Source organism: Muntiacus reevesi, chromosome 1 (genome assembly GCF_963930625.1).
Source record: "Muntiacus reevesi chromosome 1, mMunRee1.1, whole genome shotgun sequence".
NCBI lineage: Eukaryota > Metazoa > Chordata > Mammalia > Artiodactyla > Cervidae > Muntiacus > Muntiacus reevesi.
Window position 1 is genome coordinate 157,569,751 of NC_089249.1, and position 72,089 is coordinate 157,641,839.

A 72,089-nucleotide genomic window follows, 5' to 3' on the forward strand; every position below is an offset into this window, starting at 1 on the left:
ATCAAGGGTGAAACAGACCACCAGCCCAGGTTGGATGCATGAGACAAGTGCTCAGGGCTGGTGCACTGGGAAGACCCAGATGGATGGGATGGGGAGGAAGGTGGGAGGGGGGATTGGGCTGGGGAACACATGTAAATCCATGGCTGATTCATGTCAATGTATGGCAAAAACCACTACAATATTGTAAAGTAATTAGCCTCCAACTAATAAAAATAAATGAAAAAAAAAATCATAAGAAGCCCACACAAAGTTTTTTTTACATCCTAAATTCAATCTCTAATCAAATTTTGAGTCTGCCTTCAAAATATATGCAGAATTCAATAACCTCTCACCACCTCAATTGCCACCATTCCAGTTCAAGCTGTCAATCTCTCCTTTATGTCATTGTAGCAGCTGCCTAACTAGTCTCCTTGCTTCTGCCTTTGCTCCCTACAGTTTATTCTCTATGTGGCAACCATAGTGATGCTTTTAAAACCTAAAATCAGATATTGACAGTCCCCTATTTAAAATCTTCCATTGGCTTCCTGTATAAGACTGTAGCTAAGTCCTTGAAATGCCCCATGATCTACCAACACCTCCTGCCTCTTCAAATGTTGATAGTCTTCTAACCCATTTTGCTCAGCACAGACTGGTCTCCTGATCTTCCTTGAAGATGTCAGAAAATGCTCACCCCAGGGCCTTTGCACTTAATGTAAACCATGGCAGTCATCAAAGTGTGCCACTTGGATCTCTCTCTAGAAAGAACTTGACAATTAGCAGCAAATAGTACACTTGTCTGGCAGTCTCTTGTTGTGGTCTTCCAGATCTGCCTTAACGATGGTGCTTGCTCTTTATGGGAAGTTCCAGGCAATGACTGGGTACAGCAAGGGTTCTGGTCATTTCTGCCTAATGTGGGATTCCTCTCATGGGCAATCTTTGCTCCAGAGTTCTCCACTGGGTCAGCCAACACTTTGTCAGACATGCATCACTGTCTGAGGCTCTTCCTGCTCACACACTAGATCTGAGGAACTAACCAGCATTTCTCTTAAAATGTGCTCCCTAGATTCTAGGAATTTTTTCCAGGAAAGCAGAGATTGACACTGTGGAGCACATATTTCTTGGCTAGTTTGATACATTTTTCAAGACTGTTTTCACTCTCTCAAAAAGGTTGGATGCACAGTCGAACAAAACAGCTTACAAGTGCAGTTCAGACATCAAGACACTCCCACATTGCTCAGGAAACTAACAGAAATCTAGAGAAATGTGACATTTAAAATCTGGACTCTACACTATCTACCTGTGTGATCTACGTGTCCTCCTTTGTTAAACAGGGATAGTAATACCTACTTCTGCTGTTCAGACAATAAATAATGGCGGAGAAGGCGCGATTATCAACATTTGTGAAGATAACTATAAATCATCACCCTAATACTAATATCATATGTCATATATACAACACCAATACCATACCTAATACCAATATTCTTTATGGAGGGTGGTGGTTTAGTCACTTTTGTCCAACTCTTGCGACCCTATGGACTGTAGCCTGCCAGGCTCCTCTGTCCATGGGATTTCCCAGGCAAGATTACTGGAGTGGGTGACCATTTCCTTCTTCAGGGGATCTTCCCAACCCAGGGGTTGAACCGGGTCTCCTGAATTGCTGACACATTCTTTACCAACTGAGCCATCAGGGAAGCCCATTCATTGTGAAGGTAAGTATAAATGGCTTACAAATGGTCACGTTCTTTTCGGCTCAAACAGGAAGGAATTAAAATCTTTTTATGTTGAGAGGCGAGTATGATTCTTAGAAAGAATCTGGAAGAAATCGAACTTCACCTCTTTTTGTGCATTTAATCAAGGGATTTGGTTCGCTTCTAGTCGCCGAGAGTGGACCAGAGAAGCCAGTAATTCCGGCTTCCTCTGCCATCTCATCCGCCCGGCTGGGTTTTTCATTGCGCGTGCGCAGGGACCGCCCCACCCCGGAACTTAACCGTTGACGAAATTGAAGTGTTTAAATCCTCCGGAACCTGATCCTGGAGCGCGGGTGGCACCCTTCTTTCTCCACGGAGGTTTAGGATTGGTCGGCGTCGGACCGGTGCAGGGTGCTGATTGGCTGTTGCATCAGAGCGTCGCGGAGACAGGGAGTGTCAAGTTCGGCACCGCCCCTTCTCCCTGATGGGTTGGGCTTCCGACCAGTCAGCAGACGTGGCGCGGGCTTCGGTTTCGCGAGCTTTTATTTGCCGCCCTGGTTCCCGCGACCCCCAACGTCCCAGAGGCGGGGCGAGTTGGCAGAGGTTCTCCTAGGACTCTGTTCCGGCCTAGCAAACAAACCTCAACTCGGCGGAGATTGCGGTGAGTGTTTTTGTGCTTCAGTTCTCCCGAGGGGCCTCTGCGAGCCTGGGGGAAGGAGGGTGGGCAACACTCTGCTGCCTGTTTTGGGTTCAGCGGACCAGGAGCCTGGACTAATGACGCAAAGGGAATCGGGACTTTGAATTCCTTGCGAATCATTTGTACAGTACTTAGGTATGTGAACAAAGTTTTCAATCGATAATATGCTATCATATAAAGTTTTTACTGTAAAAATGACTGGACGGAAGCCCAGTATGCTCGGACAGCTACTTAATAATGAGTGATAGTTGCTCAATCTTGCCTGACTTCGCAACCCCATGGACTGTAGCCTGCCAGGCTCCTCTGTCCATGGAATTCTCCAGGCAAGATTACTGGAGTGGGTTACCATTTTCTTCTCCAGCTACATAGTAAGGGGATCGGTTAACGTTTAAAGTTCGTGGTCGGCTGGAAGTGATTTATAAATAACAAAGCGTGAAAATGCTGTGGGTGTTACAGCATGTGGGTGTTATAGTCGGTAGTAACACCACCATGGTATCTAGGAGACGGTTTCACAGAGGAGTTGATACTCGGATTGGATTGTGAAGGATGATAAGGGTTTACCAGGGCCTTCCAAATAAAAGGAACAATAGGTGTGTGTGGATACTACCAGTATCCACTGACTGTGATGTAGGAGTGAAGGGATGTGTGGAATTAATAGGGTGGGGCCAGGTTCTGAAAGTCCTTTATTCTGTACTAAAAGAAGAGCCTGAGCTTCCCCGGTGGCTCAGACTGTAAAAAGTTTGCCTCCATGCAGGAGACCTGGTTCAACTCCAGGGTCAGGGAGGATCCCCTGGAGAAGGGAATGGCAACCCACTCCAGTGTTCTTGCCTGAAGAATTCTGTGGACAGAGGAGCCTGGTGGGCTAGTCCATGGAAGTCACAAAGAGTCGGATACGACTAAGCAGTGGATGGACTTTGAAAGAAGACATAAGGAAAGCTGAATGCTGAAGAATTGATGCTTTTAAATTGTGGTGTTGGAGAAGACTCTTGAGAATCCCTTGGACTGCAGGGAGATCCAACTAGTCCATCCTAAAGGAGATCAGTCCTGAATATTCATTGGAAGAACTGATGTTGAAGCTGAAACTCCAGTACTTTGGCCACCTGATGTGAAGAGCTGACTCATTTGAAAAGACCCTGATGCTGGGAAAGATTGAAGGCAGGAGGAGAAGGGGACGACAGAGGATGAGATGGTTGGATGGCATCACTGACTCAATGGACATGAGTTTGTGTGGGCTCTGGGAGTTAGTGATGGACAGGGAGGCCTGGTGTGCTGCAGTTCATGGGGTCTCAAAGAGTCGGACACGACTGAGCGATTGAACTGAACTGAACTGAAAGAAGAGCCATCAACTCTTTAAACCAGAGAATAACTTGGTCAGATTTATATAGCAATAATTCCCTGGTGGCTCAGATGGTAAAGAATCTGCCTGCAGTGCAGGAAACCCAGGTTCTATCCCTAGGTCAGGAAGATCACCTGGAGAAGGGAATGGCTACCCACTCCAGTGTTCTTGCCCAGAGAATTCTATGGACAGAGGAGCCTGGCCGGCTACAGTCCTTAGGGTCACAAAGAGTTGGACACGATTGAGCAACTAATGCTTTTCAACCCTTTTTGACTGAGCACAAAGGCAGCCCTTCTGGTAGTTTTCAGTACATCTGGTGAGAGTTAATAAAGTCAGGAGCCGAGGTAGTGGAGGTATAAAGACAGTTTATATTGGGGAAGAGGGAGAAAGGAGAGGTAGGGATGACTTGATGGTTTCCATTTGATCAAATTGTTTCCATTTGATACACAACTATGCCATTATCCAGGGAGAATATGTTTTGCTAGGTATAGGTGTTACATGATCTTACTTTCACTACACTAGCTTTAACTGCTTGTGTGTTACTGTCAATTAACTGTCTCCTATGGTTTTTTTTCGAAATGAGAAATAATAGGTCAACATTTTTGATTTATCTTAATGCATAAAGGAAGAACAGACAAATAAGGAGTTTTAAGACTCTTTTAATAAAGAAAAATGGCACTTTATTACTTCTGAGAGTTACAACTATCAATCTGAATATTGTTGTCCATGACAACCAAGTAGCACAGAAGGACTTTAAAGTTTAAAGCATGCATTCCATAGAAGCTGCATGAAGTCCAGATAGCTCTAAGAGAGAGTTTTTTTATCAACCTTACAAGGGCACTTTAAATAGGATTTGATTTTTGTAAATATTTCCAGCTTCTGACTTTAACTAAAAAATTTTTCTGAATGACTTCTGCACCAGAATGAATAACTCTGTCCTTCCTTACCTCGCTTTTAAACAATTCTTTTTTGTTAGAATTGAAGTAGAATACACAGAGCTTAAAGATTCTAACTCTAAGATTTGATAAAAGAACATAGCAAATAATGAGCTGTAAAGAAAGGACTTTATTTTGAGGTCTGTATTTTGCTTTTATAATATTTAGATGTTTAGATATTGGATATGTTTAGATATCCAGTGGGTAGGACTTCCTAGTGGCTCAGTGGTAAAGAATCTGCCTGCAATGCAGGAGACCTAGGATTCGATTCCTGGGTGGGGAAGTTCCCCTGGAGGAAGAAATGGGGACCCACTCCAGTGTTCTTGCCTGAGAAATCTTATGGACAGAGGAACCTTGTGGGCTAGAGTCTACAGGGTTGCAAAGAGTCAGACATGACTTAGTAACTAAATAGCAACAAGAATCCAGTAGGCAGTTAGTGGATGAGATTACCCGGAGAATGTATGAGGAGTCAAGAAAAGACCACTGACTTGGCACTAATACAAGTTAGTTTGTGGGTATGCAGTATTTGTCTCCTATCTCCACAAGCTTGAAAATTTGTTGACTTTATTATAGACCAAATAAATATCTAGCCCAAGTTGTTCCTATTTGCTGCTTTGTGGTTTTCTGACTATTATGAAGCTTTTGGTTAAAATCTCATGTATTAAATACTACCTGCCCTACCCAGCTCACTAAATTAATACCAGGATCTTGGAGCAGAATCTTAATAGATAGATAGTTGGTGGGTTTTGCTGCCTAGATTAAATATTAATATTAATTTATAGGCTGAATACTATATAGTATGAAAGTGATCAGAATCCATAAGCACTTTATCTTATTCATCTATGGATGAAGACACTTCATATAAGTAACCTAATTTTGTCTGTTATTTTGCTAATATGTAGTTTAATCATGTTTCCTTTTATTTTTTTGTTTTTGCCACTCATTAGTAATATTCTCTTTATTTCTTTAGGTTCCTGAGCATGTGAAATTGAATAAATCATTCACCAACTATCATGGAGTCTACATATACTCTTGCAGGGCCCCAGATGAATACCAGGTATAGAAATATTTTTACAGAATGTATTTTTCACAGTTACTCACATAACTTGGGTTGGAAGAGAGGAGAAAAAATAATCTTTAGAATCAGGAAAAGCTGGGTCCATATCCCAGCTTTACCATTTATTAGGTGGGTGACCATGATCAAGTTATTTAACTTCTCTAAGCTTCAGTTTCCTCATCTGTAAATTGCGGACAGTAATCTCTATCAGAAGGTTATTGTGAAGGGTTAAATAAGACTACTAAACTAAAGGGTCTGGGACATTGTTGGCACTCAGTAAATGTTAGTCTCATTTCCTCCTTTCCTTATTTTAGTTTCACAGAGGGGCTTTGTATTGGTGAAAAATAGTGCCTGAACTTTTGAGGCCAAAGATCACACACATACTTATTTACATCCTAGACAAATGGGAAAGTGGTTGAGTTCCTTCCCTCTTATAAACTCTAATTATTTGATGGGGAAAATTTCACACTGAATGTACCTAAGCCTTTTCCCACTCAATGTGGTGTGAGGAGGAGGAGCTTGCCACCTGTCTCCTAATTTTCTCAGTCTGTCACTACTTTGAGGAGCAGGCAAAATGGCTTGAGTTATTTGGCTCTTTGGATCATTTATTGTTCTTTTTTCCCCCTTGAGAAGAATAATTATTGCTGACATGTGATTTTTTTTTCTTCCAAACTAGAATTGCATCCATGAGTTACCTTTATTCTCTGTGTTATTTTTCTTTGTGCCAGATGTTCTTGATGAAGACAATGGGAAACATGACCCAAAGAGGCTATCATATTCCTTTTGTGTAATTTTGGCCCTTCTGTTCTCTCCTGTTGCTACCTCTTATTCTTTGAAACTTTATCAGCCTTTGTTCTTCTCTTTAATTTTATTATTGGGTCAAATCCATTCTTTACATTCTAGGGAAAATAATATACTCGTGTGATTTGGATTAATAATTCCTGGCACATGCAACTCTAGATTTTAGTTCATTTATTGAACTCTAGTTTTCAGTAATCTGTGGGCTTTTAGAGCAGCAGCTGAATTATTTTTGTTTACAAACCCCTTTGAATGTCTAATAGCCATGAATTTTATTCCCTAAGGAAAAGTACTTTTATACATACATGCAGAACTTTGCACCCAATTTCAAGGTGTTTTTATCTTTCTTGCCTCTCAAGTCTATCTCCCTGTATACTTGAGATTAAGGAAAAAATTAATAACAATCAGGTTCTGTGCTAATAAGCACTTTGCATATATTGTTTTTATTTAATCCTCACAACAAACCCATGAGGAATGGGTGCTGTTATTATCCCCCTCTTTTTTTTTTTTAATGAGGAAACTAGCATAGAGAGGTTAACCAACCCAAAGTTATACAGCTGGTAACTGGTTTAGCCAGTGTTTAAAGCTGAAATGATTTCTACTGTGCACTATAAGGAAGTAAACATGAAGTAGTGCAGGTTGGATTTTAAACCTGCACTACTACTTACAGCAAAAAGAAATGGACAACTTACAACAAAAAGAAATAGCTAACATTGAGCACTTACTGTAAGCCAGGATTTTTTCCTGAGCATTTTATATATATTGACTCATTTAATAAGTATTTACTACTTATTGATACTGATATTATTTTGTTTAACAGGAGATACTTATACTGTTATTATTTTGTTTAACAGTTGAAGATATTATTGGAGATACTGATATTATTTTGTTTAACAGCTGAAGAAACTCAGGCACAGAGACACTGATTTGATCATGGTCATACAGCCAGAGCCAGGTTCCAAAATCTAAGACCTAAGCAGCTGATAGCCAGGCTTTGCTTTTAAACCTTAAATCGTTCTTCCTCTCACCAATAGGTAAATAATAAATATATTCAATGTAGAGACATAGATAAATTGACAATTTTTCACTTAACTACCTTTGTGACTTTGAACAAATTTCTTAATTTCAGATTGTGTCTTTATTTCAAATAAAGAGAGATTAAAAATCCTTATAAAGATTTGAAAGCACATAGCTAAGAACGTGGTGCCAGACTGAACCACGGTCTAAAGCATTACATCATTCAGCTTCTAGTAGTATAAGCTTTGAAATCAGCTGCACTTAGATTCTAATTCCAGCTCTGCTACTTAGTTGTTGTATCAAGTTGTAGAAGTTGGAGTTTGTTATCTATAAAATGGACAATAAAGTGTCTCAGAAACAGTTTTAGTGAGAAATATTGTACATGTAAAGTGCCTAGTAGGATGCCTGGTACATAGCAGATGATCAGTCGACTGGGGCCAATATTTTAGTTGGTAAGTTTTATCAGGTGATACTTGAAAGTAAGATCTAGAACAAGATATTCTTAGTGTGTGATATGATAAATATTTTTTCAAGTCAACTATTTAATAGTCTGAAGTAAAGTGAAGTGAAGTCGCTCAGTCGTATCCGGCTCTTTGCGACCCCATGGACTATAGCCCACCAGGCTTCTCCATCCATGGGATTTTCTAGGCAAGAGTACTGGAGTGGGTTGCCATTTCCTTCTTCAGGGGATCTTCCCGACCCAGGGATCGAACCCGGATCTCCCGCATTGCAGGCAGACGCTTTACCATCTGAGCCACCAGGGAATCCCATTTAATAGTCTACCATCATACAAATGCACTTTTGTAGGTAGCTCACTGTCAGAGCTTTCTTGCTTTAATTACATGTGACTTTAGCTGATATTTTCTCCTCATCCTGTTTCCATTATTTTTCTTACTATAGTTTTCTCAAGTTACTCACTTACATAAAATAAAAACTCTATGATGGTACCCAATATGATTTAACATTGCTTTATGTTGCTTGCATGATCTTTGTTGAGGAATTATTGATGTTTTTCTGATGTTTTGGTAATTAAACTTATGTGTGGGACTTCCCTGGAAGTCTAGTGATTGAGACTCCACTGCAGGAGGCACAGATTCAATCACTGGTCAGGGAACTAAGATCTCGCATGCCATGTGGTGCGGCAAAAAAAAAGACCTCATGTGACAGGGCCTAAGATACCAAGTTTGAAAACTCTGAAAAGTTTTTGTGTTTTTCATAATTTTTTAAGTGTTACCCTGAAATTAGTTCAGAAAGACAGATATTAATTTAAAATTTAAATTCATAGTTTATATTAATTTTTTGTTACTTAAAGGAGATTTTTATAGAATTTATACTCAGTTCTTTTTTAAAAGGCTCATATGTATATAAATGTATATGTGAATAGGGAAAAAAGGATGTAACTTTTGAGTGTTTATTCTCTTGATAGTAGAGTTACAAGAGAGTTTTCTTTTACTTTTTAAAAATGTTTTTCAAATCTTCTAAAGTTACAAAAGTAATCAGAAAAGCCCTGTATTTAAACTGTTTCTTGTAAAATTTGTCTGTTTATTATTGTGCTTTGGGTTTTTTTTAAAGGTTTTCCTCAAGCAGGATGGTGCCTTTCTATTTTCCTCCATCAAAATGTGCACTTTGGAACCCAGTGCCAATTGGAGATTTCATCTACTTACATCTCCGTTACTACAGGTATAAGATGTTTCTATTTTCAGATTAAACCAGTATAAACAGGACTCTAAAAAATATGTAAGGCAGTGGTTACTGTGAATGGTTATTTTTTTAACATTTCCATTTAGACTCCCCTGAGGCAAAATATTCTTTCTGCTTCTTAAACCTGTTCTTATGATTTTGAGAAGTAGTCCTAATTTCACAGTTAAAATATTCTATAAATCTAAGATTCTAAGTATTATAGGAGTTCAGCAGGCAAAATATAATAAAAAGTGAGTTTTTCTCATACTTCAGCATGGTGTTTGAATAACATTGAGAAAATTGAACTGTTTTGAGTGGATAGACCATTTAAAAGGAACATAAAATATTAGAGTTATGACCAGGATTGTGAAAGAAAGACATAGAAGCTTAGGCTTCAAGCAATAGAAAATAGAGATCCATTGAGATATTGTATATAAGAGAGTTACTTGTTAAAAGCAGAGTTCTAAGGATAGATCATAGTGGGGAGAGCTTAGAGTCAGCCCTGAGTGGGAGATGGTTTTCTGTAGTCTAAGTGGTACAGATTTATATACAGTGGTTTCAGGTATTAAACTAGAGCCAGACTTCCTGGAGGGTCAGATCCTGATTTTACCCTTTCTTATTTAAGTGACCTCAGTAAAGTAGCCAAGGATGAGTTTCCTTATCTATAAAATGGGAGCCTTCCCTGGTGGATCAGTGGATAGGACTCTGCCTGCCAACGCAGGGGACAGGGTTTGATCCCTGATCCGGGAAGACTCGATATGCTATAGAACAACTAACCCTGTGCGCCACAACTACTAAACCCATGCTCTAGAGCCCACAAGTCTGTGTGCTGCAACAACTGAAGCCCGCATGCCTAGAGCCTGTGCGACAAAGAGAAGCTGCCTCAGTGAGAAGCCCGTGTACTGCCAAGAGTAGTCTCTGCTCACCACAGCTAGAGAAAGCCAGCACACAAAAAAGAGCAAAGACCAATGCAGCCAAAAATGAACTAAAATAAAATGGGAATATGACCCTTGTTTCATAGTCCTCTTATAAGGATTACATGAGACAGACTTTAAAGCAGCAGTTGGCACAATGCTTGGGCATAGGAGGTAGTCAATGAATGTTAGTTATTATAAGGGTCTAGAACAGTGTAGCAGCCTTGAGACCAAGAGGAAAGGATGAAACAAGGTGTTTTGAAGAAACATTTTATAGCATTTGGTGATCAACTGAATAGAACTAAAGGAAATTACATGTCAAAAAGTTTTTAAGTTTTAAACTAGTTGGCAGAGAAGGGTGATATCATTGAATATGTAAGGCAATGATTATTATAAATAATTTTCTAAACAATGTCTTGTGGAAGTTCAGTTAAATATTTGTTAGACCTGTTGATTCTTTTCTACATGTCTCTCTTTTTTTTAAAATTAATTATTTATTTTACTTTACAACATTGTATTGGTTTTGCCACACATTGACTTGAATCTGCCATGGGTGTACATGTGTTCCCCATCCTGAACCCCCCTCCCACCTCCCTCTCCATCCCAGTGCACCAGCCCCAAGCATCCTGTATCATGCATCGAACCTGGACTGGAGATTTGTTTCACATATGATAATTTACATGTTTCAATGCCATTCTCCCATATCATCCCACCCTTGCCCTCTCCCACAGAGTCCAAAAGACTGTTCAGTACATCTGTGTCTTTTTTGCTGTCTCGCATACAGCGTTATCATTACCATCTTTCTAAATTCTATATGTATGTGTTAGTATACTGCAATGGTGTTTTTCTTTCTGGCTTACTTCATTCTGTAAAACAGGCTGCAGTTTCATCCACCTCATTAGAACTGATTCAAATGTATTTTTTTAATGGCTTAGTAATATTCTATTGTATATGTACACATAATATTCTATTGTATGTACACATAATATTCTATTGTATATGTACCACAGCTTTCTTATCCATTCATCTGCTGATGGACATCTAGGTTGCTTCCATGTCCTGGCTATTATAAACAGTGCTGTGATGAACATTGGGGTACACATGTCTCTTTCAATTCTGGTTTGCTTAGTGTGTATGCCCAGCAATGGGATTGCTGGGTCGTGTGGCAGTTCTATTTCCAGTTTTTTTTTTCCCCATTTATTTTTATTAGTTGAAGACTAATTACTTTACAATATTGTAGTGGTTTTTGTCATACATTGACATGAATCAGCCATGGATTTACATGTGTTCCCCATCCCGATCCCCCCTCCTGCCTCCCTCTCCATCCCATCCCTCTGGTTCTTCCCAGTGCACCAACCCTGAGCACTTGTCTCACGCATCCAACCTGGGCTCGTGATCTGTTTCACCCTTGATAGTATACTTGTTTCAATGCTATTCTCTCTGAACACCCCACCCTCGCCTTCTCCCACAGAGTCTAAAAGTCTGTTCTGTACATCTGTGTCTCTTTTTCTGTTTTGCATATAGGGTTATCGTCTCTTTCAGATCTGGTTTCCTCGGTGTGTGTGCCCAGGAGTGGGATTGCTGGGTCATATGGCAATTCTGTTTCCAGTTTTTTAAGGAATCTCCACACTGTTCTCCGTAGTGGCTGCATACTAGTTTGCATTCCCACCAACAGTGTAAGAGGGTTCCCTTTTCTCCACACCCTCTCCAGCATTTATTGCTTGTAGACTTTTGGATAGCAGCCATTCGGACTGGCGTGTAATGGTACCTCGTTGTGGTTTTGATTTGCATTTCTCTGATAATGAGTGATGTTGAGCATCTTTTCATGTGTTTGTTAGCCATCTGTATGTCTTCTTTGGAGACATGTCAGTTTAGTTCTTTGGCCCATTTTTTGATTGGGTCATTTATTTTTCTGGAATTGAGCTGCAGGAGTTGCTTGTATATTTTTGCGATTAATCCTTTGTCAGTTGCTTCATTTGCTAATATTTTCTCCCATTCTGAAGGCTGTCTTTTCACCTCGCTTATAGTTTCCTTTGTTGTGCAGAAGCTTTTAAGTTTCATTAGGTCCCATTTGTTTATTTTTGCTTTTATTTCCAATATTCTGGGAGGTGGGTCATAGAGGATCCTGCCGTGGTTTATGTTGGAGAGTGTTTTGCCTATGTTTTCCTCTAGGAGTTTTATAGTTTCTGGTCTTATGTTTAGATCTTTAATCCATTTTGAGTTTATTTTTGTGTATTGTGTTAGAACGTGTTCTAGCTTCATTCTTTTACAAGTGGTTGACCAGTTTTCCCAGCACCACTTGTTAAAGAGATTGTCTTTTCTCCATTGTATATTCTTGCCTCCTTTGTCAAAGGTAAGGTGTCCATAGGTGCGTGGATTTTTATCTGGGTTTTCTATTTTGTTCCATTGATCTATATTTCTGTCTTTGTGCCAGTACCACACTGTCTTGATGACTGTGACTTTGTAGTAGAGTCTGAAGTCAGGCAGGTTGATTCCTCCAATTCCATTCTTCTTTCTCAAGATTGCTTTGGCTATTTGAAGTTTTTTGTATTTCCATACAAATTGTGAAATTATTTGTTCTAGTTCTGTGAAAAATACCGTTGGTAGCTTGATAGGGATTGCATTGAATCTATAGATTGGTTCGGGTAGTATACTCATTTTCACAATATTGATTCTTCCAATCCATGAGCATTGTATGTTTCTCCATCTGTTTGTGTCCTCTTTGATTTCTTTCACCAGGGTTTTAGAGTTTTGTATATATAAGTCTTCTGTTTCTTTAGGTAGATATATTCCTAAGTATTTTATTCTTTTTGTTGCAATGGTGAATGGAATTGTTTCCTTAATTTCTCTGTTTTTTAATTGTTAGTGTATAGGCATGCAAGGGATTTCAGTGTGTTAATTTTATATCCTGCAACTTTACTATATTCATTGATTAGCTCTAGTAATTTTCTGGTGGAGTCTTTAGGGTTTTCTATGTAGAGGATCATGTCATCTGCCAACAGTGAGAGTTTTACTCCTTTTCCTATCTGAATTCCTTTATTTCTTTTTCTGCACTGATTGCTGTGGCCAAACTTCCAAAACTGTATTGAATAGTAGTGATGGGAGTGGGACCCTTGTCTTGTTCCTGACTTTAGGGGAAATGCTTTCAATTTTTCACCATTGAGGATAATGTTTTCTGAGGGTTTGTCATATATAGCTTTTATTATGTTGAGGTTCTACATGTCTCTTAACCTATGTTTTCTATTGCTATCTTTCTGTGCTACATTTTGAGTATTTCTTTTGTTCTTCAGCTTCCTAATTTACTGTTTAGCTGTGCTACTTGTTAGTTGCCATCTAACCTGTTCATTTAGGTTTTTAAATGTGGAAATATACTATATATGTGAAATATAATTTATAATATATACACACAGTTTGTAGAATAATAAATTTGGTCTTTTTAATAGTATCTTGTTCCTTGTTCATATTTTGGAGTCCTTTTGATATTTAAGCATGTGAATTATACTCAGCAATGCTGGTAACTGAAGTTCATAGATAATATGTAAACAAATGGATGTGACTGTTTTAATCAGACTTTATTTACAAAAATAGAAGACCTCATAGTTTCTTGATCTCTGCTCTGGTTCATAAAATTAAGCAAATGCCTCCAGAATAACTGTAACTTCAGTGTCTGCTTATTGCAGTTTTGCTTTCCAGGCAGCCCTCCTTACACCCTGCCTTTGACCCTAGGATTTTCCAGCAGTGATCTTTCTGTACATTTTAAAAGATATATATTGTACTTTAGGCAACATTTCATGACAGAAAAATTTTTTAGGCTATCAGATCCATCACATTCATAAAAAACTTGTTATTTTTCAGAAATCCAAAGCTTGTGGTAACTGAAAAGACCATTCGACTTGCTTGTCGTCATGCTAAGCAGAATAAAAACAACTTGTCATGCTTTTTACTTGGTTCTCTCACAGTAGATGAAGGTAACATACTTTGAAAAGTTATTTTTATGACTGGGATAGACTTTGTGTTTACTGCTTCAGCCAATTACTGTAATATACTTTGACTTTTTTTTTTTTTTTTTTGCTGTATAGCAATGTTAGGAAGATGAGTTATAAAGTTGACACTGCTTATCATAGACTTTGCAGTCTGGTCAGGTTGATGAATATATATGCAAGTTATTTTTTTTAAATGAGAGTTTACATATATATATGTATGGCTGAGTCCCTGTGCTACTCACCTGAAACTATCACAACATTACTTGTTAATTGGCTATACCACAATACAAAATAAAAAGTTAAAAAAAATTTTTTTTAATTTAAAATGAGAGTTTAATGTATTCTTAATATGAACAAAATGCTTTCCTATAATCTGGGCTTGCTTGGTTGATTTCACATTTCACAATTAGCATTCTAAATAATAACTGTTGGGCTTCCCTAGTGGCTCTGGGGCTTATCCTGCGGTTTACCCCAGTGGTAAAGGACCCGCCTGCCAATGCAGGAGACTTGGGTTCAGTCCTTGGGTCAGGAAGATGCCCTGGCAGAGGAAATGGCAACCCACTCCAATATTCTTGCTTGGGAAATCCCATGGACAGAGAGGATCCTAGCAGGCTACAGTTCATGGGATCACAAAGAGTCAGATGCGACTTAGTGACTGAGCATGCATGCACACATAATAACTGCTGTTTTGTTCTACAGATGAAGAAAGTGTAACATTGACAATAGATCGTTTTGATCCTGGTCGAGAGGTACCTGAATTATTGGAAAGAGTCCCTACTGCTTCTCTTCCTGGGGACTTTGTAATCCCATGCAAAATTCATACTCAAGGACTTTGTTCAAGAGAAATAATAATTCACAATGCAGATGACTTTAATTCAGCTTTCAAGGTAAGATTTGTTGATAATGTGATTATTCCTATTTCAGCAAAGAATCAAAAATTATATGTACTATGTTATATTTCAATAAACCCATATTCATAAAAATTTCTGACTAAATGATTGTTGACCTAAAATGCAATTAACTGTAGTTTCTGAGGATGGAAATTGTAGGTGGATAATATGGGTAGCATTTTGGAAGAGGAAGCAACATGACCAAGATATAGCAAAGTACAAGGGATAACATTGAGGGTGGAGGTTTTGCTGGATTTGTGGGCAGTCAGACTTCAGAACTAGCATGTCTAGGACAGAGAGAACCTTGTCTGCCAGGCTAAGGAATTTTAACTTTGTCTAATGGGCTGTGTTTTTCATTGAAAATTTCTGAAAAGAGGAAGTACTGTTAAATCAAGGATGATTAATGTGATAGGGCAGGCTGATGGAGTCAGAATATTTAGGCCTTGCAGTAGTCAGGGATGTATTTGCCTATAGTAGCGTGGTGGCAGTGAGACCAGAAAGGACAGTGTACATGAGCAATTACAGAGGAAGAACTAACTTGACCATTTGGGATAATAATAAAATAATCAAAGAGGAATGGACTTCTTTATATAGATGGAGTACAGAAAATCTTGTTGTACAGTATAGTAAATCTTATTTGATTTAACATAATTTTTCATATAACTTTTGGTTACATGGAAGAAATAAGAGAATTGAAATGTTGCAAATCAGAAATTTTTTTGTTAATGCAAGATATATGAAACAAAGCCTTTAGAGTTGTGGACAGATTTCAAAATTTTAAAATAATTGTGTGATATTGATTCCTCAGGCTCTGCAGCATCATGTGTGCAGCAAAGAGTCCTTGGACTGTGGAAAACTACTTGCCCTGAGAGCTCATATCACTTCCAGGGAGAGTTTGGACACTGTGGATTTCGACTTGGATTGGGCAGCAGTAACTCTAGCAAACACCTTTAAGTGCACACCTGTGAAACCCATCACCATCATTCCAACAGCTCTAGCAAGAAATTTGAGCAGTAATCCAAATATTTCTCAAGTTCAAGGTACCTATAAATATGGGTAAGTAAAAGACATAGTTATCCAAAATTTTAAATATTGGTCACGTTAGCATATTTTCATGTTATCCACATAATATGAAATAATTGTTCAGTCGGTTTACATGCCTGATATGTGATGGCTAGAGAAATAACCAAGAAAGGTGATACATAAAGTGATTAATTTTTTAAAAAGAATAATTATTTTGTTTTACTTGTCTATTCGGCTGCGCCAGGTGGTAGTTGTGGCACATGGGATCTTTGATCTTTGTTGCAGCAGGAAGGATCTTTAGTTGAGGCATGCGAACTCTTAGTTGCAGTTTGTGGAATCTAGTTCCCTGACAAGAGATCAAACTCCGGGCTCCCTGCATTGGAAGTTTAGAGTCTTAGCTTCTAGACCACCAGAAAAGTCCCTAAAATTGTTAATTTTTGCTGAATTGATTATTTTTCTGATAATGAGCCTAATGGAGGCTAGGAATTATTTGTAATATGCAGTTTTACTTGTGGATAATGAGCACAGCAGATAAAGGAGATAATTAAATTAAAATGTTAAATACTCTTTCCTACTAAATTGTCAACCACTTGAGGGTGGCGTTTCCTCACATTGCTGCAGCAGCGTCCTCTCTAGCCTCCTATCCACCACTCTTGATTTCTTAGGAAATTTATGCCAAATTGTTTGCTTTCTGGTCCTCAGCAGGGCTGCTTCCCTGAATCCTCATCCACTTTCTTTAACCATTGTCTGCTGACCTAGGTCAGACAATGTAAGCACCCACTGCTTTAAAGTCTAAGCAATTCCTTTCTGGCTTCCTTTCCCACTGACTCCACCCTAGTTCCTGTTAGGTCTCCAGAGCTGAAACTGTTCGACAAGGTAAACTAAACTCCAAGTCTTGTCTACCAAAAATGCCTCTTCAAAAAAAGATAAGAAAAAGATTTTTCTTCTCTGAGTGTCCCTGAAATAGCAAGAAAATGCCTACATACTGATCAGAGCTCCTTTCTGGTTGTAGTGGCATAAAGGAAAAAATGTTCCAAAATGATGGAATGGTCAAAGGTCATAGTGATTTTTAAATGTTTGAACTAAATTGAACATTTAAATTCTCTTGGAGTAATAAAGTGCTTCTCAGTGGGGACACAGAAATGTGTGCTAAAATTAACCAAAAAATTAGTTTATTTTCTTTAATATCTGTGTCCATCTAAGTAGTGAAGCAGGAATTTATCAGGTTGTCAAGGCAGATGAGCTCTCAAAGCAGGTATAAGTGTCATTTTACTAATGTAAAACTCTTGCCAACTCTGGCTTAATCATCATGGTTTGATAAATTCATCATCTTTTGTGTTTTAAGGTTATTATAGCAATACAATTTATCTTCTGTGGTATTGTCAAGACTTTACATCACAAATGGCATTGGTTTTACTTTTGTGTTTTAAAGTCATAACAGTAAAGTTAACCCTTCACAATTGTACTGTAGTTATCACATTCTTAAAACTTATTGTCAGTAAATAAGTACAATAGCAAAATATAAATGTAGTATAATGTCCTTTTAGGGAAAAGTGAGCTTTGGGGTTCTATCATGGTTTGCAAAATTCTTTTATAGTGGTTGGAGGAATATAGTACAAGGAAGATTGAATACCCCTCACCTAATTCAGTGTCCTTCATTGACAAGTCACATCTGTTGTAATCTTGTCAAGTCACCTGAATGCTTGATCATTTCCAGCAACAGGTAGTTCATTTCTCACAGGGAAACCTATTTGGTTCTGAAATTGTCAGCCTTGATTTTAATACTTTTGATTTTTAAAAAGTTGACACTTTCAGAGCAAACTTTTTCAAAAGATGTGTAATCTTCAATGACCGTTTTAATAGATAGATAGAAAATTTAAGATGTTAAATAACTGTTCTATTTTGTCCTTGGAATTGCTGGAGTCTGATTCTACACTTTGAGCTCTTTTCTTTGTGTGCATGTGAGAAAAATTATTCATTTGAATCCTTTTCTCTGCCTAAAATATACTTCTTTAGCACTCAGATTATTCTCTTTTAGGTAAAGTACATAGTTCCAATTGTCTTTATATGAATGTCTCTTGTTTAGATATCTCACCATGGATGAGACACGCAAGCTATTACTTTTGCTGGAATCTGATCCCAAGGTCTGTTCTCTACCATTAGTGGGAATGTAAGTATTGCATTACTTATAAAAACCTTTTCAGCCATATATGTATTTAAATGTATATGATAAACACGTGAATCATTCGTACTATGATTATGTTGTTAATACTTGGATCAAGGGAAAGTCTACCCACTCCAGTATTCTGGCCTGGAGAATTCCATGGATAGTCCATGGTGTCGCAAATAATTGGACACGACTGAGCGAGTTTCACTTTTACCTTATAAAATCATGAATGCCAATGATGCTTAAGCTTTCTCATTTTAATAGCTGAACCAATAAAGCAAGATTTTTGTCCAATCTTAGGAAGAATTTTAGTATATAAAGCAAAGCTGAATTCTTCTGGTTGAAGCTGAAGCCTTAGAGCCCTGTTTCTTTAACCTTACTCACTATTCCATTCCTGAAGGCAATTTGAAGAATCCAGAACTCAGAATATAATACTGTTTAAAATTCACTGCCAGGCAGTTTTCCAGAAACTCTCAGTATTTATGACTGTCTCTTTCAAGTTAGCGATTAATGACATTTAGAGAGATTATTCAGTCAGAAATTTATCTTAATTCAGTATTATTGAGTGCTTACCCTATACATAGTCTTGTGTTTCATACTGTGTTGGGATTTAAAGCTCCTCAAGGAATTTATAATTTACTATGAAATAAGCAATTTAGACTGAACACTATTACTGTTTTTAAGAGAGATGATACGGGAAAGGCAAACTTGAGCTGGACCTTAATTGTGTGTGTCTAATAGAACGAAGGATTGATGGGGTAAGGAACCCATGTGTGGGAATGGTATGTGCAGAGTTAAAAATAAGAGTGCACAAGTGTTTTGTGGACTATGAAATCTACTTACTGTCTGTTTGCTCTGGTCTTGGTAGTGGCTGTGTGTTGTTCCTGCTAAGTGAGTATCCATTAAGAGTTTTCTGTGTTTCAGGCTACCTTATATATTTATAGAATTCAGTCCTTTCAAAAACTATGGTTTTAAGCTGCTAACTTCATCCTCCCTTATTTCAGAATATTCCTTGCAGAGGAATCGGGTGGAGAGGGAGGTGGGATGGGAGACCGGGATGGGGAATACGTGTAACTCTATGGCTGATTCATATCAATGTATGACAAAACCCACTGAAAAATAAAAATTAAAAGAAAAAGAAAAAAAAAAAAAAAGAATATTCTTTCTAGTGCAGGCTAATTGATTAATTCTTGTTTTCACCTCTATTGTTAACCATTTTCTCTCTCACCATTTGACTACCATTTCAGGTGGAAAAGGAAAGTAATTCTCTCTCTATGAATATCTATCTATAGTTATAGCTCTATCTATAGTCTCCTTAATTATCACCATGGTTTAATGTTCATAGATGTCTTAATTATGAGCCCTTTAATCTATTCCTGGTGAAAGCCAAGAATCTCTGCCACATTACCTTGAGAAGAACATATTCTAAAGGATGTTAAATACTAATTTGTAAATGACTATAGTTCTTAATTTCTATTTTTTGTTTTAGCTGGCTGTCTGGAATTATACATATCTATAGTCCTCAGGTGTGGGCCTGCTGCTTGCGATACATGTTCAGTTCTTCTATTCAAGAAAGGTAAGTGATATTTTTATTTTGATAGGGTTTTATTTTGATCTTTTCCTCTACTCATATTTTATTGGTGTCATTTAAGATTCATGCAATGCCTTAACCTTTTATATTGTTTACAAACCAGAAGAATAAACACACCAAGGAAAACAAACCTTATATTAAATAGGAATAAAACCAGACAAAAAAGATGATGTTGTGCTAAACTTGGAAATACCAAGGAATTCACTTGCCTAACAATAGTACTGTAGCACAAAAGATACATTTTTAATGAGTGGGGAAAAGATCCCCTAGGGATCATCTACTCTAGCATTCTATTTTATAAAAAAGATTAATTTTCATTGATGTGACTGAAAATAAGTTAGAATTTTTTTACCTTACAAGTGTTTTATTTACTCAGTGCTACTGATAGTACCCTAAGAAACACTTGCAGTTTAATGTTCTTGGAACTAAAGTATAAGCTTTGGAAGTAATAAACTTTCTGACCTCACTTCCTCATTTTATTTTGTACATGATACCACTATTTGCTTCTTACTTTCTTCATCTATTAAATGAAAATTCCATATTCTCTTTCTGTCTGCTTTGGTGGCTATAATACACTTAAAAAAAAATTAATGGAAAGGCAGTGCAAGTGCATGACAATAAATAAGACATACATAAAGATGCATAGTAAAAATGTCTCTTCCACCCCATTTCCCCCGACCCTATCCCCAGAGACAATCACTGTTAAAGGAGTGCTTCCTTCTTGAAGCATAGACAAATATCACCCTTCCTGACCTATAAAAGTTAAATCAAAAATGAGATCACACTGTTCCCCCTTTTCTCTGTTGCTTTTTTCTTTATGTCATTATAACTTAGAGATCATTACTAAATCTTGGCACATATAGGTTTAACACGTATGTTTTACAACTGAATAGTAAATCATATATACTACATTTCTAAAACTGCTCCTTTTGCTTGCAGATAACTTTGTGTATACATCTTCGTGTGCAGATACTAGTATATTTGTAGAATAAATCCCTAAAAGTGTTTTTTTTATGGGTGAAATAGCATATAATTTTAAGTTTGGGGGCATGCTAAGTCGCTTCAGTCATGTCCCACTGTGTGAGACCCTTCCAGGCTTCTCTATCCATGGGATTCTCCAGGGAAGAATACTGGAGTGAGTTACCATGCCCTTATCCAAGGAATCTTCCCAACCGAGGGATCAAACCTATGTCTCTTGCATCTCCTGCGTTGGCAGGTGGATTCTTTACCACTAGCACCACCTGGGAAGTTTTAGTAGATATTGCCAATTTGCCCTTCAAAGACTACCAATTTATAATATTTCTGATAGTGTTTGAGAGTGTCTGTTTTCTCCATCCCCTCACTAACACTGTGGAACAAGTATTTGTTGAGCGCCTACTATGTATCAAGCACTATTTGTGATATTGACTGTAAGCAGTACACAAAATAAAGACCCTAAAGAGAAAAGCATTAAATAGGAAAAGTAAAATAAATAGTATTTTACAAGGTGATAAGTGCTGTGAAGAAAAATAAGCAGGGGAGGTAGATGCTGTGTTGATATAGTGGCAGGTAGAGTTGCAATTTTAAATAGGGCAGTCAGGCAGGCAAAGACTTGAATTGAGGGAGTAAGCCACGTGGCTGTCCGGGGCAGTGTCCCAGACAGATGGGCACAAAGGCTGTGCGTGAAAGATCACCTTGCATCTTTAAGGCACAGAAAGGAGGTAGCGTGACTGAAGAGGAGTGAGGGAAGGGAAAAACAAGACCTCAGAGAGGTAACTGGAGGGCCATCATTAGACTTTGATCTTTGCAAATCTGACAGATGAAAAAATGACCTTTTCTGATGTTTTATAACATCAACTTCTTGGAACTTCCTAATCATGTCTCTTGCCATTGGATTGTGCATCTTTTTCACATTGCTTTATAACAACTCTTTCTTTCTCACTCTCTGTATATATGCATTTATATAATATGTAAAGTATACAGAGAAAATGGGCTTCTCCGGTGGCTCAGCAGTAAAGAATCTGCCTGCAGCGCAGGAGACACAGGAGACATGGGTTCAATCCCTGGTGTGGGGAGATCCCATGGAGGAGGGCATGTAACTCACTCCAGTATTCTTGCCTGGAAAGTCCCATGGACAGAAGAGCCTGGCGGGCTATAGTCCATAAGGGTTGCAAAGAGTCAGACACTAGTGAAGCAACTGAGCACAGACACACACAGAGATATATGTATTTATTGAAATATATGTGTTATATGCTACAAAGATTTTTTATATATGTATAAATATGTTATAAAAATGTGCATGTGTATATATGTATTGGTGGGATTCTTAGGTGACTTAGTGGTAAAGAATCTGCTTGCTAGTGCAGGAGACACAGGTTCAATCCCTGGGTTGGGAATATCCTCTAGAGAAGGAAATGGAACCCACCTCAAGTATTCTTGCCTGGGAAATCCCATGGACAGAGGAGCCTGGTGGGCTACAGTCCAGTCTGTGGGAGTCACAAAGAGTTAAATGTGACTGAGCACTCTATAGATACACAGGCACAAGTTTATTTCCCCCAGAATGTCATTTTATTTGACTTTGGTTAATATTTTTTCCCAAATAGATGTTTTTTTAAAGTCAGATTTATCCTTTCTTTTTCTGTTTTGCTTAGAAAAGATTTTTATTAAAATAAAAATCTCTTTAGAAGCTTTTACAATTCTACTTTTTACATTTTATTTTTATTATAAAATACAATTAGTTTTCCTTGCAATAAATGGGAAATTAAATGTTCATTTTAGCATATTAGTACAATTAAGTTTTATTATCAATGACTGGTCTTGCTTTAATTACTTACTGATAGTAAATGCTCAGTAAAGTTAGTTTTGAAGCTCTGTTAGTCTGAAGCATTAGGCAATTTCTCTGATACCTGTACTCTAACACCACCCTTTAACCAAGGAGGCATCAGTATTGCTTGGCACGCTTAGGTTGATACTTAACAGCATTCTGATCAGTGGTCTTATCTGACTCTCAAGTGAGGAGTTGGACAGAATGGACATTCTGCTTCCTAAATCCCCACTGCCTTATTTTGTTAATAGTATGATATATCCCCAAATCATTTTCATTCAACATTTTACAAAGTAGAGATTACTAAAAGTATTTTTAAATACTGGGTTTTGGTGTGTGTTTTAAGGACTCTTGATTACTTTACAAATATTTGTTGAGTCATGTAGTGAACAAAATAAATATTCATTTTATCATTGTTTACAATAGTGAAATACTATAAATAATTTAAATATCCACTTTTAGAAGTCTACATGAACCAGTAATAGCACATCTATATGTTATATTACTGGATAGTAACTAGCAAAGAATAAGAATATCAGAGGTATATATAGAATAGTGACATGGAAAGAAATCCAAGATTGTCAAATAAGAACTAGCAAATGCAATTAAGGAAACAGTTCCATTTACCATTGCAGCAAAAAGAATAAAATACCTAGGAATAAATCTGTCTAACCTGACCTGTACTCAGAAAACTATAAGATACTGGTGAAAGAAATCAAATATGATGCAAACAGATAGAGAGATGTGCTATGTTCTTAGATAGGAAGAATCAGTATTGTAAAAATGGCTGTACTACTCAAAGCAATCTACAGATTCAGTGTAATCCCTCTTAGATTACCAGTGGCATTTTTCACAGAATTAGAACCAAAAAATTATACAACACAAAAGACCCCAAATAGCCAAAGCAATCTTGAAAAAGAAAAACCTATCTGGAGGAATCAGGTTCCCTATCTTCAGACTATGCTACAAAGCTACATTAATCAAGACAGTATGAAAAAATATGGTACTGGCACAGAAACAGAAATATCAGCCAGTGGAAAGGATAGAAAGCCCAGAGATGAACCCATACACCTATAGTCATCTAATCTATGACAAAGAGGAGAGTATACAATGGAGAAAAGACAACCTTCTTTAATAAGTGGTGCTGGGAAAACTGAACAGCTACATGTAAAATACTGAAATTAGAATGCTCCCTAACACCATACCTGGAGAAGGAAATGGCAACCTACTCCAATATTCTTGCCTGGGAAATCTCATGGACAGAGGACCCTGGCTAGCTACAGTCCATGGAGTCGCAAAGAGTTAGACATGACTGATCTGCTAAACAACAACTAACACCATACACAAAAATAAACTCAAAATAAATTAAAGACCTAAATGTAAGGATAGACACTGTAAAACTTAAAAGAAAACATAGGCAGAACACTCACTGACATATTGTAGCAAGATGTTTTCTGACCCACCTCTTAGAGTTATGAAAACAAAAATAAATAGGTGGGACCAAATTAAATTTAAAAACTCTTGCACAGCAAAGGAACCATAGACCAAACAAAAAGACAACCCCTAGAATGGGATAAAATATTTGCAAATGAAGTGACTGACAAATATATAAAGCTACTCCAAAATATATAAACAGCTCATGCAGCTCAATATCAAAACCAAGCAGTTAGTATCAGTTAGTCGCTAGTTGTGTCTGACTCTGCATCCCCATGGACTGCAGCATGCCAGGTTTCCCTGTCCATCACCAACTCCTGGAGCTTGCCCAAACTCATGTCCATGGAGTCAGTGATGCCATCCAATCATCTCATCCTCTGTCGTCCCCTTCTCCTGCCTTCAATCTTTCCCAGAATGAGGGATTTTTCCAATGAGTCTGTTCTTCACGTCAGGTGGCCAAAGTATTGGAGCTTCAGCATCAGTCCTTCCAATGAATATGCAGGACTGATTTCCTTTAGGATTGACCAAGTAACCCAGCGGAAAAGGGGGCAGAAAACCTATATAGACATTTCTCCAAAGAAAACATACAGACCAACAAACACGTGAAAAGATGTGTAGCATCTCTTATTAGAGAAATGCAAATCAAAGCTACAATGAGGTATTACCTTACACCAGTCAGAATGGTCATCATCAAAAAGTCTACAAACAATAAATGCTGGAGAAGATGTGGAGCAAAGGGAACTCTTCTTACACTGTTGGTGAGGATGTATTATAAATTGGTACAGCCACTGTGGAGAACAGTATGGAGGTTCCTTAAAAAACTAAAAATAGAACTATCATGTTACCCAGCAATCCCACTCCTGGGCATATACCTGGAAAAAAGTTGTAATTCCAAAAGATTTATGCACCCCACTGTTCATTGTAGCACTATTTACAATAGCCAGGACATGGAAGCAACCTAGATGTCCATCAATAGAGGAATGGATAAAGAAGATATGGTACATATATATAATATAATGGCTATAATAATAATATAATATTACTCAGCCATAAAAAGGAACAAAATTGGGCCATTTGCAGAGATGTGGATAGACCTAGAGATTGTCATACTGAGTGAAGTAAGTCAGAAAGAGAAAAACAGATATCAAATAATACCACTTATGTGTAGAATCTAGGAAAATGATACAGATAACTTAATTTGCGAAGCAGAAATAGATGGATGTGGAGAACAAACCTATGGATATCAAGGGGGGTGGTGGATAGGATGGGTTGGGAGATTGGTATTGACACATATATACTACTATGTATAAAACAGGTAACTAATGAGAATCTACTGCAGAGCACATGGAACTCTACTTAATGCTCTGTGGTGACCTAAATGGAAATCTGAAAATGAGGGGTTGTATTTGTGTAACTGATGCAGTTTGCTGTACAGCAGACACTAACACAATATTGTAAATCAACTGTACTCCAGTAAAAATTAATTGCAGGGGGGTGTGGATTCAATACCTGGTCAGGGAAAAGTAAGCATAGGTTTGCGCTTCAGTTGTCTTCCCAAAATTGGACTGTTTAGTTAGTCTGTTAACTAAGTTGAGAGAATCACATAGAATTCTTTGATGTGCTTTTGTTATTAATAAATTTTAAGTAAATGGCATTTTTTTTGTCCAGGGTTTTTTCCGAATCTGGAAATTTCATCATAGTTCTCTATTCTGTGACACATAAGGACCCTGAATTTTATGAATGCCTCCCTTGTGATGGCAGGGTACCAGACCTTCGATTCCAGCTACTAACCAGCAAGGAAACATTACGCCTTTTCAAAGTAAGTGTTATTGGATCACCTAGCATACTAAGGACTGTTTAGTTATATGTTGTTGTATATTGGCCTTTTAAACCCAATGTTCTCTACCCTTTAAAATAGTAACTCAAGCTATTAGACTTTCTTTATTTTTGATCAGTCTTACTTAATATTAACTTTATTCATTTATGGTTAATTTCATTTTGTAAATTTTAGGACATACCTCCAGAACCAAACTCTAATACAGGATCAAATGTTATCCACAGACTAACTTTTCCATGTTTTTCTAAAACCTTTTAAGGCTATATCAAGAATTTATGTATTGTTTCATTTTATGATGTTGAGAGTTAATTCGTGATCTTAGTGTTTCCTTTGTCCTGAAAGTTAATTTTTTAAATTATGGGTATAAAAAATGATTTCTCATAGTTAAAAGTTAGCATCTAAAATATGTAATCCTTGGAATCAGAGTGGATTGGTGCTGTATCCAATAACATACATAAAAATACATTTAGGTGATGGTCACAGAAAAAGTAGCTCTTTGAAACCATAGTGTCATTATGTAAAAGCATTCTAAGACTGGGAATTGCCTTGTGGTCCATTGGCTAAGATTCTTTGCTCCTTCCTGGTCAGGGAACTAGATCCCATGTGCCATAGCTAAGACACAGTATAGGCAAATAAATAAATAAAAATAATAAAGTTTTTTTAAATGAAATTTATCAAGAAAAATATTCTAAGGCCAATAATAAAAAATAATTCTAAAAAAAATTATGTATCTTTTTACAAAAATATTGACAATCCCTAAATAACAGTGTGTTTCTACTTAGATTTTATTTTGTGTCTTTAATTTCATTTATAGGTTGTATTGATTCATGAATCAAGTTTTTGTATTTTAATTATAAGCATAATCACCTTTGAGGTATGATTATTTATTTCCATTTTAAAGACATACATCATTCACTCATTTTATTCTTCAGATTATATCCTCAGTTTAAAGTTACTATTTAACTGAATCCTGGTTATTAAGTTGTAAGTTATATAGCAAAGTTAAGTTTTCACTTTCATTTATATAGTAAACAGATAGATAGTTTTTTAAAAGGTTGCATAAAAATAGAACTACCATATGATTCAGTAATTCCACTTCTGGGTGTTTATCCAAAGGAAACAAAAACACTAATTCAAAAAGATACCCACACCACCATGTTAATTGCAACAGTATTTACAATAGCCAAGGCATTAAAGTAACCTAAGTGTCCACAGACGGATGGATAAAGAAAATATGATTTATATTGTATCATATATTTATATAATGGAAAACTATTCAGTCATAAAAAAGTAAGGAAATCTTGCCATTTGTGACAACATAGATGGACTTTGAGGGCATTATGCTAAGTGAAATTAATAAAACATAGACAATACTATTTGTCACTTATATGTGGAATATTAAAAAAAACTAAAACATTTCATTGAACTCATGGAGAGAACAAATTGGTGATTTGCAAGAGAGTGATAAGGGTTAGGGAAGGTTTGAGGATGGCCAAAGGTGGTCCAAAGATACAGACTTGCAGTTTCAAAGTAGATAAGTCATGGAAATGTAATATACAGCATGGTGAGTATAGTTAATAATACTATACTGTATTTTGAAAGTTCTTATTATAAGAAAAAATTAATCATCTGTATGGTGGTGAATGTTAACTAGACTTATTGTGGTGGATGTTTCATAATATATTCAAATATTGATTCATGTTGTACACCTGAAAGTATGTGTGTCAATTATATCTCAATTTAAAAAATATTTTTTTAAAGAAAGATTATAACAGAAATCAGAATTCCCCTTCCCACCCAGTGTTTCAGAGCTACTTTTCATCTACATAGTATTCTCTGGTGTTTATTTAAGTCACATCTTAAAGTATGACCTACTTTATTTCAGAATGTTGAACCTTCTGACAAAACTCCAGTCTGTTTTGAACTGAGTGCTGAAGACCAGAATGCAGAAAGAGAGTTTTTTAACAAAGTTTCTAAGAATCTTTCAATTAAGAGGTAAAAGATATTTTTATTATCATACTTTTTTTTATTACTTTCATTAGTTTTTAATAATTAAAGTAAGTCCCCAGTTAATAAAGTGACAACTCTAATATGGTTCTCATTTGACTTGATTTATTACATAAGGGAACAAAAGTATTTGTCAAGAAATTATCTTGCTTAAGAAGAAACATCCTGTTTTTGTTTAGTTTGCCTTCTGTTCTTCCCTTCCTTGTAGTATTAAACCTAAGGCTATCAGATAAACTACTATAAAAATAACTCCTACTATAAAAATAACTCCTATATCTAAAAAAGAAAACTTTTAAAGCAAATGCACTTGGAGAATATTAAATAATGGCTTGTGACTTTTGAGGTCCAATATCTACTTTTGTGGTATAAAGTAGATATTCCCTTTGTATTAGGGCTCTACAGAGACATAGAACCAACTAATGCATAGAGAGATTTGTTATTGCTAGCCTATTGCTATTCTACCAAATTACCACAGACCTAGTGACGTCAAACAATACAAAGTGATGGTAGGACTGCATTCTCTTTGGAAGCTTTAGTGGTAAATCCTTGTTGCTTCTTCCAGCTTTTAGAGGCTACCTGCATTCCTTGTTGTCTGGTGGTCCCTTACTCCACCTTCAAAGCTAGAAGCATAGCATCTTCAAATCTCTCTCTCTGACTTCTGTTTCTGTCCTCACATCTCCTTCCCTGACTTTTATCTTGACTCCATCTTATAAGGACCATTGTGTTTACATTGAGCTTACCTGATTGTCTAAGATAATCTCCACATCTCAAGATTCTTACCTTAAGGACATCTGCAAACTCCCTTTCCCCTTATTCACTAACATATTCACAGATTCTGGGGATTAGAAAGATGTCTAAAGTTAACTCTGTCTTTGGGCATTTTAAGTTTTCCTTGAAACAGGCTAGATCACCAGAAAACTGTATTCTTAAAGACTTGCAGGAACACCACCACTGACTGAAGGTTTAAGGCTTTTTTCAAGATTTTATTGAATGTTTATGGAAGAAAAAGCCAAGTTAAGGAGACGCTTGGTAATTTCTTTAACATTATTGAAAAACAATGTCTGTTTTCAGCTCTGACCAAAGCTTTGATAAGGATCAGTCATTTTTAGGTTTGAATTTTAGTAAAATGTTTATCCCTAGATAACTTGTTGAAATTATACATTAGATTTTTTTCTTTTTGTTTGAGTGCTAAAAAAAGCCCACAGTGAATTTTTTTTTAATTTTTGGCTGCACCACATGGGATATGCGATCTTAGTTCCCCAACCAGGGATCGAAACTGTGCCAACTTGTTTTCTTTTTAAAAGTAATTGAGGGAATTCCCTGGTGTTCCAGTGGTTAGGACTCACCACTTTCACTGCTGAGGCCTGGGTTCCATGCCTGATCAGGGAACTAACATCCACAAGCCATGCGGTGTGGCCAAAATTTTAAAAAGTAATTGAACTTAATTTCCATTTTGAGCCCCTCTTCATTATACGCAGTTATGGAAGCCAAATTTCAATCACTTCAAGGTCTGTTTATCCTGTTTCCTCTGAGGTTTCACGTAATTTAAAGGGGACTAATGCTATGCCCTATGCTTCCCTGGTGGCTCAGACAGTAAAGAATCCACCTGCCAATGCAGAAAACCTGGGTTCAATCCCTGGGTTGGGAAGATCCCCTGGAGAAGGGAATGGCAACCCACTCCAGTATTCTTGCCTGGAGAATGTCATGGACTGTAGCCCACCAGGCACCCCAACAGGCGGACTACCTTCCATGTGGTCACAAAGAGTCGGACACGACTGAGCGACTAACAGCTTTCACTAACACTGTGCCACTACTGGTGATGTGGGGTGATGTGATTCTCATCCACCCACACCACTCGGCCATCTGCTGAGATGTTTTCTTTTGCATCTGGTCTTTGATAGTTGGTTTGTGCAGGTTCCTGCTGCAACCTCTTTCCTATTCAGGTCACTGGTTCTCTGTGTCTTGTCCATGCTGCGTGGAGGCATATGGAATATCATTCTGTATTCTCCCTGTCCTTGGGTATGGCAGGAGAGCTTTGTGGGATTGTTTCACTGCAGCACCTTGGCACAGAAAGAACTCTGTGTTTGCCAGGGTTTGGGACAAAGGTCTGTTCTGCTGTCAGATCTTCCACATCTGCTTAAGGGTTTCTGTTGTTCAGCCTACTACGGAGACGGGACCCTTTCTTCAAAATTCCACTAATGTCTAAGCTCTCTTAGCTTCCTCCTGGCTTTTCTTTCATCTTCCCTACCTCATCTTATTGAGATTTTATTTAGTTTAGGATGCACAAAAATTTGATGTATGTAGTCTTTCAAATTTTAGTCTTAAACTTATTTCAGTATTTGAAATTCAGTACCAACACTCAAAACTTTTTCTATGTTCTATTGAGGCATGATACTTGTGACACAATAGCTACAACTGACTAAATGGAAGGAGGTACTTCAGTTAGTCTCAGAGTAGTTTACCATAACAGATATAAGTACCTAGGAAAACGTAATTCCTTACTTGATTTTTCTTTCTAACACTGTTTAATGTAATATGTTTAATATAGTGAGTATACATCTCTTTCATCAGATGATAGATTTTTGATGGTAAATTCTATATCTTATGTATTTCTATGCTCCTTAAAGTGGTTAATCAGAAAATGCTCAGTAATTTGCTTTATTATGACTTAAGAATAACTGGGTTAGGGATGCAACTAGAGATGATCATACTAAGTGAAGTAAATCAAAAAGAGAAAGGCAAATACCATATGATATACTTACATGTGGAATCTAAAATATGAAATAAATGAATCTATCTATGAAACAGAAACAGAATCAGGGACATAGAGAAGAGACTGGTGGTCGCCAAGGGGCAAGTGGGTTGGAGAGGGTTGAATTGGGAGTTTGGGATTAAGACAGGTGCAAATGGGTATATACAGAATGGATAAACAACACAGTCCTTCTGTATAGCACAGGGAAATATATTCAATATCCTGTGATTAAACTATAATGGAAAAGAATATGAAAAAGAATGTGTATGTATGTATATGTATGTATGTATGTATAACTGAGTCACTTTGCTTACAGCAGTAATTAACACAACATTGTAATTCAACTATACTGTAATAAAAAAATAGGTTAAAAAAAAGAATAAGTGGGTTAAACTTGCCATGGTCAGGAGAAGGGGATAAATTATTAAGCATGAGTCTGACTGGCTCAACTTTCCTGATCATCTGACACTGGCTTGAAAAATAAAATAATTTTTGGTGTCAGATTCTAAATTAAATGATCAAGATACTATTGTGTCTAATTAAAGGACCTTATTCAGCTTCAAAATGAAAGAAGAGTGCTCACTTCAGCAGCGCATATTACTAAAACTGGAATGATACAGAAAAGATTAGTATGGCCTCTGTGCAATTGTGACATGCAAATTCATGAAGTGTTCCAGATTTTTTTTTTAAAAAAGAACAAATGAATACTGATTACTAAAGACTTACTTTTTCTCCCCTCTGTTCTTTAGCTCTTCCCAGAAGTTACCTCCAGGGAAAATGCCAACGAATGATCATGACTCTGGTGTTGAAGATGAAGATGTTTCTCCAAGACCAATTCCTAGTCCTCATCCAGTGAGTCAGAAGGTATCACTGGTCTTAGAAACTCACCTTTGTAATTAGAAACCTAAAAGTCTCTTCATGTTAAAGCTCCCAATAATATATAAAGATACATATCATATATTCCTCACAGGTACATTTGATTATTATATGTAATAATATATATGAATATGTACACATATTATAATAAGTAAGTATAGTATTTCCAGAGAAAACCAAGGAAAAGAGGTTAAGTTATCTCCCTAGGATTATATAACTAGTAAGTAGTAAAGCTGGAATTCAGGAAGTTTAGGATTTGGTAGACTAGTAGTTTAAGAGGTTTAGTTTCAGAATCTGGTGCTTTTAACCCATGTAGACTCAATATTCTATACTATCACCAGAACTCGACACTGTTTCTTATCACCATATTTTGAGAAAACATTCTGCTTGCTTTTGGAAATTGCTAGCAACCCATCATATTTTTTTTTATTGAGGCCAACTAGTGGGTTATTTTAGAATTGTTCTGTCTTAATTGGACTAATTACTTATTACAAGAAAAGGAATGGGAAAGTTTTCTTAAATTAATATTATAACTGAATTCACCACAGCGAGTACTTTACTCTTTCCGCGGCTCTCCTCCAGCTCTTTTAGTTGATATCAATAAAAAGAATAGCAGTGAATAATTTCACTTAGTATGATATTTTGAAATACTTACTGGAAGACCCTTTCTTATAAGATGAAAAAACATTATTTTTTACTAGATGTGTTGAAGCATCTGATCTGATAATTTTTTTGTTTTTGCAGAGAGGGTTAAAAAAAAGTCTGTTTCCCATGTTGAGTTCTATAATCTAAGCAACGTTAAATCGGTGTTCCAATGTAAAGAGTTTCATTGTTAAATAAGTTTGTGAGGGCAAAGACCTTATTTATTTTGTTCACAATTGTGTTCCTGGTACTAGCACATAGAAGATGTCTAGCAAATATTTTGTCAACTGTCTAAATAATCAACACTTTTTAATAAATAACTGGATACAATTTGGAAAATACTAGCTTAAGGAAAATGAAGCATATATCATTCTCCTGAAAGGTACTTTTTACTCTTTCATTTCTTTCCCACTTGTAGATTTCTAAGATCCAGCCATCAGTTCCTGAACTTTCACTTGTGTTGGATGGAAACTCCGTAGAACCAATTCCTGTGCCTAACCCACTGGAAATGGTGAATAATGAAAATCCTCCTTTGTTGATTAACCATTCTGAGCACCTTGAGCAGTCACAACCCCAGCTTTGTGATGAGAAACACAGACCAGAAGCAGAAGCTGGAGAGCCTTCCTTCAGAGGGCTACCAAATCAATTAAACCAAGACACTGCTCCTTTGAGACACTGCAAAGTAAGACAGCTGTCTACCTGTAAGAAAGGGAACTCTCATATCAGGAATAGTAGTAAGCCCTCTTTTAATGGACTATCTTCAGATACATCTGAAAAGCCTCAAACAGTTTCTGCTGCAAATGTACACAAAGAAGAGTATCCTGTAAGATCCTCCACGTTTAATTCCAAGCCGTCTTCTCTTGCCCCACAGTCCCACCTACACAATTTTGTTTTTTCACCCCATAATTCAGGAAGACCAATGGAATTTCAAATACCTACTCCCCCGCCACCATCTTACTATTCCACAAATGTTTGTAGTTGTTGTCAGCATCATGGCCATATTCAGTATAGTCCAATAAATTCTTGGCAAGGAATGAATACAGTAGGATCTGTTCAAGACTTCAAGTCTGAAACCCTTCAAAAACATTCATTATTTCATCCAAGTGGATGTCCAGCTCAGTACCATAATGCATTCTTTTCTTCAAGTAGTCCTATAGCCTTGAGACCTCAGGGAAGCATAGGGGGTTGTTCTTCCCACAGCAATGTAGAACCATCACCTGTGGCAAGACTACCTCCACACGTGGACTCCTGTAACCCATGGCCTTGTGCAGTGTGTGTGCACACACCCAAGACTGGGTCAGATGATGGAATGATGGGACTGTCTCCAGATGCGTATAGGTTCATCACAGAGCAAGACAGACAGCTGCGACTACTTCAAGCACAGGTTTGCTAGCTTTCTTCTGTTAAATTCTTGAATTTTTAAAAAGTAACTGGCAACTCTTCAGTAACTATAGTTTATGAAGTAGAATTGCAGAATGTCAGAATTAGAAGAGACCCTGGAAACTGGATTCTAGTCCCTGATGTTTTACACATTAGGAAAATGAGGATTTGGATAAGGAAATGGCAACCCACTCCATTACTCTTGCCTGGGAAATCCCATGGATGGAAGGAGCCTGGCAGGCTACAGTCCATGGAGTTGCAAAAGAGTCAGACATGACTTAGCGACTAAACAGCAACAATCAGGGTTTTATTTGTTGCTTTATTTTATTTTGTTATAAGAGATAAAATATTTTTTTCTTTTTTTCCTTAGATGACTGACTCCATATATTTACTGAGTAATATATCTTTTTGTTAATGATTTAAAAGTTTATTTTTTATTGTATAATGAAAGTATCATGTGTTTGTATCTGTTTCTATACTGTACTCTCCATTGATCTGCCTGTCTATTCCAGCACTACTACCATTTAGTTTAATCTCTGTAACTTTATAGTAAATGTCTTATCAAGTACTTCCTATGCAGTTTCTCTAAACCTCACTTTTTTCAGCTGTAAATTGGGAATAATGATTGGTGTTATTAATATATGTAGATCTGATGGTTAAATGAATTTATATGTATATATATACACACATACACACACATCTGTCTATCCATCTAAAGTGCTTAGTATAGGGTGAAGCTTTAGTAAACAATCAGCAAATTACAATTAGCTTATTTGTCTCTTAGTCCTCACAACTACCTTAGTCTTAGGTAATATTGAATCTCACAGTGGCTAAATAGCTTTTCCAAAAGGTAACAGTAGGAGTTAAGTTGTGTCCTCATGACACTAAAGCCCATGCTCCGAACCACTATAAGTACATATGCCTTTTTGTATTATTAATGCAGGCTGTATTTCTACTGATGTCAGTAATTTATTGAAAATACTTATTTTCCTATATTAATAAAATTAATCAGCTAAAATTAATGAGATGAGTTGAATACAGCAGTGTAACTTATGGGCTTCCCTGGTAGCTCAGACAGTAAAGCATCTGCCTGCAATACAGGAGACCCAGGTTCGATCCTTGGGTTGGGAACGTCCCCTGGAGAAGGAAATGGCAACCTTCTTAACTTAATAAAGTTAATCTGCTAAAATTAATGAGATGAGTTGAATACAAAGTGTAACTTATAGGGAAACAAGATTACAGTGTTTAAAAGAGGAGGCTTTTCCACTCCTAGGTGTATATCCAAGAGAAATGAAAAAATATCATCACACAAAAACTTTTACACACATGTTCATAGCAACATTGTTTATAATAGCCAAGGGTGAAAACAATCCAAAGTCCATCAACTGATGAATAGATGAACACAAATGTGACATTATATATACAATGGAATATTTCAGTCATCAAAAGGAATGAAGTATTGATAGGTACTACAGCACAGATAAACTTTGAAAATGTTATGCTAAATGAAAAAGGCAAGATATAAGGGCACGTGTTGTTTGGTTTCATTTCTATCAAATGTCCAGAATAGGCACATCTATAGAGATACAATGGCTTCTCAGGTGACACTAGTGGTAAAGAACCTGCCTGTCAAAGCAGGAGACATAAGAGATGTGAGTTTGATCCCTGGGTTGGGAAGATGCCCTGGAGGAGAGCATGGAAACCCATTCCAGTATTCTCTGGAGAATCCCTTGGACAGAGGAGGCTGGTAGGCTACAGTCCATAGGGTTGCAAAGAGTCAGACATGACTGAGGCGACTTAGCACACACACACATATAGAGATAGAAAGTAGATTAGTGGTTGCCAGAGACTAGATTCTGGAGCCATGGAGAGTGACAGCTAGTGGGTACAAAGATTTTGTAAAGGTTAATGAAAATGTTGTAGAGTTAGATGGTGGTGATGGATGCAGACTTTGAGAATACACTAAAAACTATGAAATTGTATACAGGGATAAGATTTTTTTTCCTTTTAAATTGGAGGATAATTGCTTTACAATGTTGCGTTGGTTTGTGCTGTACAACATCATGAATTGGTCATAGCTATATATTCCTTCCCTCTTGAGCACCCTCCCACCCCCCCATAAAGGGATAAGTTTTATGGTAGGAGGGTAAGTTTAATGCTTGAACTTCAGCTTGGCTACTTGTTAATTATGTGACCTGGGCAATTAACTCTATTTTTATTGCCTCAGGTTTTTTTCTCTGTAAACTGTGCTTACTAGTAGTACATATTCACGGAGTTGTTATAAAAAATCATACATAAATGCTCTTATTGTAATGTCTCGTAAACAGGAAGCACTCAGTGTTAGAGATTGTTATTAATATTTCCAGTTTCAGCATGACCAAACATGGGTAATTCTGGATGACCTTTATAAAATGAATCTTGTGTAAAAAAAATTGTTCAAATTTAGTATGTAGATTTAGAGAATGCCACCTATCTTACTTTTAATTCATAAGTGAAATAGAAATAAAATGTCAGAGTGTTAACATTAAGGCTTTTCTACATAAGTGTCAATTTATGAATGTTGATCTAAGCACCTATGTTTTTACTTTTAATAGGTAGCCCATTTGAATGCTTCTTAATAACTAATGACAGTAATTTTCAGCATTGAATAAATTTTATGGTACAATCTAGTTGATATGTGAGAAAATATAGTTAAAAGTCAGTTATTTATAACTGGGGCACTTTGTAATTCCTTTTTAAACTCTTCTGTCAGTTTGGTTGATTACTTCACTGTCATAAACATACATAAAAAAGTCTTTTTAATTGATACAGATTCAGCGTTTGTTAGAAGCACAGTCTCTGCAGCCCTGTTCCCCTAAGACAACCACTGTTGAAGACACAACACAAGCTGCAAGACAAATGGAGTTGGTTTCCATGGAAGCACAGCCTCCCCCTGCTTTGCACATGAGAAAAAGTGTAAGCATTGCTGTGAGCACAGGTAATTTCATTTTTCTTAATTTGTACATAGTACACATAGAATCAAAACCAAGGTGATGAGAGTGTAACTTAACTCTTTGCGTGATTTTACTCTTTATGAAACAGAACTCTACCTGAAAACAGATTGGAAACCACATAACACAATGTGTTGTTTGTTTTGCTGCTTTTCCAATCTGGACCCAGTTCTAATGAGAGAAGTCATCTGTGGTTTAGGGGATCAGGGAAGATTTCATCCATGCAGTGTTATTGATTCTGGGCCTTGAAGGGAATGTAGGATCTTGGTGAAATTGAAAGATAGCAGAACAGATTGGGTAGAGAAAATATGGGCTCAGAGAAACAACGAAGAATTCTGAGTTCAGAGTTCTAGTACTCTACCCATTACTATGTCAGGGAGAGCTATTACTATATCTTTCACAAAGCTGTCTGTTTCATCTTGTAAGCAAAATAGAAGGCCTTTTTAAAAAAATCAATAATATAAATGACATCTATGTGTTTACATATTTACTCACAATCAGACTATGAGATCTTTAAGAACATTTTTGTGTGTTCAGTATCTAGCAAGATGTCTAGTATATAGGGTGGTGGTTATAAGACTGAAGAGGAGGAGTCATGTACAGTGTTGATAAGATTTGAGAACTAATTGGATGTGGCAGTTGGAAGAGGGAAGATTCAGGTTACTTTAGTTAAATGCCGTGTGATTATCCTGGATTGGGTCCTGAAACAGAAAAAAGACGTTAGTGAAAAAATTGGTGAAATCCAAACAAAGTCTGGAGTTTTAGTTAATAGTAATGTACCAAAACTGTTTTCTTGATTTTGAAAATGTACCATAATAATGTAAGATGTTAACAACAGGGAAGACTGGGTGAGGAATACACAGTAACTCTCTTTTTTATCTTCTCTGTGAATCTAGAACTATTCCAAAATTAAACATTTATTAAAGGTGAAAATAAAAGTTACTTCATGATTTTGAGCTTGAATGACAGAGGGAGGCAAGTTAGAGAGGCAGAGAGGAGGAGATGAGTTCAGTCTAAATATCTGTTCAGATTGAGCTACTTTTGGAAATGTAGATAGTAATACTCAAATGTTAGGAGAGTGGAGTGGATTGATGACATAGAGTTGTGAAAGTAACAGATGAAGGTTTGAGCCTGGAGAATACAAATTTAGGAGAGAGCATTAACAAGGAAGACAGCTTGCTATATTCTTTATCTGTACCCACATGTTATCTAAACTTCATGAAGAGGGCAGCAATGAGGGAGGGTAGCAAGACCCTCATGTACATTTATACGTCAAATTCAGGTATTACTCATTTAAGATTTTTTTAGTAGCAAGTAACATAAACCACTTTGAACTAAGCAAGGAGGGAGAATTTACTGGAATGATATGGGGATGTTTCATGAAAACCAAGGCCAAGAATTGGCCTGGACTTCAGAAAAAAACTAGACATAGACACTAGAAAATCATTGGAGTATCCAGTTATTACACATGGCTGTTTTTATCAACTCTATCTGGAGTCTTCACTGCTTTACATTTTAAAATATAGCTCATCCAGAGCCCCAGAGTTTCTGTTAAACAGTTCTACCCATGTACACAAACCACATTATGATCCTTCAGTCTCAACTTCAAAATGCTGAACCTGAATGGTCTAGTTTGGATTAGATTTTAATCCCTGGTTCAGGGATAAAGGGATTGAGAAGCATGTAATAGGGACATATCTACTGGAGTCCTGTCTTTGTTAATTGCAAGGATGACAGTTTCCTGCATATGTGTGCTGTAGAGGGTGGTGGTAAAGCAGTATTATGAGATAAACCAAAAAGTGCAGTTTCCTTCTATGTCTCTTGTGAAGTATGTACTTAACTATATTCCAGTTGTTCACCATCTGTATCTGTCACTAGACTGTAAACTTTTACTGACTGTTGTATCTTATTACCTAGCTTGATGCCTAAATCAAACTGATCTCCTGAAATTATTTGAAACAAGTTTTCAAGCATGATGTATATTTCAAATATTTTGAAACCTCATAGAGTCATATTTAGAACTTTGACTTATATGCAGAAAAATGAATTATTAGTCATTTGAATTAAATGGCTCTCTATGATAATACTTAATTCCTAAGGGTATACACTGGTGGGTGTTCAGGAAGAGTAGCAGCACTTAAATAACTTTTCTAAATTGTCCTTTTATGTTTTGGGGGGGGCTATGCTGTGTGGCTTACAGGATCTTAGATCCCTGACCAGGGATTTTTTTAAATGCTTAGTTGAATACAAAACTAAATCATCCTTTTATAATTTATATTTATAAAATCCCCCAAGTTGATGCTCAAAGTGGAAACAGTTTTGACTTGAATTTAGTCTTTGGTTTTAACTTTATTTCTTTAAATCATGTATGTATCACAAGATTTCTCAAAATGTGGAATGCATATCACTCAGATTCAAAAGATGATTTGGTGTAGTATAGAGATTACTATTTTATACTGTGTAGATATATTTATTCCTATAAGTATTGGAAAAAAATATAGCTAGCACATAAAAATCAATGATTTTACAGAAATGATGCAGCTAGGTAAAACAGTGAGTTGATTTAAAGAAAATCAGTAAGCAAATAATAATACATGCAAATAATTGTGCAAATGATCTATACAATTTGGGAAATATTTGATTTTTACTTGCCTTATATTACATAAGTCTGATATAACCCTAATACAGTCTCATAAATATTGTGTTTAAGAATCAAAATCAAAGACTCCAGGGATTTGCATTTTATATATCCTCTCCTGATTTTCAGAACAGCAGTTTTTGAAACACATATATACTCCAAATCATATTCAGAACCTTGACATGTAAAACTCGTTATGAGAGCCACACCTCTTGAAGAGTCAGGGCCTGAAGGGTCCTCTTTCCCTTTGTGCTCAGTTTCCTCTCTTTTCACTTTTCATTTATTTCTTCATGGCATTTCTGAGAAAATATAATCTGAAAACAGTTCTAGGTAATTGTGTTAAAATAATATAGCTAATGTTACCTAACAAAAGTTTGTCAGAGAATTATTTTTTATAATTGAGTGTCTGTTTCTGCATCTGTTAAATCATCTGTTCTCCAGGTGCCAGCTTGTTTTGGAATGCAGCAGGTGACGATCAAGAGCCTGAATCTCAGCTGAGGCAAGATGATACCAAGATTTCCAGTGAGGACATGAATTTTTCTGTTGATATTAATAATGAAGTCACAAGTACTCCAGGTAGTGCATCTTCGTTAAAAGCTGTTGATATTCCCAGTTTTGAAGAGAGTAACGTTGCTGTGGAAGAAGAATTTAATCAGCAACTTTGTATATCCAAGTAAGATCTCTTTGATTCGGTATTTGTCATCTTTTTTTCTTTTTAAATTCTAATATTCCTCTGGTAGTCTAACTCAGAAACTGTTTGTTTTGTAAAAGTATTTTCATGGTGTCTTTCCTAATGTGATTCCTATGTAACAGACAGTTCTTTTTTGGCTGTACCACTCGCCATACGGGATCTCAGTTTCCCCCATCAGGGATCTAACTTATGCCCACTGCAATGGAAGCATGGAGTCCTAATCACTGGACTTCTAACCACTGAACTGCCAGGGAATTCCCTGTAAAAGACAATTTTGAGCCTTCTAGGACCATTCCCAGATGTCAGTCATTGGATGTATAAAACAGTCTTACTGAATCAGAACAGCTGAAGATTTCAGAAATATCTATGTCAGGCCTCACTAGAGATTCTGATAACACTAGGTCCCAGATGGAGCCAGGGTCCTGAATTTTTTAAATTTTTATAAAGATTTACATACTGCAATTATATGTGTATAATAACAGAGTCTTTATTTCTGAGAGATGTAACCTGTTATTCAAGATATACTCAATAAGCTGATGGGGATGAAATGGCAAAGGGCAGAGCTGAAGTAAGATAGACTCTGAGTAGATAATTTTTAAAACTGATTGTACATGGTGGTTTGTTAAAACTCTCTTGTGTTTGAAATTTTTCTTTATGAAATTTTCTATGAAAAAAATAAGGATTCTGAAGTAATTCAGATCCTTTGCAAATTTGGAAACAAATTCAGCAAATATTCTTTGAGCTTCTGGTATATGTTGCCAAAAAACTAAGCCCTAGAAATTGAGCAGTAGGTCAGACAAAGCTCCTGACTTCATGGAATTTCCATGAGTTCTGGAGACAGTAACCGCATCAGCAGGAAACATATAATTTCATGTGAAGACCATTGCCTGAAGAAAATAAAACCAGGGTGACCAAGTGGAGTGTAACTAGGATAGTGGCATGGGAGTGAAGTGGGTATATTAAGTAAGATGGTGAAATAAGCCTTCAGATTATGTAGGGCTTTGTAGGATGTAGAAGTTCTGAGTGCATTCTGTGTTCATTAGAATCAGGGAGGATTTTAAATGACGTAGTAGTATGATCATTTTTGTTTTTTAAAGGCCATCCCAGCTGTTTTGTGGCAAGTGAACTGACGGGGGTTAAGATTAGAAGTAAGGAGACTGGTTAGTAAACTGAAGACCAAGTGAGATGAAGGTGCCTGGGAATTGGAAGTAGTGGCAGGGATCAGGTGTAGGATAAATTTTGAATGTGGAGGAATAAGGTGGGTTAAAACACCACAGTGTAATATCACATGAAATAGTTTTAAAAGAGGTGAATTCAGTGGTAGCGGTGGCGTGAGCAAGCAGTTGATTACTTTTTAAAATTTTAAGCCTTTTGGTAATATTTGATATTTTAAATTATCTGATTACAATAATGATTAGAACAACAAACACACCCTTCCAGAAAACCAAAAATATTTATCTGCTTTGCTCATTAGAGAGTATGTTTTAACCTTACAATTCAATAAAGTATTTATAATATGTACCACAGTATATTAAAAAGATCTGTATACCTGTCTCAACCCCCACTAGATTGAATTCCTACAGTTTGTGGATCACACTCACTTCTATATCTTTAGGACTTGAACCTGTGTCTGGTTCCCCACATCAGCTACTTCATAGATGTTCGGTGATAGGAAGAGCAGTTTGGGCTAAGTCCCCAAGATAGGTTCACATTTCACTTGGAATAGTTACAGAAAATGAGAACAAAGAGACATGAACTGTGGTTATCCTTATTTATTCTCCCTGTGGTTATCCATATTTATTCTATCTGTATTTCCTTCTGTAAATTGTAGACTACTTTCAAGGATTAGTTTTTCCTTCTGAAAGTAGAACTTTAAAAATCTCCAATCCATTGTGGTTTTTAACTTCAGAAACAGATCTGAGTTAACTTATAGAAGGCAATTAATTGCTTGTTCAGGGTGATTAACCAACTCTGTGGATTCCAACATATAACTAGATGTAAATCTGATCTTTGTTCTCCATAGTATATGATTCAGATTGAATAGTATCTCCAGTGTTGTGTATAGTGGTTTTGGTGCTTTTCTAGGATTCTTCCCAAACATCTAGTCTGATTCATGCTGTGGTTTGCGCTGCTAAGTATTCATACATGGCACCTGGCCACCTGAGTCCCCTGTTCCCTTTGGATGTCTTGTTGGGTTAGTCTAATGTTAAAGCAGTTGGTGAAAGGTAAATTTTTTTACTTGCAGCATATATGGTAATCGCTTGCTTTTTCCCAGGGAAGAGCCATGTGTGATATCCATAGACCTTTTGACACAATACTTTTTCTCTTTTTTTAAGAAGTCAGGCTTTGGACATACCTGCTAATACTTGCCATATTAGAATCATCTTTAAACAATTTTTAAAATTTGAAATCTTTAATGTTTTAGTTCTTTTCTTCTGGAATTTTTAGCTTTTATTTTTGTTTGGTAGGTTAGACACCAAAGCAGGTATTTTTAAATTCTTGAAAAGGCAATATAGCAGAGTGATTAAGAGCATGGAGCCAAATTGCCTGGATTTAGATCACAACTGTGTGACCATGGGCAGGTCTCATAATTTCTGAATGCTTCTGTTTTCTTGCCTATATATGGAGACAGTGAAAGTACCTATCTCAGGATTGTTGTAAAGATTAGAAGAGTTAATATATGTAAAACACATAGAATAGTACCAGAATTAGTACCTTAAAAATTGTCATCATTTAGCTAAAGGTAGAATAAGTCTAACTCAGTAACTGACATGAACTCTCTTTAAAAATAAGAGATGTGCAGATGTTTGCATGATAAAAATCCTGCTCAGTACAAGTACTTTACCCAGAAGCCATAAAGTCTCTGAAGCCTGGATTTCTGCTTCTATGTTTGAGTTTTGAGGTCTTCATTAAAGTGAAATCAGTTAACATGATTGAAGATAAATGTTCAGTGTGCTATGTAGGAAGTAAGGGGATAGCAGCAGGAGATGAAGAAAACTAGCAATTACAGATCCCCCACCAGGTTTATCTGGTACTGTGCTAGGCACTTTGTATCTCCTTTAGTCCTGTCTCATGTTTTTCAGCCCAGGGAGGTGGATGCTGTTTTTCCCATTTATGAATGAGGAAGCTGAGGCCCAGAGAGATTAAGATATTTGCCCAAGATATAATGAACACACAGATACCTTTATTATAAATGAGAGTATATGTGACCTAAGAGATAAAAGAAAGTGCTAACGGAGGTTGAAAGAAGCAAGAGGACATATCCAGTTAAGGTTTTAGAACATCATAGAGGAAGTAAACTTTTAAAATGTCCCTTGAACAGTGGATAGGATTTTGATAAGAGTATGCCAATTTAAAAGCTTTAGAACAGTAACTCTTAGCTCCAGGGCATTTGAAAATACAGTAAATTGGGGCCCTCCACCGGTTGAGAATCTCTGAGGGGAGAAGTTCAAACAGTTGTTTTTTTAAAAACTTTACAAGTAATATTGATGGTGTAGTTAAGATTGAGAACTATGGCATAGTAGACAAAATTTATGGGCAGAAGAACTCAGAGTATTGTTCGTATTCCAATTTGTTCAGAAGATAAAATAAAACAGGGAGCATTGAAAGGGACTGGCTGAAAAGCCAGGTTGACTACCAAATTTCAGAGAGCTTTGACTGGCATAATAAGGAATTGTTTTTGTGTTAATAAACCATTTAGGATTTCTGTTTGTTTTGTTGTTGTTGTAAAACAAAATAACAGAATTAACTAACAGTTACTTTATATATGTCCTTTGAAGCAGCTCTTCTCCACTTGAGAGAAAAGAACCTGATGTACCTGTATTCTTTCCGAATCCCTTGCAAGCAGAATGTGTAAGCATGTGCTTCCAGAGTGGACCAACAGAGGGTGCCACTAATATCTCTGGAAGATCAGGGGAACCCAAAATGGAGCAAGTAATGCAACCCTTGCCTCAGCAATCAGATAACCAGCAACTATTCCAGGATGTGTTGGTAAGAAAATGTAAAGCATTCTGTCTTTTGTGAGATGGTTATTTAGCCTAAGGTACACTAGTTAAGCCTTTCCCATCTTTAAACTGATGGGGACCTTGATAGGAAGACTTTCCCCAAATTCAAGTTCAAAGTTAGTACCAGAAAAAACAAGCAAGAGTTTGCAGGAGGTTTGAAAATTAGAAAGTAATAGAATATTTATGATAATGTTTGCTGATTTCAGCTCAGATAAGCAGATTTTTATGAAATACTTAGCTTAGTCTAAGAAAATGAACTGAGTAAAGTGGGTAATATAAAGATGAACATGACAGTCTCTGCCTTTGAAAACTTAGGGGAGATAACACATGCATACAAGTAACAAACAACTAAAGAATGAGCAGTACTGTAAGCAAAAGCAGCACACAATAAAAAGGAGTTGATGTATGGTAGAAACTAGCACAATATTGTAAAATGTAAACTGGAACTTGGAGGTCAGATGACCGTGGCTGTCACTTACAATCAAATTGTAGATTTTAGAACACTTGATTTCTCCATTTATAATTGAAGACTAGTTAAAATACTTCATAGGGCCCTAAGTATTCATCAGTTAACACGGATTTTGTTATTTGCCTGCTAGGTCCTACACTGGTGCTACCAGCCATGTGGTCAAGGGAATGAAATATCCTTTAATGTCCGAAAGACAGAATTACAGGTCATTCTCATTCAAAGTGAGAAAAGAGGAGTCAAATTCTGACAGTAACATAAAGGTTACGCTTATAACTCTAAAACATTATCTTTTTTCAAATGAACGCATGATTTTAAACTTTTGTTTATAAAGATTTCACAATAAATCCTTGAAAATACTTGAAATATTACTCAAATGATTTTAAATCTGTTGACTTTAAAATTAACAAGTTCTGAACAAGCATTCTAAGTTTTCTCTAGGATCTTCATTCATTAGGATGGACTTCTGTTATAAAAATTCCATAAAACTTGGCAAATGTACTTGATACTTTGTAGAATTTAGCAAGATAATATTTTACTCTGGCATTATTTAGCAGTATTATTTGTATTTTTGTTTCCTAATAATGATTTTGAAATACGTCCTTTTTCTTCTTTCATCAGAGTCAAGGGAACCACCGACTAAATAACTCCCCCAAAGTAACTGAGGAGCCATCTACCAAAGCAATAATTATCAGTCATGAGTGCACCAAAAACCAGAATGTTTACCATACTAAGAAAAAGAAACATGATTCAGGATCGGTGGACAAAGAATGTGTTCTTAATGCAACTCTTAAGCAACTTAGAAGCTTTGGAGTAAAAATTGATTCTCCAACTAAAGTGAAGAAAAATGCACATAAAGTGGATCATGCCAGGTAAGTTTAAAATTTGTTTTAAAAGATTAAAAAAAATGTAAATGCATTGCAGCTTCCTCATGAAAAAAGGTATAAGTTTGCCATTCAATTCAACAGGCTTATGATTTATTCAGAGTCTATATTAATATGTATGTAGTGAATAAGAAATCATATCTACCCTATAGAGGTTCCATTTTAGTAGAAGAGTAGGTTCTATACCTAAGTAATTTGAGAGACATAGGGATAACTCCTGAGGAAAGATGCCAACAAAATGCTCTAGGAGTCTTAGAGAAAGAGAAATGAGCTGTTACTTACTTTTGGTGTCTAGAAAAGTTTTCCTGGAAGTGACGGGGTCTGTGTCAACTACTGGATGTACAGTTATGGCAGTTGTCATTTAAAAAGGAAAAAACCTTCCTTTTTGTAGGACTGTGTTTTAAAGACTATAGTTATATGAACCTTACTTATTTTTCACCAGTTCCAACTGGCCATGTTCTTCTGTTCAGATTTCTCTTCATCAAAGATCAGCTCAACACACACTTGCCTTTAAAGAACATAAAATCTGGGAATTCTGTAATTAAGGCTAGTGCTGTGCTTAGTCACCTAGTCGTGTCTGATTCTTTGCGACTCCATGGACTGTAGCCCACCAGGCTCCTCTGTCCATGGGATTCTCCAGGCAAGAATACTGGAGTGGGTTGCCATGCCCTCCTCCAGGGGATCTTCCCAACCCAAGGATCAATCCCAGGTCTCCTGGATTACAGGCGGATTCTTTACCATCTGAGCCACCAGGGAACCTGAAATAAAGCTAGTGTGCTTTCTATTAATTATTTTTGATGTTTCTTTAATACAATCTCATGATTTTAAAAAAATCATATAACATGCATAAATATCAAATAAAATGCAAAAAAAAACCACTTCCCAAACTCCTCAGTCTGACTCCTTCTAAGTTATTTCTCTTAACTATTTCTTTGGTATTTGTCTAGAAATGCTCTATGCATGTTCAAGTATATATCTGTGTGATGTGTTGCAATTTATGGGTTTTTTTGCATAACATTAGATACTTTTTTGGTATATGCAATTCTTTCTCATGCATTTAAACAACTGCAATATTCTGTTGTGCCCATGTACTATGATACAGTGAACCCCAGTTCTCTACTAATGGAGTTTTAGGCCGAATCTCTTATTCCATATCTCAAACAGTGCTAAGTTGAAAATCATTCTACAGGTACTTGTACAAGTGTTTTTGTAGGGCAAATTCCTATAAGTGGTGGGATCAAAGGATGTATGCATCTGAAAGTTTGGCAGATGTTGCCATTGCCCCCCAAAATAGCTGTACTGAATAGTTTATATTCCTGCCTCCAGTGGAGTGAGGCTAGCATTTTTGAAGGTCTTATTTCAATACTGTTAGGATAGAAGCTTTATTACATCTGTTAGAATGCTTAAATCAACCTGCTATCTTTGTGGAACCCTTACATTTGGTATGGCTGCCTGTGGGGAATAGTTTTTAAGTAATGTATTTCTTCATAGTGGCCACCCTATTTTAATGTCTTAAGTGTCAAACATTGAAATTAATAAATTTTCCATATACAATGAACTTGATACAGTTTTTACATGCCTAGAATGAAATGTAAAGTAAAGACATTTGTTCTATCAGTATGGGGTGGTCAGATTGTTTAAATCAATTCTTCTGCCCTTTACTTAAATGAAAATTTATATTATAAATTTATACTATAGAAATGATACAAACTCAGGGTTGGAATTTTAGAAAATGAAGAAAATGTCATTTGAACTAATAACACCCAAAGGAAATTAGGAAACATAGTTGAAGTTTTACTGTATATATAATTTTGTTTATTTTTCTTTATTCACCATTATAAAATAGACATTTTCATTTAGTACTGTGGGCTATTCCCATTTTTGAAATTCATTTATCTATATGATTTGAAAAATCCATAGATATACACCCATAGACAGGATTTTAGTTTCATGTAAGATGATTTTCTCAAGGAAATGAAAGCTGAGATGAAAAAAAATTGTTTTCAAAAGCAATATGTTGAATTAATTATTTCTATAGAGGGGTAAGCTGGCTAAAATGTTAGAATAACATAGCTATATCTTCACATGAAAACTTTTTTTTTCAAAGCTTTATTTTATTGTATAAATTGGGTAAAATATAGAGCTTTGGGAATAGAGTTTGATATTTGCTTTGTTTCCATTACCAAAGTAATGTAAGTTTATTTTGGACACCTTAGAAAATTTAGAAAAGTAGACCAAAACAAACAAACCAGCCATATTCAGAGAAATTCCTTGGCAGTCCAGTGGTTAGGACTCTGTGCTTTCACTACAGAGGGCCTGGGTTCCTTCCCTGATTGTGGAACTAAGATCTCGCAAGCCTTGAGGCTGGAAAAAAAAAACCACAAAACTACAAAAAAAACCATATTCGTACCAACCAATGTAATTTATTATTAAAGAATTTGTTTTGTATTTCTTTTTATTTTTCTAAAATTATTTTAATAGCAGTCATTTATTGAGTGAGCACTGTGTGAGGAACTGTGCTAAAAGTTTATGCAGCATTATTTCAGTTGATCCTTGGAATAATCTATGTGATAGATACTTTTATTATACATGTTTTATGAATGAAGAGGGCCTTCCCTGATGGCTCAGATGGTAAAGAATCTGCCTGCAATGTGGGAGACCCAAATTCGATTCCTCAGTCGGGAGAAGGCAATGGCAACCTTCTCCAGTATTTTTGCCTGGAGAATTCCATGGACAGAGGAGCCTGGCAGGCTACAGTCCATGGGGTTACAAAGAATCAGACACAACTGACCAACTAACACACACACATCAGTGAAGAAATTAAATACCAATTTATTCAGGGCCCAACACCTGTAATTTTAAACCTCCTCTTCTAACTCCAAAGTCCATAGTTTTATTTTTCTTTTTTTTACTGTTTTTGCTCTATGCTTACTGCTTGTTTAATTTTTTGGTAGGATCTTATAGTATGTACATTTTGCTGCTTTGTGTTTTGACCATACTGTATATATCCCCCCCACCAAAAAAATTGGTCTTATATTGGAAAATACGCATGTTTTCAAAGTTGTTATAATGTTTTCTAAGCATCGTCTTTAATGGGGATTTAATAAGCCAGTAAGTGGAATGTAGTATTTGTTTACTTAACCCTTTCCCTCTCGTCAGAACTGAGTCACAGCGTTTTCAGTGCCTTACTGTCTTAAATATTGCTATGATAAACATCTTTTTGCAAAGATTGCATTTTTTAGGTTTAGTATTATTTTTTCAGAATAGAATCTCAGAAATGGAAAGATTAAGCCAAATAGTAGGAAAATTTTAAGGCTGTCACTGTACTGCTTTTTGAAAAAGTAAGACTTACAGTCCTACCAGCTATATATGTATTAGTAGTTCAGCAATACTTTCACTCATTTTACTTCAATAAATATATATATCTTCTACTGTGAGGCAGATATGAGAAATATCATGGTATATAAGGTAACTTAGGAAAGCCGTCTTTCCCCTCATAGATCCTAAAGTTCAGTAGAGAAGATGCACTGGTAAATAGTCACTTATAACATACTCTGGTAGGAGAGGTACCTAGCATATTTTCATACTGTTTTGTAATTATCCTATATTAAAATTATTTTTAAAGATTTGTGCTAATTTATATGAATAATTGTTAAATTATCTTTCATTTATATTTTATTGATTATAAATGGGTTCTATGTATTACTGTGATTAAAAATAAACTACACTGAAACTATGTCTCTAACACATAAGTCATATTTTTATTGTCGATAGTCTTGGGCTGAGAGGAGACTCCAGGTATAAGACTATCTAAAAGCTACCTAATTAATTCATGTTTCACAGTTTGTCTTGAACCTAGTTTTTTAGTGTAATCTACCACTCCTGCCACATTCCAGTTTACCCACCTGTGGCATTAGCAAAATTCCTTGCTATTACTTTTACCTGGGATGTTCTTTTTCATCTTACTGCTTGCCACAGTCTTCCTTCTCCTGTAAAGTGGAACTCAGATGTCACCTTCTTTGTCAGTGTATCCAGGACCTCTCACCTGGTTATTGATGGTTTGTATCTCAGAATACCTAGTTTCTCACAGATTATACACCCTGGTCTTGTGATGGCCTTTCCAGTGAGATTGTGAGTTTTATGTATCTGTGAATCCTCATTGCCTCTGTCACACTTGGTGGGCCTTCATGGATTCCTAAAGGAATGAAATCCCACCTACTGGGGTCATCACTGAAGTTTACAATGAATGCTCTACTCTTTTAATACCTCTGTAATACTTACTGTCAGTATGTATGGCCTTGTGTTATCTTTTAACATATATTGGTATACTATAGCTGATGTGTGAAAAGTCCAAAAGGCAGTTATTTAGTAGATTTTTCCTATGAAATAGTGTATAAATTGTAGTTTAGTATTCCAGGAAAGTAATCTTATAATCCTTGTATGCCCATTGTTTTTCTGATTCCGTAAACCAGCTAGCCTTTGTCATTGTACCTGTGTGAAAACTTACTTCACGTTCCAGTTCTGGACTCCAGGAGCATTATCCTCCAGCCACAAGAGTAGCTGAAACAGGGGAAGGAAGATTTCCTTTTGGCTTTCCAGATCCCAGAACCCTGCAGATTAAGAAGGTCCAAAAGCAGGAAAACAAAAGAGGATTCCAGACATACCTAGAAATTGTAGGGAATTACCTCTATGGGCATATTCCTAACTGGAGTGATGTTTTGAATTCAAAATAGATCTTAAGCAATCTTTGTAGTTACTTCTTTGCTCTACTTGGAAACCATATGTGTTCTCTACTTGAAAACCCTACACAGGGTAAGTAGGAGATAACTAACTGGGATTCAAATTGGACAATAAGTCAGGATTGATTTTCATCTTTAAGTAAGTTGGAAGAATTCCCTTAATTGTTGGCATGTGATGCTCATACTCAAAACATAAATGGACTCTCATTATCCTTTTGTAACTGCACATCTAATGAGATTCTAATATAGTATATCTGTGATCAGGGCTTTTAGGATTCGATCAGTGGAGTTATCTTACTTTTGCTTTTCATCTTAATTACCCTAGTGTTTCTATGCATTGGTTCCATGTATTATTGATTTGTTTTCAAAGTCAAGGTGTTTCCCCCAGCCCCCAAATTGAAACTAGCTGGCTGTGTTATTGAAGCTTGAAGAAACTTGTAAACTGGTATCAGTTGTTTTCATGGATTTATATAGATCTTTTAACTGTTCTATAAAAGAAGATCTGTTATTACTCAGCCATGAAAAAGGAATGAAGAAACTTCCCCAGCAGTCCAGTGGTTAAGAATCTGCCTTGCAATGCAGGGGGCGCAGTTTCGATCCCTGATTGTGGAACTAAGATCCCACATGCCACGTGGGTCAACTAAGCCCTTGTGCTGCAACTACTGAGCCCTCAGGCTGCAGACAGTCTGTGCATCACAGCAGAAGATCCTGCGTAACACAATGGAGATCCCACAGGCTGCAACTAAGGCCTGACAGCCAAATAAACAGTTTTTTAAAAAAAGAGTGAAATAATGCCATTTGTAGCAACATGGATGGACCACGGAATTATCATATTAAGGAAGGTCAGACAGAGGAAGCCAGATATCATATGGTATCATTTATATGTGGAATCTAAAAAAAAAAAAAGAGAAATGAACTTACTTATGTAACAGACTCACAGACATAGGAAATAAACTTACAGTTACCAAAGGGGATGGGGGAAGGAGATTGGAATTTAGGAGTTTGGGATTCATGTATACACATTACTATATATAAAACAGGTAACAAGGATTTATTATACAGCACAGGGAACTGTATCCCTGTATTATAGGTTATAATATAATAGAAACAAATATAATAGAAAAGAATATAGAATAGAAATAGAAACCTATAATAGAAAAGAATCTGAAAAAGAATATAAATATATAAATAACTGAATCACTTTGCTGTACACCTGAAACACAATGTTATAAATTAACTATACTTCAGTTTTTAAAATGATTTTTCTAAAAAGATTTCATTAAAATTAGATCTACTATTTAAAACTATTTAAAACTTTTTTTTTCTTTCTTTTTTTTTTTTTTTTGGCCATGCCATGCAGCATGCGAGATCCTACTAGTTCCCCAACCATGGATCAAACCTGTGCCCCCCACAGTGAAAGTGTGGAGGCCCAACTACTGGACCACCAGAGAAATCTCTTGATAATTAACATTTTGAATTAGAAGTTTGTTTTAAATTTATTTATTTATTTTGGCTGCCCTGGGCCTTCATTGCTGCTCAGGCTTTTCTTTAGCTGTGGCAAGCGGGGGCTGTTCTCTAGTTGTGGTGTGTGGGCTTATTGCAGTGACTTCTTTTGTTGTGGAACACAGACTAGGCGCACGGGCTTCAGTAGTTATGGCACATGGGCTCAATAGTGCGGTTTCCAGGCTCTAGAGCACAGGCTCAGTAGTTATGGCACAAAGACTTAGTTACTCCACGGCATGTGAGATCTTCCTGGACCAGGGATTGAACCTGCAGACTTGGCAGGCAGGTTCTTTACCACTGAGCCACCAGGGAAGCCTGAATTAGAACTTTTTATTTGCCTTTTCATGTTATCTACATTAACAAGATATTATACTTAGATATTTTTAATATGTACAAATCTAATTTAATATGCAAATAGCTTATAATTTAAAGGAAATGGGTAAAGAAAGTAGAAAAAAGACTTTATATTCAGAAAATATTAATGCTATGAATGTATCATAAAAGAATATGTCTAGATAGATTGGTAATACCTCTTCCATATTATTAAGGCAGTCTCCAGACTTCTCTGGCTGTCCAGTGGTTAAGACTCCATGCTTCCAATGCAGGAAGTGCAGGTTCAACCCCTGGGTCAGGAAGATCCCCTGGAGAAGGAAATGATAATCTGTTCCAATGTGCTTGCCTGGCAAATCCCATGGACAGAGGAGCCTGGTGGGGTACAGTCCTTGGGGTCACAGAGTCAGACATGACTGAGGAACTAAACAACAACAAAGGGCAGAGATGCAGGCAGTGTCTGACTTGTATAAAACAGCTGAATTGCTTCGTTGGATGCTATGGAAAGTCATAGCATATTTACTGACTAGGATATAATAATAATATAGTATATTATATATTACATATAACAGTACACAGAGGACTCAAGGGAATAGAAAAACTCTGATAGCAAAATACAAGTTGCTGAATACAGTATAGTGAAACAGTGGTCATAGAGGCCAAGAGAGTAAGGCTGACCTGGTCTCAGCTTGCCAATTACTAACTGTTCAACTTAGGGAAAAAGTCTCTATTCGTTAGTTTTCTCAACTGTAAAATAAAGATAATAATAATACTACCTATTTTACTCATGCAGTAAATATTTATTGAATTGCCTGCCTTGTGCCAGGCACCACAGATACTGCAATGGCAGGAGAAGCAAATCCCTTGTCCTCATGGGCTTCCATGAGGGAGCTAGACAATAAATAAAAAATGTGAGTTAAATATATAGATAGCCATAAGGGCCCAGGAGAAAACAGAAAAGCAGGGGAAGGAAAATGTGAATTGTTGTAATGGTGAATAAGGTTGAAATACATGATAGGTACAACCTCCCAGAGAAAGGTTTTTGTGAGGGTTAGATGAGGCACTAAATGTTTAGCAGAGTGCCTGGCACATAAGGCACCAATAAAAATTAGCAGCTATTATAGTATAAATGATATGCAGGAAAAGGCAAGTCAGTTAATTACTATTAATAAAATAACACCAACCAAAGAGAGTGAGGATGACATCTAACGAAAGAAAATTACTGTATACACACATACACACACACACACATGCACACATGCTTGCAAACACCTTCATATCCAGAGACTGGTTAATATTTTTCATTCATTACAAATGGAATCTCTTCTATGAACAATGTAACATTCTGAGCTACTCATCAAATCTTGTAATGTTACATTGTCAATTGTGTTTTCTGTTTGATTTTATTTTTGTTTTACTTTACAATATTAAAAAGCTTTACACTGTAAGGTCTTATATATGGTCTTAAAATTGTAACTGATGTTAATTTAGGAAAGTTAATTTGTGTTCCACTTTTACTTTTTGAATCATAGATTATCTTCTAGATTACTGTATTTATCCCTTGAATGTATCTGTATCATCAAGACTTAGATGTCTGAGCACTCAGGTAAAAAAGCACCATCCAGCTTAAAGCTGAAGACCTTTTGTTACTTTCATAAAGTGAAACATATTTACAATAACACTGTTTAGTACTCATAATAAGATAAATGATGGCCTGCCTTGTTCTGTCTTTCAGTGTGTTGGCATGCATCAGCCCTGAAGCAGTGATCTCCGGATTAAACTACATGTCATTTGCTAATGTTGGCATGAGTGGCTTAAGCCCCAGTGGTGTGGATTTGAGCATGGAAGCAAATGCTATAGCTTTGAAATATTTAAATGAAAATCAGCTGTCACAACTGTCTCTCACACGATCAAGCCAAAATAATGGTGATTCACCTTTTAGCCTTCTACATATTAATACAGACAGAAGCACAGTGGGGCTTAGTTTAATTTCGCCAAACAACATGTCATTTGCAACCAAAAAATACATGAAGAGATACGGACTCATACAAAGCAGCGACAATAGTGAAGATGAAGAGGAGCCTCCAGACAATACGGATGGCAAGAGTGAACATTTAGTGAATCAAAACCTTACATACATAGCTGAACAACTTGATTGTCAGAAAGAGCCTTCCAGGAATGCTGGTGAGATAACTACTTGTTATAACTGTGACTCCGTGGGTACCCACACAGATATGCCAGTATTGAGAAACATTACAAATGAAGTTGTTCATCCAAAAGCAACACAGCAGTTGAATGAAAACCCTGCTTTCTTATTAAAGAACCTTAAACCAAGCCCTGCAGTACATCTCCGAACTGGAAAAGCAGAATTTACCCAGCATCCTGAGAAAGAAAACGTAAGGGACATTCCAATTTTTCCTGAAAGTTTGAAACCTTCTGAAACCTTAAAGCAAATGAATAGTATGAATTCAGTAGGCACCTTCTTAGATGTAAAGCGTCTCAGGCAGTTGCCAAAATTATTTTAAACTTTTAACTCCCCACCCTCCTGATAAGAGGATGGGATGTCTCCTGAAGATACTTATGGAAGTCAGAGCCTTTTGACAGTTTTGGAATTCCTAATCAATCTAGGGATCACTCTGTTGATCGCAGTTTATGGCAAAGAGCTGAACAAGTGGCCTGACTGTGAGATGGCTAACTGGTAGGAGGCCTAAGTGCTCTTTGTTCAGATAGAGTTGTTAAGCATCACTGGATCTTTAAAAAAAAAAAAAATCCTGAGATCAGTTATTTCAATAAATTTAGATAAGCAGATGCTATCCAGCTATGAATCTGAGTTGCCCTTTTATACTGTACATTTTGAAAAGTGTTTTCCTAGCATTTTGCATCTACCCAAATACCACCTAAAAGAACATAAAGTTATCATGACCCTGACTAAATTAGCTAAACAACCCTTATTGAATTTAAGGGGGGGGGAAAGTTTTATTTTTTTAAAATAACTTGCAATCTTTTATACAAGGCGTGTATATATATATATATATTCTCTTAAGATGCACATTTGTTAAATACTGTGGAAGTAAACTTTTGCACTCTTGTGGGCTGATGTTAATATAACATTTCAACATATAGCACTAGCTATCACAGAATAAGAAAATTATGAGTATGAGTGTGTTTTATAAACTTGGTGAGTTTTTCAAATGTTTTACTATTTTTTTAATGGAATTTAATAAAAATATCTAGATTGACTGCTTTCCTTTGTCCTCTGTTACAGCATATCCTTGTCCACTTAAAAAAAAAAAACAACTTTGTAGACTGCCCCCAAATTCCAAAAATGAAAAGAGAATTCAGGTGTACCCTTCATTTAGCAACACCCAATAATGCTATCTTACACAATCATACTAAATGATCAAGAAATTGACATTTGGTACAATATTAGTAACTAAACCACAGACCTTTCAAGTTTCACAAGTTGTTGCACTCATTTATTTACTTTTTGGTATATAACTGTGAAATTTTATCACTTATAGATTTACATAACTACCGCCACAGTCAACATAGAGAACCATCCCATCATCACAAAGAAATGCCTTAGTTTTACTCTTAAAATACAGCCTGCCTCCAACTCTAACTCCTGACAACCAATGATCTATTCTACATCACTGGAGTTTTGTCATTTTGAGGATGCTAATAAAAATGGAATCAGAGTATGTACTTTCTTGAAGGTGGTTTTCACCCAGCATAATGTCCTTGAGATCCATCCAACTTTTTGAGTACATCAGTAGTTGCTTCCTTCCCCCACCTTCTTACAAAATAAATTTTAAATTGTTATTTCTGAATATAAGTGAAAATGTCCTCATTCACTGGAGTGAGAAAATTCTTCTGCTAAAGTTAAATTAAGACATCATAGCCTTGTATAAAAATTTGAGATGTTAACTGCAAAGAAATGAACTTTCGGTCTCTAAATACCCAGTTTGGGCCCTCTGAGATGACAATGTGATAAACCAGTTTAGCTAGCCAGCCAATGTATGGTAGCATGACAGCTCTCTGCTGTTCTCCACAGGAGCCAGGGACCAGTCAGTGCACATTGTCCTGTTGCCTTGCTCTGAGGTTAAAATTCAGATGTAGAAATGTCGCTGGTGGTGATTCTCAGTGTTTTCTCCCCATGGTCATCGTTTAGGACTTTGGTTATTTTAATAAATATTTTCAAAATCCACTTACACGTTTCACTAGAGTAAAATTTTAAGTAATGGAATTGTGAACACCACTTCAAGTGCATTCTGTTTCACTTTAGCCCTCAGTGTTTCACCCAAGAAGTGAGTATAAGTACAATTTATATTGCATATTATTTTTTTTAATCTGAGAGAATGCTGATTCACTGACAGCCTCACTAACTCTACCATTATCACTGGGAATCCTGTAATTGTCACATGAAACAAGAAACTATCCGAACAATGAAAACTGAAGCTGAGACTTTATTTTAAAGATAATTTCTTTTTGGCTGAACTAGGTTTCATTGCTTTGTGTGGGCTTTCTCTAGTTGCAGTGAGAGGAGTCTACTCTTCATTGCGGTGCACGAGCTTCTCATTGTGGTGGTGTCTCTTGTTTTGCCGCACAGGCTGTTGGCTTACAGGCTTCAGTAGCTTTAGCGCATGGGCTCAGTAGTTGCAGCTTATGGGCTCTGGAGCTTAGGCTCAGTAGTTGAGGCACATGGGTTTAGTTGCTCCACGGTATGTGGAATCCTGGACCAGGGATCGAATCTGGGTCCTCTGCATTGGCAAGTGGATTCCTAACCATTGCACCAGCAGGGAAGTCCTGAAGCTGAAACTTTTTAGGCAAAATCTAGTTCCATCACTTCTGTTACCACATTGAATTTAAGATTTCTGATAAGACACTTAAGCAGTTTTGGAGATTGAATTTAGACTGCAGATTAATTAAAAAACACATGTCACCTACTAACTAAATGGGCTTCCCAGGTGGCTCAATGGTAAAGAATCTGCTTACCAATGCAGGAGATGCGAGTTCTATCCCTGGGTTGGGAAGATCCCCTGGAGAAGGAAATGGCAACCCACTCCAGTATTCTTGACTGGGAAATCCCATGGACAGAGGAGTCTGGTGGGCTACAGTTCATGGGGTTGCAAAAAGAGTTGGACATGACTTAGTGACTAAACAACAATAAAAACTAAAAACACATCCAGAGAAGAAGGGACCATTACTGAAGCCTCTCTAGAAGTTCTCTAGGAAGATATTTCACTTTGGAAGTTATCTGGCAAATTAGTATCTACAATAGCTTTTCGGCATGTTTGGAAAAAGTATCAGTACTGGAAAAGTTGGATTAAGGATGAGATGATTGACTCTCAAGTGACATTTGTCTGAATTTCTTTGATTCAGTCCCACACAACACTGTGTATAGATATATGGGTGTTAACGTCAAATGGAATAAGGAAACAATGGCGCTTCTATTACCTGGGAAAGGAACCTATTAGTCTAGGTCCTAGCCAGTTGGCACCTCCACCCCCTTCATCCAATGTCCCTTCACTCAACCTCTGAGCCCCCTCTACGCTCTACACTCTCTTGTCCTCTGCCTTGCCCTGGCTGTGCTAAATAAGCTCCACAAAAGCGGATGTAGACAGGTGAGATATAAGCCTTGCTTTGTCATCTGTAAAGGCTCCAGGGAAAACAGATACACACTGGAAACAGTGGCAGGACAATATGAGACAGCGTGTGATGAAATGCCATAACCAGTGACCCAGACTGAGGAGACAGCAGAGCAATCGCGATAGCTTCCATCTTTTAAGCCTTAACCACGTGCTCACAGGGCAATGCGCAGAGCACGTCACACACCTTAGTTCATTTAAGCCTTCTGGCTGACCCCAGCCGGTAATCCTCATAGTTGAGGGACTGACCTTAGGGAAGTAAGTTACACAAGCAAATTGTAATCAGATTCAAACTCAAACTCCTATTAAGCCACTGAGAAATGCAACTTATCTGGGGCCCGAGGACTTCAGGAAGCGCTTCCTACGAGACACATATCTTGAACTGAATGAACGAATTTGAATACTACAGCCAGCGCTATTTCAGATATGTGCTGACCTCTAAGCTACTAGCCTTATTTCCCCTCCAAAAGTCCCCCTGCCCTTTAGCCAAGACCAGAAACCACTGCTTTTATAGACAAGAGTCCTGAAGTAGGCAGCCCCTGCATTGTTAATGTTATAAGGAGCTTGATGATTTTACATCGTGGTACTATTATCAGGGCCTCAGGAAGTTAAGAGGAGCAAGACTTTTCTGTGCCCTTGTTTTCTAGACATTACTCTTGCGGGCAGAACTTGGTTTAACCGAGAGACCTTTGTGCTTGCAAAATAAATTTAATGGTAGTGTCTTAGGTTTGCAGACTGCTTCACACTCTTCAAAGTGCTTTCCCACACATTTCCTCATAATCCTCACAACCAAAACCCAACGGAAGTATGTGTGGCAGACATCATTCACCTCTGTACATATGATGAGACAAAACACAAATGAGGTATAGACGGGCCAAGATCACACCTTGAGAGTTAACAACCTGGTCCTTCCATAGCATCCAGTCCAGCAGCAGCCCTTCTGTCGGTTCTTCCTCTCCCCACCTGCACCTCTTTTATCCCTCTTCATTCAGCAGGTGTCTAATGTTGATTCTGCTGGGCTCTGAGCTGGATGCCAAGTATAATGTGATGAACAAGACAGCTTGTCCTGTAGGATCTTGATCTAATGGGGGAGACACATGCAACCATTAGCCACACAGTGATGTAGGGCTTATAATAAAACTATATAATGTGTGAGGATATATTAAGAGAGGCTGGGGGGATGGTTATCTTGAGAATGCTCCAGGTTTTTCCAAAATCTTGCAGGAGCAATATGGAAGAGAATGGGAAGACATGCTATTTCTGAAAGAGGGAACAGCTTGTTGGGAAGCATGGAGATCTGAATAGGTATGGCATTGGAAGAGGGGGCTGAGGCAAGAAACCAAAGATAGGAAAGGAAAAATATATATACATGTAGAAAGAACACTGAGTTAGAAGTCAGCAACAATTGGGTTCCTCTTGTCCCTCTGCTCCAAATTCCATGACATGGGGCAAGTCACCTCACATCACTAGGCTTTAGTTTCCGAGAATTATTGAGGTGAAGGGGTTAGCTATGTATCTCTAACATGCTGTGATTATAAGAAGCATTGAGGCAGAAACAGAAGTACAGAGGAGGGAAAGGCTTCTGCAAGAAAGAGTGTTAGAATTGGGCCTTGAAGTATTTCGAAGGATTTCTACAGTTGTCGATGAGGAAAAGATTCCCTTACTATTAATAATACCTACTATTTAAAAATTTAAATAGAAAAGGAATTCTGTTTTCGCCAACAAAATGTCGAGTAATAATATCTGTTTGAAGAGATACCAATGTGTCTTCCTCCAGTTCTGAATTAACACATTCCTTGCCTTTAAGGAGCTCAAATTCCAATGTGAAAACATCAAACCCAGGGAAAGGGGTTTAAGGGTTTGGAGGCCTGGGAGATGTTCCCTGTCTCCTCTCTGCTACCCAACCGGAACTGTTTGGATCACAAAAAACATCCTCACAGGAAATCCTGCTTTCCCACCTCCTGGTAAGAGGCTGAGCTCCAGGAAAAGGATGGATTTGGGGAAGAGCCCTGTGTCCTGCCTCTTCACGGGAGGTCTGGGACCAGGAGGACAGGAGGAACTAATTAAAAACACAATGGAAACGGCAATGTCAGGTTTTCAGAGCTGCTGGGGCCCTCAGAAATCACTTGGTCCTCACTGTACAAATGAGGACACAGGGGCCCCAAGAAAAGGGACTCGCTTGAGTTCACACAGCTTAGGAAGCACAGCGCTTGGGCTGGAACACGGGACTCCGGCCTGAGTTCACATCATATGCCGTGGTATTTGAGTCAGTAAATCAGGTGCCAAACAATCAAACCTAGCCTCCCCTCCCCCACCCCATTACCCTTTATACCATAAAGGAAGGAAAAGGCTATGTGTGCACATGGGCACGTGCACAAACACACACACTCCAACTGCTCCCTTGGCCTCCGCACCCTCCAGGAGCTTAAAAGCCCTGTGAACTCATAAAACAACGCTTTAGAGGCACCTCTGCTCCACGACTCCTCCCCACCCTGCAGGAAAGTGAGTTTTTTCCCCCTTTCGACTTCTCATTCCCCTTTCTCTGGTCTTCCTTTTGTCCTCTTGCAGATGATGACAGCCAGCTTGAATGCTGATTGTGCGTAACCAGGGCCGGGAGGTTCTTAAGGGCAGGGACCGTGTATGCTAGCCTTATCCAGAAGGTCTGCTGAATGTCCCTGCTCTGTCTGGGGCCTTGTGCTAGACTACTGGAAACAAAAGGAAAAAGAGAGAAAGTTCTGGCAGACCCCGCCATTGTAAACATGCCCGCGTGTGTGCACAGACACATGTGCCGAACCACACTCTTCAAACATTTACCTTCATCCTGCTCAGAGTCTCGTCAGGCCTCATCCGGCTCTGCGAGGTAGCAGCAGCCAAGGCCGCAGCTTCACACGCACACACTCACAGAGGTCCTCGGGATCACAGAAAACTGGGGCCAAAGCAGAGGAAAAGAGCAGCCGCGAGGGACAAGATCCTGCCTCAGGGCCGTGGGAAGGGGGAAAGGGTGACAGGATTATCCTGAGAGGTCTTTCTGAAAATCCAAAACTGCCTATTGCAGAGTCAGTACAGTTCGCCTACTGCCTGGCCGATCCTTCAGGTCACAGACGAAAGCACAATTATATTTGTTTTCTCATCTAATCGCCGTAATGACTCAGAGACTGAAGAACAATAGTTAACATTTACTGACTACATCTACTATGTTCTAAGCCCTTTCACACTGTTAGCTTACTTCTTCCTCACAACAACAGTATGAGGTAGATACTCCTAGTAGCCCCCGTTTTAGGGAGTAGGAAATAAGAACAGGGAGGTTAAGTAATTTCCCCCGAGGTTACACGGCCAATGTGAAGAACCAGGATTCGAACCCTGGCAATCGCTCGTCACCCAAGCATTATGTGGGACTACACTCGGTGCTAAAGTGCTGTGGCTGAGGGCACCCAGGTGAAGCCAGGGTTTGAACTTGGGCCTGTCTGGCTTCAGAGCACATGTTCTCTTCTCTTCTTTTTCTCCTCCTTCTCCCTCAGAGCAGAGGGTTGATTGAAGGAAGCCTGTGTTTCCTCTCCCTAAAGCTACAGTTCCTACCTTGATATGGTGATACTAGGTGATGGATGCTGGCTGGGAGGGGATCAGGTACATGGACCACAGCTGAGTCACTCCCAATGAGTGGCTTGCTCCAAACCCCCAGAATCACCCCAGGGGTTGGGTGTGCTGTGACTCTCCCCTCCCGTCCCCTTCCCCAGCATGGACAGTACCTTGGAGCCAGGGAGAGCCCAGCACCCCACCCCCATCAAGTCCAGCATTCCCTGGGCCACCCAGGAGGGGGCTGCGAGCCACAGCTTGTTTAGTAATCACGGAACAATTTCTCTCTCCTTGCACGTTTTCTGGTGCTGGTTTCTAGAACCAGGAGGGCTGGCCAGTTATCCCTGCTCCAAGCTCATGGTTCCTGCTGGGTGATGTCCCCCTCCTTCAATTTCTTTCTCCAGCTCCATCTCTGTTGCTCTTCTTTCTTCAGCATATATTTGCATGCTCTGTCTCCGTGATAAGCTGGGATGTGGACAAACCAGACAAGGTCCCTATCTTTGGGGGCCTCAGTAGGGAACACAGACACCCAAACACGTGTGGTTGGAACCACAGTGAAGGGATGTTTAAGGACCTTAGGAGAAAGAGCTGGCGGGAATCTCTGCTCTGCTGGACGTCCCAGGCCAACCAGGGTCCCTGGCTCTCCCTGTCTCCCTCGGGGAGATTTACTTGGTGTTCACTCGTGTCTCCTCTCCCCCTGCCACTCCATGCAGTAGGGCCCCAGGGCACAGTCCTGGGAAAACAAGACAGTGGAGGGACGAACCCAGGAGGAGCAAAGCACCCAGCTATATGCCACCAGAGGCCCTCGATCATGGGTGTGATTTCATTCAACGCCTCTCCGTTCCCTGAAGAGTGAGCCTTGGCTCCCTGAGGGCAGCCCAAGTGGGCTATGCCTCCTCTCCCATCCCCCGCAGCCAGCACAGGGCCCGGGACTACTGCTCCACAAGTGTTTGCTTAAGATAGACAAACGAGCAGAGGCTGTGCCCACTGTGCAGATGAGAAAACTGAGTCCCAGACAGGGAAGGTACTTGCTCCCCCACCATAGCTTTTAATAACAGAATGAGAAAGAACCTGGGTTTCTTAGCTTAGATAGAAGAGGAACTTGCTGCCCAAGAAAGGGGAGCGTGTCTTTCTGTCACCCAGACACCTAAGACACTCAGGTCAGTTCAGTCGCTCAGTCGGGTCGCTCTTTGCGACCCCATGGACTATAGCACACCAGGCTTCCCTGTCCATCACCAACTCCCGGAGCTTGCTCAAACTCGTGTCCATCGGATCAATGATGCCATTCAGCTATCTCATCGTCTGTCGTTCCCTTCTCCTCCTGCCTTCAATCTTTCCCAGCATCAGGGTCTTTTCCAATGAGTCAGTTCTTCACAACAGGTGGCCAAAGTATTAGTATACCTAAGACATTGCTAGGCACAAACTAGACGTGCAGAAAATGTGGAATAAAATGAATGAATGGAGCTGGGTGGCATGTGATAGAGCCCTCCATTCTTGCCACATCTACCATGGAGCCACGGTCACACTGAGAGGCTTGCTGTCCCCATCTGTGCCCTTCACTTCCCAACACCGGGCCTTTGTACTTGCTGTTTCTCTTTCCTGTCACCTGCCCAGTCCTCGCAGACACCAGTTCTCTGAAGTCTAGTCTGATTCTTCCAGGCTGAATAAACATACACACACACAGTCTGTTCCCAGCGCACTTTGCACACCCCACCCTAGTAGGGCACCGATTAAACTGCACTGTAATTCTTTGCCTCTATCTTAAGATCTCTAGGCATGAATACAGAGTTGATGTAGAGTAGAGACTCCTCATAAAAAATAATAGCTTCTATTTATTAAATGGTGGTAAGCTCTTTGCAAAGCTCTTTATATACATCTCATAATCTCTCCAACAATCCTGTGAATCATGTGTTATATTTGCCTCCACTTTAGAGAGGAGGAAACTGAGTTACAGAAAAGTGATGTAATTTTCGTAGTAACACCTACTGAGGAGCAGAGGAGTAAGTCTAGCCTAGCATGTTCTAACAATCAGTCACATCATTAACCACACCATCAGGCTCTGTCCTGTGTGTGGGAGGCATTCTGAGCTGACATACAGGACCCAGGCCATGTGGACAGAGGGCTCCTGCCATGGTGTTTCCTGGTGACTCAGGAGCTGGTGACAGAGTCCAATAGGAACATGTGTGTCTTTAATTGGTGGCTTTACAGACTTTCCCCTTCACTTTCTACCCTTATTTCCATCACCCCATCACCCTGGCCCTGGACAGGTGACAAACCTGTTTATAACGGTCAGGGCTGACTTGTTAGAAATATAACACGGGAACCAGGATGCTCTGCTGGTATAGGTACCTGTGGGGAGCTGGAGTTCTCATCGGGAGCCAGAGCAGAGACTGAAAAAGAGGAAGGGGGCAAAGATGAGAAGCTCAGAGGCAGAGTAAGGATCAGAGGCAGAAAAAAAGAGCGGCCCCAGGGAGAGAGACAGAGACAAAAAGAGCACAAGCTTGAGACAGAGGTGGCAGGGATGAGAGGCAGAGTGAGAGAAATGATAGATAAATGGAGAGAGGAATTCTGTGGTTTCCTCACCCCATTACATTCCCATTACAGATGGAGAAACTGAGGGTCAGAGGAAATGACCCTACTTCCTGGCAGATGTGTCTGCCACTTCCTAAACACCATCAGTTTAGTTCTTCTTGTGTCCCCGGATATGTACCAGTGCCTCATATGCTGGCCCTGAGAGTCTTTCCATGATATTTTTGGCTATTTATCTTCTTTAGTGTCACAAAGGATTTAAACTAGGACATATCACAAGATTTTGAAGTAGTACTCCCAATGTAGCAAATATTTCCTTGTAGTCAGCAGGAATGGAAAGGAGGTTGGGTCCAAGCTGACATGACTAGCTGAATCACCTTGGATAAGATGAGCCTCATCTCTAAGTTTTCCTCATCTCTAAAGCTGGGGTCACACAAGGTTATTGTGATAGATGAAGTAACAAACGGAAAGCAGAAGCAAGGAGCAGTACAGGCACACACAGTAGGTGCTCAACACATAAAATCCCCCTCATCTGTCCAAGGGTCCCACTCATAAGTACTTATGTTACATGAAGGCTGGGGCCATGTCTGGGTGACCAACAACAACTGTTTGCTGGTTAGAGGGCTGGTGGCTGCACACTTGTTCTTCTGTCCTTTTCTGACAGTTCTGGGAGCAAAACCACTGATAGCAGAGTTCTGTGGGATTCTCTCCTCGTGAGGACAGAAACCACTCAGGCACTATCAGCTCTATAATTCTGGGGAGTGCTTCTGGTCTTCTGGATGCTTCCATAAGAAGCATGGGTTCACAGAAAGGGAAATGGCTTCAAAACATCAGGAAACACCGTGCATTCTTAATACATTCAGTTCTTTCACACTGGTCATTGAGATAGATGAGGCTTATAAACCAGAGCAAGGGTCCTCACATTTTGGTACTCATCAGAAATCACCTGGACATTCTGTTAGAATTCTGGACCTCACTCTCAGAGTTTCTACTTTAGTGGGCATGAGAGTAGGCCTGAGAATTTGCTCTTCTAACAAGTCCCCAGATTGTGGTGATAGTCCACTTTGAGAACAATTGAATGAGTGAGTGAGGCCTTTTCTATTTGCATTCTGATGGCAGCACTGGGTTTGGAAGCACAGAGATGACTCTCCCCATATCTCAAGCATGGAATTCTGGGCTCAGATGTGCTTACTGGGGGGCAGAGGCCAGGATTCGTCCAGGGCAAGGAATGGGGACCAAATCAGAGACAATGGTCATATGGAAGTGAAAGAGGAGAACAATGACATCTCAACTTGGATTTTTCACTGTTAAAAGTAAAATCCTTAGAACAGTGTGAAGAACTGACTCGTTGGAAAAGACCCTGATGCTGGGAAAGAATGAAAGGCAGGAGGAGAAGGGGGTGACAGAGGATGAGATGGTTGGATGGCATCACTGACTCAATGGACATGAGTTTGGGTAAACTCTGGGAGTTGGTGATGGACAGGGAGGCCTGGCATGCTGCAGTCCATGGGGTCACAAAGAGTCGGACACGACTGAGCGACTGAACTGAACTGAACTGAAGAACAGTATGATGTATAGACAATTATCATCTCCCTCCCACAGAAGAGGAAAGTGAAACTCAGAGAGTAGGTAATTTACCTAGAAACAGACAGCTGACCAGTGAGGGAGCAGGGCAGGAACTCAAGACTGCCTTACTCTTGAACTTGCTCTGCTGCCCTTGGAAGGTACTGGTAGTCCCTACCTCACTGGGCTGTTTTAAGGAGCAACTGAAGTAATAGTTATGAGTGCTAAGGCCAGCACCTGACACATAGTACCACCATGTACATATATTGAAAATAAACTGGCTGCTCACCACAGTGCACACACACACACACCACATCCCTCCAGGCAACAAGCTCTGGGCAGAAAGCTCAGAGATTGCCTTGTACCCAAAGACAGGGGTAGGCAGAAACACTTCCCAAAAATTTAAAGCCTCAAGTTTGGAGGAGCACCCGGCCTTTGGTGGGGGTGGGGGACAGCTCAGAGAGTGGCGACGACGACGCCCTCAGGCCCAAAGCCGGGTTCGCTGTTCACTCCAGGCTGTTTCTCCCGGGACCAGACCCCAGACGCACAAGTCTGGGTCCTCACGTCCCCTCCACCTCGACATCCCCAGCCCAGGAGCTCCGGGTTTCCTGCCCGCCCGCGCGAGGCCCCTGCCTGGGGCGGGCGGAGGAGGGGTGGCATTTCCTGGCGGGGCCGCGGGTAGCGTCACTCGCTCCCGGACACTCGGACAGCGCGCTGACCGACAGGCACCAGATGCTATTTCGGGCGGCGCTCCGTTCAGCGCGCAGTTTCCGTTTTTCCATCGACCGTCGGAAACCGGGAAGGGGGGAGAGTGTGGACGTCACGAGCCCCCAGCCCCAGGCGGGGGGTTGGGGGCCGCGTCGCGATGGCTGCCAGACGGTCAGAATCTAGAGCTTCGCGAATAGAGGCGGGTGGGGAAACCACCTCACCGCGCGGCCGGACTGACAAAAGCCGTACCTGTCCCTGTTCCTTGCTCACAGCCCTTGGGGTGCCCGGCGGGGTCGTTTAATGCCCTGTAAAATAATCCAACAGCCTGGAGGTTCCTCCAAGGCACCTAAACTCGAGACATTTAAAACCAAATGCAGAATCCCTTCCCGTTCCCTTTGGCTTCCAAGTCTCCGTCACCAGGAGTAACACTCCCATCGAGGCAAATACAGCCAGAAACCCAGAGGGTTCCTGGATCTCTACTTGCCCCTCACCCTGCCAACCCAATTCTTACAAACCTGATTTGTGTTTTAAATACATATCGTCTACATCTGCCTTTTGCCATTTTCCTGGCAACACCCTAGCCCCCTCTCCAATCCCCCTTCCTTGGATCACTGCATTGTCTTTGGAACTGACCTGCCGACATCCTTCCCGCTCTCTCACACTCCTCCACCTTGCAGCCAAATAGCTTTCTAGAAATGCAAATCTGATCCTGTATAGGACATTACGCTCCCACACCCAACCAAATAAATAAAGTGGTCCCCTCCTCAATTCTTTGAATTGTCAACAGCCTTGCTCCAGCCATTACTGTACTATTTTCTGTTCCTTTTATGAACCTCAAGTTCTTCTCCAGCCCTTGGTTTACCTGGAAGGCTCTCAATGCTCAGTCCTCTAAGCGAGCCCTCAGCCCACTCTCCCATTTTAGTCCATGCATCAATTCTCAGAAAGCATTCCCTGGCTGGGCTCTCCCTTTTCGCAGTTGCTCAGAGATGTGAAATGATTTGCCCAATGGTGCCACAGCCCAAGGGTGGTAGCGCTGGGCTTTGAATCCAGAATTACTTGAATCCCACCCTTTCTATTTAGTGATGCAGCCAAGCAAAGGCAACAGGAACCAGAGAAGGGAGAGATGAAAGCCCACCACCCTAACCCCCACCGCCCCGTTGCAGAGAGGCTTCAAGAAGAAAAGGGCAGGGACTTCCCTGGTGGTCCAGTGGTTAAGACTCCTTGCTCCCAATGCAGGAAGCTCCAAGTTCAATCCCTGGTCAGGGAACTAGATCTTGCAATGCCACAGCTAACACCTAGTACAGTGAAGTAAATAAATATTTAAAAGAAGGAGAAGAATAATAAAGGGGCAGAATTTGGTAACTAACAATGGGTGAAGCAGTGAATGGGGCTAGAGCTCTGGGGAGATGGGGCTGAGTAAACCACAGAGACCTCTCCCCTGAGTCCCTTACCCAGCAGTTGGTGTGGGTGGGCCAGAGGTGGCCTTGTGGCAAGTTCAGGAATTAGACTTTCTCCCAGGACATGAGTAGCCTCTCTTCCATAGGATTCTGTAAAGTTACCCATGTCCACATGGTATCCTGACTTCCACCAGAGAGCACAAGAGGAACAGAGGGAACAGGCTACAGTGAATTAACTGTATCTTCACAGAGAGTTACCTAATAGCCAAGGAGGAGCTGAACTAAGGCTTTGGACACACTCTGGACTCATTCTTCAAATGGGACTTGTTCCGTGAATTCTCAGGCTCCAAAAGGAACTCAAAACCAAGATGCTAGAAGGACAAAGAAGCCTGGCCTGATGGGTAGAGTTGCGGACTGGGAACTGGATAACTGAGTTTAGGTATTGGCTTTTCCTCTAGGTCACTGAAAACTTTGATAAAGTCACACATCCTCATGACCTAATTTTCTTCTCTATAACGACAACCAGAACTCCTATGTGCAAGTGCATAGGATGTCAGCCTGGGCAAGGTTCCATGAATTATTGCCCTCACCACCTTTTAAAGATCATCTTATATAATCCTCATAACAGTTCTCTGGGTTGTTATCCTCCCATTTTACAGATGAGAAAGCTGAGGTTCAGATCTACATGACTTGTAGTATTTCAGCTTCCACAGTAAAACAATGAATCCATATACCTTCCATAGGCTGAGCCCACTGCCTTGTGCTTCAGTCACTCAGTCCTGTTTTACTCTGTGAATTCATGGAGTGCAGCATACCAGGCTTTCCTGTTCTTCACTATCTCACAGAGCTTGCTCAAGCTCAAACTCTGTGAATGAGCAAGCTAGATGTCAGTGATGCCATCCAACCATCTCATCCTCTGTTTTCCCTGTCTCCACTTGCTTTCAATCTTTCCCAGAATCAGGGTATTTTCTAATGAGTCAGTTCTTCGCATCAGGTGGCCAAAGGATTGGAGTTTTCAGCTTCAGCCTCAGTCCTTCCAATGAATATTCAGGGTTGATTTCCTTTAGGATTGACTGGTTTGATCTTGCAGTCCACGGGACTCTCAAGAGTCTTCTCCAACACCACAGTTCAAAAGCATCAATTCTTTGGCACTCAGTTTTCTTTATAGTCCAACTCTCTTCCACACATGACTATTGAAAAAATCATAGCTTTGACTATACAGACCTTTGTCAGCAAAGTAATGTCTCTGCTTTTTAACATGCTGTCTAGGTGTGTCACAGCTTTTCTTCCAAGGAGCAAGCATCCTTTAATTTCATGGCTGCAGTCACCATCCACAGTGATTTTGGAGCCCAAGAAAATAAAACATGTCAACTGTTTCCATTCTTTCCCCATTTGCCATGAACTGATGGGACCAGATGCCATGATCTTTTTTTTTGAATGTTGAGTTTTAAGCCATATTTTTCACTGCCTACCCTCTCACAGAACCCAAATTTCTAGGCCACAGTACAGATCTGCACTCCTGCAATGAGCTGAGCCCAGAGCCTAAGCTTGGAGGACAGATCTGGGCTCAACTCATTGCAGAAGCCCAGTTCTGTCCTCCAAGCTTAGGCTCTGGATGGGCTCTGGAGGATTCCAGTGCCAAATTTGCTTCAAACTCAGGTTTCACCGCTCAATAGATCTGCAACACTGGGGAAATTACTTTTACTCTCTGTGCTTCAGTTTCCTCATGTTAGGCGAGATCATCGAATCAACCTCTTAGAATTCGTGAGAACTAAGTGAGTTAGTATTTGTACAGTGCTTCAGTGTGTGTTAGTCGCTCAGTCCTGTCTGACTCTTTGCGACCCCATGGACTGTAGCCCGCTAGGCTCCTCTGTCCATGGAATTCTCCAGGCAAGAATACTGGAGTGGGTTGCCATTTCCTCCTGCAGGGGATCCTTCCCACCCAGGGATTGAACCTGGGTCTTCTGCATTACAGTCAGATTCTTTACCAACTGAACCACCAGGGAAGCCCACAGTGCTTCAGTAGTGAGATTAAAATGTTAAATGTTCCCGAGCTCTGGCTTCAGCCTGAAACTCCACAGAATGGATATTTTAAACTCTTCGTTGACATCAGTTTCTTCTCCCTAGAGCCCGTTGGAGAGACCTCAGTCCAGACATTCAGGCAAGCAGGCTCCATTTTAGAACAGAAAAGAGACAAGGTTGAGGGGAGATGGGAGTGGGAGGGGTGGGAGCTGGGGAGCTTTCTGGGCTAAAAGGAACTGTCCCTTGAAATTCGGGTATCTAGGACACTAGAATGAATGGATGTCAGGGAAGGAAGGGTTAGATGTGACCGTTTGGGTGCTGTGGTCTGGCTGGGATGTGAGTCGTTGGAGAAATGTGCCTGGAAGGAGGAAGGACTGAGGTTGTGGGGAGCCGGGATTCCCCGGAGGCCTCGGGATCTGTAATGAGGCTGCACCCGCCGGGTCCTACACAGAGCGCCCAGCTCTCTCCGTGGCGCATTCCGGGGCCGGTCCCAAAGCCGTGCAACCAGTCCCCACTCCCCTCCGGTGAAATTGCCAAATTAAAATGAATCATTTGGCCCATAATGGCCGAAGAGCTTATCGGGGGCAAGCGGACCCGCGGCAGTGCCTTATCTCCGCGGCGCACACGGCCCCCGCGCGCCTTGGCCCATGCTAACGAGGCCTAGAACGTGAGCGGGATTAGAGCGCGGCGGTGGAGGAGTCGGGAGCGGCGCGGCGCGGGCGGGCGGGGGAACGGGGCCGGGGCCGGGGGGAGGGGAGGGGAGGGCTCGGCACTAAGGACCAGGCCTCAAAATGGCCACACGCGTCCCCCAGTAGCGGCAAAACGTGAGCATTCTGGCCTTTTTCTAGGGGAAGGCAATCTGCAGCCTCTCACGGAATTTCCCGTCAATTTCTTCCCTTTTTGCCCGCTCGCAAAAACAAGGTTTCGCTCCTTTTCCCTCGGTTTCTTTCGATGGGGGTGCATTTTCCAGGGACGCCCTTGCGCTCGCCGCCGCCGTCGCCGCCCCTCCCGTCTCGGAGACTCTCTTCCTTCCTTCCCTTTTTTCTTACGCAATATACAGAAATGCGCGAGGCGGTGGTTGGTTTTCGTTTCTTCTTGGTGGTTGTGGGCATGCAGTGGAATTGTTGAGAGTGCGTGTGTGAGCTGTGTTGACTTCTGAGTGTGGTCTTCTAGGCGACAGGTTGTGTGTCCAAGTGTGATGGTGCTTGTGCTGTTCGGTGTATAGATTTGGATTCTCCGAGGCCCATCTACGTTTTCATCGTTGTATATACAATTATGCTCGTTTGCGTTCTCGACATGTATGTTGGGTTGCTTGATCTTCGCGATTGTGTTTGGATGGTCTCGTTGTGTCGGACGAGCGTGATCCTGACTACCTGGGGTCGTGCGCCTAGGAGCGATTGCCTTTGATCGGTTTCGTTGTGTCCTGCTGGACAATGTCTGGGCCTGACCGAGTCGGCTTGTGGGGCAATGTTGGGCTGTGCTTGCTTTGCTTCCCTTCTATGGTGCTGGACCGCGAGTGGCCTTGTCCACCCCGGGTTGCGTGGCTGTGTGCTAGTGTCCTTTGGAAGTGCATTTGTAAATCGCTGGGGGGTGGAGGGGAGGGCGAACGAGCGAGAGATGGATGCGCAAGTTGAGGTGGCGGCATGGGGGCGGGGTGAGGGATTTCACATTTTATTCCAATTTATGATGTATTCGGAAGCCAGTGTTGGCTTGGATGAGCAGCTGGATCATCGGCTGCTCTGTCCGGAGGCCAGTCTGTGCCTCAGTGTTGGAGGGGTTTGTTAGTGAGTGGGAGCCTCTTCCAGGCTGGAAGCTGAGCAGCGTTCGCGGAGGCCCGCGCCTTCAAGCCGGTAGCCGCCAGCTTCGGTTCCGCGGCACTCAGGCTTCGTCCATTTCTGGTCAGTTTCACGGGTACGGCCGCCGGGGTCTGCGGGAGAGGCCCGGAAAAGACAATGGGCGCATTCTCCAGGCCTCGCGCCTCGGGTGGGGACTTCGGGATCATCTCCAAGGAACATTTTCCCACCCCTTCCCCGGGTGAGCGACATTCCCGCGTGGGTCAGGTACCCCGTCACATCGATGACCAGGGCCGGGCTTCATGGAGGGACGGGGTCAGTGCTGCCCTAGCTCCGAAAGAAAGGATTTTGTTTTGCCAGTGGTTGTGGTTGCTAATGTCATCATCACCATCACAGTCATCGTCATCACCATCATTTTTAATTAAAATAATCATGTAGGAGCGACTAGTCCCTTTTAGCTTTTTTGGAGTGTTAACAAAGCAGCGGGGGTTTCCTCCCACCAGCGCTCTGTTTTTTAAGTTGCTGGGTTTGTGACTACGAGAGAAATGGAGAGAGGGAGGAGCACAGAGACTCCATCCTAAAGCAAAAATTAACCTCGACCTAAGACACCGGGGCACAACTGGATTTCCCCTTGTTCTCACCCTTCCCCCCTTTTGAATTAGAAGAGGAGAAAGAAAATCTCCTGCATTAGATTGAAACTGCGGGGAAACAATTATTACTGTATTTTCACCAAAGCCAGGGCAAAAAAAGAGGTGGCCTTATCTATTAATCCAAGACTTCGATGTGTGGCCGTAAACTGAACGATGGAGCAAAACAAATTAAACAAAACCTTCCAGAGGGAGGGGGGAATAAAAGAAAAGAAAAGGCGAACTAAATTTCCCTGCCACTACATCCTGGGAAGCAATATTGAATTTATTTTTACCCTCCCTCCTTTCCTTGTTTATTGCTGCAAAGAATTACTAGAATTCTCTTTTATTCTGCCGATCTGAGTATGAAAGAATAGAAAATCTTGTGTAGGGATGGTTGCAGGGAGAGGCGAGGACCTTCCTTCTCTTCTCTTTTCTTTTTTTTTTTTTTTGATTGCTTTCTTTATTTTCCCCTTCCTAATCCTTGTTGTTTGTT

General features: G+C 39.2%; 2 protein-coding genes and 1 non-coding gene across 15 annotated transcripts in view; all 3 read left to right on the forward strand.

Moving 5' to 3' along the window:
• Window positions 1–2,204: 2,204 nt before the first annotated feature.
• Window positions 2,205–54,966, forward strand: STIL (STIL centriolar assembly protein). 4 transcript variants are annotated; one of them, XM_065913438.1, is made up of 18 exons: window positions 2,205–2,331; window positions 5,609–5,695; window positions 9,083–9,190; window positions 13,960–14,072; window positions 14,787–14,974; window positions 15,786–16,033; window positions 18,087–18,170; window positions 19,657–19,743; window positions 25,664–25,814; window positions 27,718–27,827; window positions 31,341–31,455; window positions 32,528–33,493; window positions 36,301–36,466; window positions 39,559–39,790; window positions 43,588–43,798; window positions 44,900–45,150; window positions 53,267–53,340; window positions 53,470–53,584. In XM_065913438.1, exons 2-17 carry the CDS (start codon window positions 5,652–5,654, stop codon window positions 53,322–53,324), a joined length of 3,132 nt encoding a protein of 1,043 aa, XP_065769510.1. In that variant the 5' UTR covers window positions 2,205–2,331; window positions 5,609–5,651; the 3' UTR covers window positions 53,325–53,340; window positions 53,470–53,584. The 4 variants fall into 4 exon arrangements, with proteins under 4 accessions (XP_065769510.1, XP_065769507.1, XP_065769509.1 ...); XM_065913435.1 differs by lacking the exon at window positions 53,267–53,340 and having other exon boundaries at window positions 53,470–54,966; XM_065913437.1 differs by lacking the exon at window positions 53,267–53,340 and having other exon boundaries at window positions 43,591–43,798; window positions 53,470–54,966.
• On the forward strand, window positions 31,167–31,274 carry LOC136156761 (U6 spliceosomal RNA). Its single transcript, XR_010661243.1, has one exon. It is a non-coding gene; the product is annotated as a U6 spliceosomal RNA (small nuclear RNA).
• Window positions 54,967–70,260: 15,294 nt separating the features above from the next.
• Window positions 70,261–72,089, forward strand: part of TAL1 (TAL bHLH transcription factor 1, erythroid differentiation factor) — a 15,802-nt gene continuing 13,973 nt past the window's right edge. For 7 of the 10 annotated variants that reach the window (XR_010660194.1, XR_010660191.1, XR_010660192.1 and 4 more), the window contains exon 1: window positions 70,261–72,089. This exon is cut by the window's right edge and continues 872 nt beyond it. The gene's annotated coding sequence lies outside the window, so the exon portion shown is untranslated. The other 3 variants (XM_065913440.1, XM_065913456.1, XM_065913447.1) reach the window with 2 other exon arrangements.

Excerpts from the sequence above, each read along its gene's own strand:
- STIL (XM_065913435.1), top strand. The coding sequence starts at position 5,652 with ATGGAGTCTACATATACTCTTGCAGGGCCCCAGATGAATACCAG. Across the intron at positions 5,696-9,082 it reads GGGCCCCAGATGAATACCAG|GTTTTCCTCAAGCAGGATGG; the intron begins GTATAGAAATAT and ends TTTTTTTTAAAG. Across the intron at positions 14,073-14,786 it reads TTCTCTCACAGTAGATGAAG|ATGAAGAAAGTGTAACATTG; the intron begins GTAACATACTTT and ends TTTGTTCTACAG.